Genomic DNA, 72,089 nt, shown 5'->3' with positions numbered 1-72,089 from the left:
TCCATTAATACTGGGAATACTTTTGGGCATCTAAAGGCAGTTAAGGTTTTGTATGAATTATGTATTTTGTATGAACAGTATAGTACCGGTAAGTATAGTGATGCCCTCTGAGCCTGCAGTTGTTTCTATCCAACTATATAACATCATCAGTGCTCTGATACCTAGTTGGATAAAGAAAAGTCTTCAAGCAAACAACCAGGCTTACAGACCACTGAAGACTCCACAGTTCAATCCTGAGCTACAAATATTCTCTTCTATTGGAAATATGGCAAGTTTGCGTGCATGATGAACGGTGAAAATTTTCCAACTATGAACCCAGAAATCCATGTCTTTCTCATCCTGGTAGAATCCAGTCATTTGCATTGGAGGCATTCCCATGGAATTCTGTGTACATCTAATAGGTTCATCCAGCTTCCTCTATACTTGGGCAAATTAATTTAAACAAGTTGACCAAACAGAAAAGAGAAGTGGATAGTGGTGGTAGCAGGAACACTCATGGTGGGATTGGGGGCGGGGGGGGGGAGTCAAAACTTTTTGCACATTTTTGTGCAAGTCAAAATAACAGCTGTGGATATAAAATATATGTGAAAAGAGGAATGGTGCTTTGATATCATGATTGTAGCCATGTTTTGAAGGAATCTTGTAGATATGCCTGAATGGGAATTAGATTTTTGGTTAACTGGATTGCTAATTGGTGAAGTTTGGTATAGGTAAAGGTAAAGGTTAGAGCTAGGGTTAGGGTACAGTATGTGCTAGTCATTCCCAACTCTAGGGGACGGAACTCATCTCTGTTCCAAAGCCAAAGAGCCAGCACTGTCTTCCCACCAAATGTGGTCTCTATTTTTCTGCTTGCATTTTTTACATGCTTTCAAACTGCTAGGTTGGTAGAAGCTGGGACAAGTAACAGGAGTGCACTCCATAATGCGAAGTCTGGTATAGAAGGTTATAAAAAGGAGCCCTTTAAGTCTTTGGTGGAAGCCTACAGACAATTGTCTTGCAAGGCTTCTTCTGTGAGTTATTTGAAGATTAAGCATTCTAGAAGCTGCTTGTCAGCCACAAAGTTTTACTTTTGTATTTTTGGCTTGTCTGAGAGATGAAACAATAAAAGCAGCCAAGGAATTCATCATAGATTCAAAGGCCTGGTTATTAGATGCAGAATCTCTTCTTAAGTCCAAGGCATTTCAGATTGTTCAGAGGAGTTCATTTTTATTTTTGAGTAATGTTGAATAAGAAAAATATCAAGCTTTCATTTCAGTCTATGACTGAATAAGTACATCTGTATAAGATAACATCAATAAGAACTACTAAATTCTTACTAAGCCCTGTCAGTAAAAACAGTGAGAATTATATAAAAATACCTTAGAATCTCTTGGTATTTCATGAAAACAGCAAGATCTATCTATCATCATCTATATTTAACTATCCATCCATTCATCCTTAACATTAATACTGAGATGACAAATTAAGAAATGAACATATGATATAGAATATTGAATAGAATATATTCTCAGCCTTTTAACTAATATCAAGTGCAGTATCAATCAAAATATTAGTTATAAGCTAAAGGAGTCATATGATTAGCATACTCCAGAAAAACAAGAAAGAAGAAAAGGAGATAGCCGACTAATCTTTTTTTATTTGACTGCTTTTGTTTAAGCCCATAGTTTCCTGAGATTTTGTTTTCTAAAACCCCCCTTCCACCAAAAAAGGGAGAGAGGGGAAAGATAAATGGGCTCCTAAATTTGCAAAGCTGCAGTTAGTCTGATACTACAGGATGAATGAGGAAAATGGCTGAGCAGTCTTGGTAAATCCGTCATGTATCCAAAGCTGCAGAAATTATCTGAAAGCCATTAAAGAGCTGACATTGGTCAGCATAATAATTTATCAAAGCTCTAATAGGCCATATATTAAGCATTAAGAATACAGAATGTAAAATATATAACTTAATTTTATTGATGATAGTACTCTGAACCACAAAATAGCACATAAGGCTTACAAAGCTATTTCACAGTCCTTCGTCAACAGAATTACAATCACTACAGGGAGTATCGGAATGGTTTCCTACAGTCTCTGGCACTCTCCAGTCTACCTAGAAATACTCCAATTGTAAAAACAGAAACTTTTATAGTCATTTCAGTGCTTCAGTGGCCAAATGCAGGTAGACCCTGGTTGCTTAATGTACCCCTTTCATTCTTTCAACAATGTGGGAATTTATTTCCTTTCTTCTGGCTGTCTCATTCCATACACCCCCTTTTTTAAAATATAATTTTGATTAAGAATTTTTTACATAAGTAAAAAGCGAATGTAAACAAAAACCATGACAAAAAGAGAGAAAGTAATAAAGAGAAAGAAGAAAAAGAAACTACAAAAAGCAAAGTAGAATAAGAAACAATATGAAAAAGCAAGCAACTTCCAAGCTTCATTTCAAGCTTATAAAAAAACTCATTATCTCTCCTCATTCCATTTTTTTTCCTGATCTCACACCTGATTTTGAATACATTTACTTATTAATTTCTACTATGGGAGGTTTCATCCCCCCACATTTTTTAAAATTAGAACCGTTCATTTGTAAAGTTGTAACATTTAAGATGGTATAATATTTTGCTTCAGGAACCTATGCATTATACACTACACCCTACACAAATGTATATATTATATAGTACACCAATTAAACATCCTCTTTAAGGAAGCATTTGGGCTTATGACAGCATAATGTCTACAGGGAATGGTATAAAAAAAGTCAAGATGGCAGCCATGTACTTTTGACACACATAAAGGTGACCAGGCTAAAGCTTTGACCAGACTACTGTAACCACCATCTTTTTTTTTTAACCATACCATGGCCAGTCATAGTTTTATATAGTTATAATAGTTTCAGTTTCATGCATTGCATTGTTGGTTTCAATAATTTCAATGGTTTCAGGTTTTTTTTTTTTTTTATTAAATGTTTTTTTAGTTTTAGTTTAAAGCTGATACAACATCTTTCTTAATATGTCAATCAATTACAGATAATACAGAAAAAAAAAAACAAAGACAACAATCAGAGAAACAAAACAAAACACAGGTATCTATTATGAAAAAATAGGAAGTATATCAACTGGTTACAACATGTTCTGGTGCTTCTCTTCGATTGACTCCCATTAATTCAAGTATCTTAACTCGAATATTTGCCATATCAACATCATTATACCTCCGGTTTTAATTATTGTAATTATTTAAACATCCTTCATCCTTAGTTATGCTAAGGAATTAGTCCATAACACATGCTGGCAGTTCATTTACTTATTTGTAAAATCCTCTATTATCATCAAATCCTCATATTCTATTTTAACTAGACATCCATAATATTCAATTATATCATATATCCTAACATTTTCCCAATATTGATTAACATTTAATTATATGGATTTTATTTAATTTTTAATAGTGCTAATTATTATAATTAATACTCTTTATGTATACCCTAAAGGTATTTCCTCATATCCAATTGTTAGTTATCATATCCACTCCACATTATATACATTACTATTAATATCAATTATTATTCAGCAATATCTGTTACACAAAAAAACAATTAGATTTAGCTAATTTTCAGTTATATTCATCAATCTATCAACCAATTCCAAATTATATATATTGTTATCTATATCAATCATTATTCAGCTATATCTATTACAAATTGAAGTGATCCAATCTAGATTCTATTTTAGCTAAACATCCATAATATTCAATTATATCATATATCATAACATTTTCCCAGTATTAATTAACATTAGATTGTATGGATTCTATTTAGTTTTTTAATAGTGCTAATTATTATAGTTAATACTCTTTATGTGTAATCTAAAAGTATTTTCTCATATCCCATTGTTAATTATCATGTCAACTCCACATTATATACATTGCTATCAATATCAATTATTATTCAACAATATTTGTTACACAGAAAAGCAATTAGGTTTAACTAGTTTTCAATTGTATTCAACAATCTATCAGCCAGTTCCAAATTATATATATTGCTATCCATATCAGTCATTATTCAGCTATATCTATTACAAATTAAAGTAATTCGATCTAGCTAATTTTAGTTTTTATTGTCCATCTGTCAGCCTGTGTCCCTCCAGCCACAAGGTTTTCTCCGTCCAGTAGCCATTCGTTGAATAAATTTACCAAATGTTTCCATAAGCAAGTCCAAACAAAAGTATTTCGGCACCTTTGGATTCTGAATATCAGTGATGAAGTAATAAAGTTGTTCTTGGTTTATAAAGCTTCCCAATTTAACTTTAATTCTCAAGGGTGGATTCTCCATTCCTTCTGCACACTGTCCCTTTAAATGAGCCGTCTTTATGGCTTCCCCCTTCTTCTCTTCCTCTGAGATAGACCAGACACCATTTCTCACATTTTCCATTTGTGTTTCAGGAACATTTAAGCATTCAACGTTCTCAGTTTTAACTTCATATTTTAGAATAAATTGATCCATTTTTCTTTCCAATCTTTGGTAAGAATGAAAAAGTTCTCTACACGCAGAGAAAAGAGTCTGAAATGAAGTCTTGGAAATATCTTGGGACGCCATGGTGTGTCGTAGTTAAAATAAAGGCTCTCTTTTTTTTCCCCCAGAGGCTTCAAAGCACTTTTTAACTTTTTTTTTTTTTAATTCTCTTACCAGCTGTCAATCTTATCTAGTTGTAAACAGAGCTGGATAGTAAAGTAATAAAAATGTCGAATCGTAGCGGGCTAGTTAGTAGGAAATAAGTTTTACGATCCACTTAGGAAGATTCAGAGGGGGGAGAATATCGCGGAGTTTCTTAAAGCATTTAAGAGGTAGAGTAACCACCAGTCATAAAACCATTAGAAAAGCTAATTCGCCGCTGATCTTCTGTTGTTTGGTTTTCAGTTAGCTTAATTTTTAACAGGAACAATCTCTCTTGGATAATAAAATCAGCTTACCAGATGATATCACTTCTTCCATTCTTAGGGGCGACCTGCAGTTTCAGTTAGCACACAGCTAATCCAAAAAGGAATTGGCACGGGGAGTTAATACCCTCCCCCAGAGATTTGCGATTATCTCTGGGGTCCTGGGTCCCTCCCCACCTCCACTGTCGTCTCCGGGACAGCTGGGGTTCAAAGAACCCGTCCAAAAAATCCTTTGGTATAGAGGAATTTCAGGAGTAGCCTAAAACTCCATCTTCTCACTGCTAAGCCCCGCCTTCTTCGCAATGGTTTCAGTTTTATGCAATGGTTTTATAAATGTATTTTATGATTTGATTGACATTTTAAGGTACATTTTGAATATATTTTTCTCAGAAAAGTAGGCAACATATAAATTCTAGAAATAACTATAAAGATAAGTATTTATGCTAATCCCGCCTACCAAAGTGACTCAAGGGGAGGTAAACATAAATAAAATTGAAACAACTGTGTAAATACTTACAGATCAGGAGTTCTTAAACTCATCCACTGATCAACACTTCATGAAGTTTCAAATTGTTGATTTCCAAATATTTATTACATGGATATAGCTTATTAAATACTAATTTAACTAATAGTGCTATGAATAATCATCATAATAGAAACTTTCTTGCTGGTGACACTTGCCACTAGCTACCTCACCTTCAGAATTAAGAACTAGCATGGAATTCTACAGAGATCTGAAAAGATTGATCTCAATTGACCACAATCATTTTTGGCCCTCTTTTGACCCCCAGCCATTTTATTGACCCCTTGAATTGACCTGTCCAACCTTGGGGATTGATACTAACCACTCTGGGCATCTTCACTATAGGCACATGTCATTCCCTCCTGTCCCCAACTGAAAAAGACACAGAGATTAACACCTAAGAGCATTGACCAGACATTTGGGTCTCACTAGCTTCCTGACTCCCATGTCTAAGCAAACCTGAGTGTTTCTCTTGATGACCAACAAGGTTGGAGCCAATCTAACCTTAGATACATTCCACAAAGAGCCAACTCTTATCTTTCTGAAATCTGGGATTTCTATTGCTTTATTTATTTTGCTTGTCTGCAGCATAAAGCCACACTGTGTCTGTAGCAGTGATGTCATGATAACAGGGGCAGGGGGAAAGGTTTGAAAAGACAAGTTTTGTGTCAAAGCAACACAACCCACACCCTGCCCCTTTTGTATATAGGAATAAGGAGATACTGCCTAATGCAAGAAGGCATCTTATTCTCTTCTGCTCCTTCCTGTTCATGCCATCTCCCTCCCCTGGGTCTTTCAACCTGGACCATCAAGTACCACCTGTGTTCAGTGTCTGGAAAATATAAACATATTTTAGACTCTGAAGAAATATTGGATTTGGCAGTGATTTTTACTGCTCCTGTGGCAACTAGAACCGGCCTCTGAAAGATCAATCATCCAGAACATGGTTCTGTTATATGATGTAATTACAAGGTAACATTTTAGCTTTCTCTGAACAGAAACCTTTCTGCAGGAATAATACATTCTGCGTCTGCCTGCCTGAAAGAGACAAAATGTTGACATAGCCGATATCAAATCTTGGAGTGATCATAAAAATGGTGGAACATTATTTAGAACAAGAGACATGTGTTGCTGTGCGTAAATATACTGTATGTTTCCTTCCTACTTGTTTTATCTTTAACCAATTATTTTTTGTCTAAGTGATTTTATTCCTTGCTTGGTTTTGATTCCCTCCCTTGCTTAAAGGGAAATCACAGTCTTTTAACAAAAATGATTCATTTGAACTATAGGCAGCAGGTCTTAATACTGTTTTTCACAATTAAGAAAAATCTGGAAAGAAATCCTAAAGCTAACTTTTAATCTCATTAGGTGGCCAAAGTATTTGAAATTGCAATTGTATTCGAGGTTTAACCATGCCAATACTGTACCTTAAGGAACACATGGGTCCAGATCAGTGACGTGCAGTCAGGGAAGGCAGGGGAGGCAGATCCTCACCACGGTCATCATGAAAAGAAAAAAAATGTAAAAGGAAAAAGGCTGAGGTAGTTGCTGCCAGAGTCATAGTGGATGACTCTGCTTAGTGCTCAACTATTTAAAAAAGCCTCTTAAAAAGTGCCCTCTACAGGAGGAGGTGGGAGAACTACGTGCCTCATTTAGTCTTGACTTTATGATAACTCAAGTAGAGTTAAGCAAGGGTTAAAAGGTGAAAAATTCCTTATGTAGATGAGGCACGTGGTTCTCTTGCCTCCTCCTGTAGAGGGCGTTTTTAGAGGCTTTTTTAAACAGTTAAGTAGAGTCATCCGTTGGGGACTCTGGCAGCAGCTAACCCAGCCTGACCCCAGCAGCTCTTGCCTTCTTCTTTTTATATTTTTATATTTTCATGATGGCAGGCAAGAGCAGAATTGAAATCCTCTGTGATAGTGAAACAGCTGGAAAAGGTATATGGGTCGGAGGGAGGGGGAGGAATTCAAAATTTATGTAATTTGTAAGTAATTGTAAGTAATTTGTGTGTGTGTGTGTGTATATGTGTGTGTGTGTGTGTGCATGTGTTTGTTTCTTCACTCAGAGGGAAGGGGGTAGGAGAGGCAGGGAGGACAGCCCGCCAGCTTTCTTTCTCTGTGTTGGGGCAGTCCGCCAGCAGAGGCGGGACGCCTCTATGTCGGGCATAGCGGCGGGGCGGGCAGAAGCCGCTTTCTTTCTTTTTGCCTCACCAGCCATAAACCTCACTGCACGTCACTGGTCCAGATAGCTTTTAAATTTTATTTATTTATTTATATCCCATCTTTATTATTTTTATAAATAAGTAAGGGAAATGACCATATTTAATACTCCCTCCTCCTCCTATTTTCCCCACAACAACCCTGTGAGGTGAGCTGGGTTGAGGGAGTATTTGGGCTAAGGTAGGACTACAATTTACAATCTCCTACCTTCTAGTCTGGTACTTTAACCATTAACTAGCTTTATTGTTTAAAAAAAAACAAGTTTTTTAAAAATTAAATTAACAAAGTCACATTTTTAATGATTCTTTGAGCTTAGCTTTCACATTATGCATTGGTATGTAAGTACCATATTTTTCAGAGTGTAAGACACACCAAGATTTTGAAGAGGCAAATAAAAAAAAGTTTTTGCACTCTGCAGACTTCCCCAAAACAGCCATTTTTGGTGAAAAAGGGGCCAGTTTTTTTTTAAAAAAGGGCACAAATAGCCTTTAGGAGGCTTATAGAGTGCTCCTGAGGGCTGGGGCAAAAATGAGTGAAAAATGATACATTTTTTGCTCATTTTTGCCCTCCCCAGCCCCCAGGAGCACTCTGGAAACCTCCTAAAGGCTATGCATGGTCTTTTGGTGAAGGGGGCGGGGTTTCAGGAGGCAAAAAATGCTGTATTCAGTGTATAAGATGCACCCAGATTTTCACCCTCTTTTCTGAGGGGAAAAGGTGCATCTTATACTCTGGAAAATACACTGTGTAGTGTTTTGCATATTACTACTCGGTTACCCTAATTTCTGTGCAAAGGAGGAATGCTTTGCAGTCCACAAGAATGTAGAGAGACTCTAGTTTTATTTTCAGAGTCCCTCAAATCTCCCAGAATCTCATCTCCAAAATTTGGCAACAAATCAATAATTTTCAGCCTTTTGTTTTTTTTCCACAAATGAGGGCTTAAAATAATGCATTAGCTTCTACTACCATTCCGTCATCTCAAAACAGCTAAAACATTCACTCCTGCCTTTTCAGGTGAGATGAGTGTATTATTTCTCTTCCCTCTGATGTAAATTTTTTTGTGTCCTTTAGGCCACATTATACATCAACAATGCACATAGAGAGAGATTGATGCACTTGTTAAGAACTTTTGGCCATAAATGCATGTTCATACAGAAATCTGCTTCTGAATTCTCAATTCAGTTAAGGCCATAGAGCAGCTTATTTTAAAGAACTGTAATTTGTTATTTAACACGATTACCAGACAACAAATGTAACTCTATAATTGCATTTGCTTCATCTCAGGATTTCACTCTCTGTTTTCTGTAGATATATATATTCTGAAATATTCAGATATATAAATTGATCTTACATTATTATTCTGATTCTACAATATACCAATTTCTATGTAAGCTCTTCAATGTGATTCTAAGGGGATGCGGTGGTGCAGTCACTTAATGATACTGGAACTGCCACACTTCGGCGGTTAGAGCCCAGCTCCACAAGATGGGGTGAGCTCCCAACTGTTGCTTGCTGGGTCCTGACCATACAGCAATATTGTGAGTAGATAAATGGGTACCATTTCAATGGGAAAAATCTAGATGTGTCTGTGTGTTTGTAATATAAAAGTAAACAGTTGAGGTTTTACGTTGCTATCTTCTATTGCACCAAAAGGAATCAGAAGTCTTTTTCCTTTTATCCTACACTTTTCTCTTTCCCTTTTTCTCCTTTTCCTTTCCCTCCATTGCTTTCATTTTTCTTTGTACTTTTGTATTTTATTTTGATAAACTAATAAAAATAAAATATAAAGCACATGAATAAGGTAGCTGCAGAGATATGGTTGCATTTCAAACAATAAGATTAAAATTGTTCACTTCATGCAATGTTCTTTTAACTTTTGTTCAATTCATGTTAATATGTTTTTCATTCTATGCATGTGTTGTTTAGTAAATGAAAATGAATAAGCCTACAGAGTTGGCTGGACTTACAGTTGACCTTCAGCAGGAGCATGGTAACAGATTTTAGCAATCCTTCTTGCCCTCTTGTTATGTTTTTTCCAACACTGTCTAGGAAAATCTCCAGTCTGAAGAAGAAATCTTCAGAGATAATAAAATATTACAGAGACGAAGGCAGAATCATTTCTAAAAAAAAAAAAACCTTTTTCTTTTTCTCTAGGATGAGACTCTGGATCTGAATCATGATTTGGCCACTTTTGATATTCTAGGTGAGGACAAAGAAACAGCAGAGAAAGACACTTCGTCCTTTATCTACCTGCTGCTTTATTTTTGCAAATTGTTTTCCAAACCATCTTTTTCCCTGCAGCCTTTCCAGTCAGTTTTTGTTCATTGTGTATATAAAATACTGATGTTATATGTATGAATTCTCACCAGCAATCCCATTACTTTAAGTTCTACCTTGCTGTTTAAACCACTTCCCCAGGTTAGGCAGGCTTCTCTACCCTGCCCATAAACACAGTATTAATATTGCAATGTTCTCTTTCCCTTCTCTTTCCTCTGCTTCTCATTTACAGCATCTCTTTCCACAAATCACTTTTAGCACGCAGAATTTGTAGATAAGCGTAGCCAAATGCCTTCTGACAGAAGAATAAGGGGTTACAAATAAGGCCTGCACCTAGATCAAGTCAAAACAAGTGAAATCAAAAGGGAATGAGAAGGACAACATTACAATTGTCTCCAACCTTATAATGTTTTCTATCAGCATCTACAATAACTCTGGACCAAGTAATAGTATTGGTATAGCCCATCTCTTGTGAATATAAGCAAACATGTCTAGTTATGTTACTTGGATTCATTTCACTGAAATATGATAAAAATTCAGATGAATTAATTTCAGATCAGCAGATTTTGGATACAACAAGCTTTGCCTCATTTAATAGACTGGTGTCCATTATATGAAGAGTTTGTTCAATATAAGTAGAAGACAACCCTTAAATGACATAAGGCTTGAAATGACATGTGTGGATTTAGTGGATATTCATATTTAATACACACCCCATTCCTGTATGATGTTTTACATATCCAGTTGATTCTACCTTTCTCAGTATTAGAACCTTTCCCAGAAAGCTGGATCTTCACAAAATATCTCTGAAGTAGGATAATTTGAGTCTCTGTGTTAATTAATTCAATGATCCATTAATTTATTTTCTTGCCCATCATATTTTCAGGAATCTTCTCCATCTCTAGATTTTAAAAATATCAATACTCAGGAAACAACAACTGAATGAAAAACTACTGGTGACCTTCTACCGTTGCACTATAGAGAGTATTTTAACACTCATCTGTGTATGGTTTGCTAATTGAACAGTGGCAGATAACCCTATCAATTCTAAGGCTGGATGTAATACCTGTTGTCATTTGTTGGGTCCTCTATATTTTGTTTTAGCTCCACTTTGTGTGTGTTTGTGTTTATTTCATTTGTATGCCACCCTTTTCCCCCGAGGGGGACTCAGGGCGGCTCACAACTCAAAACAAGGGAAGGGGGGGATACAAACAATTTGACAACAACACAAAACAGTACATAATTTAAAAGCGCAACAATCATACCATTCGAGATAGGGGCACGGTTCTTTAGCCCCAGGCCTGTCGGAACAGCCAGGTTTTAAGGGCTTTGCAGAAGGCCTGGAGGGTGGTGAGGGTGCGAATCTCCACGGGGAGTTCGTTCCAGAGGGTCGGAGCAGCCACAGAGAAGGCTCTCCTCCGGGTAGTCGCCAGTCGACACTGGCCAGCGGATGGAATTCGGAGGAGGCCTAGTCTGTGGGATCTAATCGGTCTGGTGGAGGTAATTGGCAGCAGGCGGTCTCTCAAGTACCCAGGTCCAATACCATGAAGGGCTTTTCCCACTATTTTTCATTTTAGATTTTTATTCCTAGTGCTTGTCGATTCTTTGCATTCTGAGCTACTGGAATAGTGTTAACAGGATGTTGATGTTTCTTCTTTGAGGTTTATAGAGATTTGACATGTATTCCTAATTAGGGCTCATAAAGTACAGAATTGTGGTTCATCCCCGAAGTTCATGAAATCCTTGCACCACACATTTATTTTCAAAGTATATCCTATCTCTGCTTTCTACTGATCCACTCAACGCTAAGAAAATTAATGTCCACACTCAGAATGGCTCTATTGACACAGGGCAAAATTTGCTTATCTCTTCAGAGCCTTCCTCTTCTCGTTTGTCTTCCTTTCACTTTTCTAAAGATTGACAAAAACAATTAAAGCTATGAATAAGACTATAAAATTCACATAAATGCATGGCTTGAGCGATGTCATCCCTTTCAGCCAGGGATGTAGACAACTGTGTTAAAATATGTATTTCTGGAGGGCAACCCGTAATTGTTGGAGGTTGATACTTTCTCATAAAATATTTATTCCTCATATTATGTAATTAAAAATTCTATCAGATGATATACCGCTTAATATGTAATGTGTTCTATAAAAATATTTACATTAATTCTAAACATCCTTTGCCTTTTATAAGAGGAAATAATTTATTGTTGACATTTACATCTGTGTTTCTTAGTTTAAGGCAAGTTCCTGTGACAACTGAATGATTAATATTGCCCAAGCCCTATAATAAAAATGAAAAGAAAATGGTTTGAATTTTAAAATATTGCTGTAAAAATGGTGGGCTTTGCTTTACATTTTTTGTATTCTAGCAAATATCAACTGGAGTGCAATAATTGCCAGACAAACAATACCAGGTTTTTATTATTGATCAACTTCATTGCTTTGCAAATAATTTATTTATTTATTTATTTGTTTGTTTGTTATTACCAGGTTTTTAGAATAGAATAGAATAGAATAGAATAAGTTGCTTCTTGCCTTGATTAGTTTCCTCCATTGCTTCTTTTTCTACCCTCAGGTGCTTTGGAAAATAGCTTGATTCCCTCTTCTTTATGGCAATCCTGAGATATTGGAACACTGCTATCATGTCTCCCCTAGTCCTTCTTTTCATCAGACTAGACATACCCAGTTCCAGCAACCATTCTATTCAGCAGTATTTTATTATTGGTCAACTTCAGTGCTTTGCAAAGAATGTATGTATGTATGTATGTATGCATGCATGCATGCATGCATGCATGCATGTAGTTAGTTAATTAGTTAGTTATTACCAGGTTTTTTATTATTAGTCAACTTCAGTGCTCTGGAAATTATTTATTTATTTATTTATTATTTTACAATCTTAAAAAGATAACAGGTGGCTCACAATCATAATATGAAAACTGTATCATAAAAAATTAAAAGAAAAAAAAATGAAGATAAGAACAGAAAAACCTGAGCCACAACCAAACTTTCTAGATACAGCACGCACACACAAGGAATCTGCCTCACTACAAAGAATACTGATACTCCTCAACTTACAGCCATTTGTTTAACAACCATTCAAAGTTACAATAGCACTGAAAAAAGTTACTTACGCTCATACGGCCTTCACAGCATCCCCATAGTTATGTGATCCCTATTCGAGTGCTTGGCAACTGGTAGGTATTTACCACAGTTGCAGCAACCTATCATCACATGATCGCCAGTTGCAACATACCTAGCCAACTTCGGAAAAGCAAAGTCAATGGGATAAGCTGTATTCGCTTAACAACTGAATCACTGTGTGATTCACTTAACAAGAGTATTAACAACCTCATTGCTTAGAAACAAAAACTTGTAAAAGTAAAGCGACAGGTGTAAACTGTCAAAAATATTTTATTAAGATATTAGTAGCCTTTGGAGGGGCAGTTAATAATCAGCTTGTTATATTAGGAGTGTTAAAATAAAAAATAAAGTGAACAAATGGCATCATTATTCTTTCTTGTACATTTATATGGTATTTATTGGAGTCATTCTTGACTTCAATAAAAGGTAATTCCAAAATTTTCAGTATGGCCACAGAGACAGCTTTTCCCTGAATATTTGTCTTTATCAAGGACAGGTTACTTAAACGTTCTATATCTGTCCAGTTATCCATCCATCCGTCCGTCCATCCGTCCATCCGTCCATCCATCCATCAACTCTAAAGCATTCCTGGTCTGCTCTTGAGTTGCCATAGGCAGGAGGGGAGAGCTGCAATGACGAGACACACATTCCACGTATACCTTTCTCCAGATTGTATCCCAGGTTACTAGAGCCAGCTGTAGAGGCATGTTTTCTGTAGCCCAAAATAATGCTCCATTGGAGAATGTGATTTATGACATGCCCTTGGAGGAGGGGGGAAACAGGGTCATGGTTGGGCTATAAATCACATGGGGCAGTGCTAACTCCACTCAGGAACGTGCTGACATGTTGCTCCTAATAAATCACTGGATTTCTTTTGAAACTTGGTTTGAGGCTCATTAATTAATTAATTAATTAACCCTGATGCCATCCACATGTGGATTAGAGAAGTAAGAAATGAGTAGAATGCAGACAAACCATGCTCCCAAAATAATACAAAATAAGCCTTCTCAGTTCTCATTCTCTGGCTCTTTTAAAGTCTTTTCGGCCTTTACAAAAAAAGTTCTTGTGCATCCAAGTAATTTAGAGCCACTAGTCAACAAAGAGACTTAAGCAAATCACTAACTAGCATTTCAGTGAGAGCCTGAAGCCATAAATCTATTTCTCATGGTTAATGCTGTATCTGTGATGGGGAGATAGAAGTCAATACTCATCTGTTTCTTGTTTAGCTAATATAATCCAAAATAATAATTCTTGCAGAGAATCTGCTGATCTGGTTTTGTTTTATTTTTTTTTTAAAGGCAATAGATAATGTCATCAAGCATGACAGAACATTTTAGAAATGCACTAAATGATGGAGTAGGTGAGCAACATATTATGTTTAACATATAGAACAAGCCACCAAAGATAGATGTTCTATGGTATTTTAAGCTGCTATCAAAAATGGTTGTTTTCCAAAGACATTTATAATTGGTGGCCAGCTTCTGGCATTAAGTTTGAGTTAGTGCTTTCAGATAACCACAAAACCACATACACACATAGGCAAGTCTCAACTTTCTAGAGTGACTCAGAATGATATGTACTGTGTATCCTCTTTTATATCATGATCATGAATTGCAAGTAAAGCAGTTAAAAGCCATGAAAGGGGACTAATTGAAAAATCCACCATAACATTTCCCACCAAATGCTCTGCTTGATTAAGTTTGGCTTTGGCAGCTTCCTAGGATGTGGTCACCTTAGTTTAAGAAAATCAGTCCTTTTTTGATTGTTCTAGAGCAGGATTTCCCAATCTTGGCAATTTTAAGACACGTGGACTTCAACTCCTAGAATTTCTCACTCAGAATGAGGAAGAATTCTAGGACATAAAGTATACTGATCTTAAAATTGATAAGATTGGGAATCGTGTTCTAAAACTTCCTGGATTTTCCTGATTCCTGTCATCTTAGCCCTTAGACTATAACTTGGAGCATTATTTTAGTTGAATCCTAAAAATGATTAGTCTTGATGATTTTATCCTGAAAAGTATCCTATGCAAATGTGCTAGATGTACTGTACATAGGGAATAAGAGAGATGACCTCAACAGATCTTACTTAGGCAAAAGTAGCTAAATCATTTTTAAAGTCTAATACAAACAGGTAATAATTAGGAAATGACTCAAGCAGATCCCTCCCAATTCACTAGAGTATAAGCAGGAAGAGCACAATCAATCTCAATAAAAATACAGTAAGTTCAAATTTTTTGTGGAGTTGATTTACTGGTCTATTTTAATTTGTGGGAACTGAGAATAGCATTTTATATTTTGATGCTGCATTGATTAGGGAGGTGACCTCTGATTCATGTTCCATCTGAACATCCCAAACCACTCTAAATGTTGCCTTCCAAAACAGTTCAACTACTTCACATAGGTTAACAATGTGGTATCAAGTCTGCCCCATTTGACATGTTACCCACAGAACAAGAGTTGCTTGATCAACATTAACTAAAGATCAAATGTACACCAGAGTAAAGTTCTACCATTCTACTGCTAGCTAAAACAGAAATGATACGAGCAAATAGAATTGAGTGGAAAACTTTCCCTTTCTGAACTACCCTAGCTACCAAACATAACAAACTTCCAACTAGACAATAAAAATAATTTTAAGAAATTCTCCAGGATGAGAATATAACTTCCTTCACGTCATACCATCTTGCCAAATAGTGATTAATACATTGATATTTGTATTTTGTATTGTTATGTAGACATCACACATAAACCCCAATGAGAATAGGCAGAGTGAACAGATAACTTTCTATTCTGGTTTCTTACATCTCCAAGAAAACCACTTTTAACCTTTAAAATGGAATAATTTTCTACCCAGATGATTGAAAAGATATCAGCATTATACAGTACATGTGTGAAGATTATCCTGAAGAATGTATTTAAGCTCATCTGCATATCCTCCTTGAAAAATGAGCAACAATTTATGAACTAATTTGTTTTGAGGAGATCTAGTATGAATGGAAAAGTTACTATTAAAATGATCATTTCATGCAGTATTTCAAGCAGAGTAATGAGAGTTCATAAGGCATCCACATATTTTATTGCATTATCTTGGTAGTGTCATTAATACTAATGGCATTTTAAAGATGCATAAAAGCCTAATTCCCTACTCCCAAGGTAAGCTTCATATTTAATGCATGGCAAATAAGTTCTCCATAATATATCTGGCAAGTTTATGATCTAAGCTGAGTCAAGATATATGAAGGAGATAATCAAATGCAGGAGAAAAATTGGGGACAGTAACAAAGGTACAGTAATAAGGAATGAATGATGACAAAGATCGCAATGCATGGGTGCCTTGAAATTGTATCCTGTGTATGCAGTGATGTAAATCTTTTCCCTTTTAATATTTGTGGAGAAGACAGATTTAAAGAATGTGCTTACTCAGAAGAATGGCTGTGAATCTTAAATAATATATGAGAGAAACATTACATCTGCAAATTTGCATGGAAACAAATGAATTGTCTTGTATTTGGGTACATATCTTATTTCATCCTTTTTTCCATTATGGAACCCTGTATAACATAGTTTTCAACAACAGCCACTGCCTAGCTAAGTCCTGCTTAGCTTCAGCAATATGATTATAGCATGCATTCAGTTAAAACAATATTCTCTTATCACCCCGTGCTCCCTGCTTTCTTGCTCAGATACTTTGAAGTTGGTAGCTCAAGCAAAATGAATTTAGAATATTACAAAAAATAAAACATTGTGCTACCAATTATCAGTGACTCCTTTTCTAATCTAGTGCAACTAAATAATTTATACCTGAAAGGCCAGATTAGGAACAGATCATCATGGGGAAAATCTATTTGTGTGGTTACTCAGACTTGATACCAACTCAATGGCATGTAATCCATCCATTCATCCGGCCATTCATCCAAAGTTAGAATCAACAATACACAGTCTGTCCAGGTGGGTTGCAATTTTTTTTACTACTTATTTGTGGGCGTGACCTATTCTGTGGGTATGGGTTGATGGTCATGTGACTGGGTGGGCGTGGCCAACTTGTAAAATGTGGTGAAACTCACTTAACAATGCTCTTGCTTAGCAACCAAAATTTTGGGCCAACTGTGGTCATAAATTCTCTTTTTCTTTCTTTCTCTTTCTTTCTTTCTGCCTTTCTTTCTTGTGTCTCTCTTCCACTTTATTTCTTTCTCTTTCCTTCTTTCTCTTTCTCATTCTCTTTCTCTCTTTCTCTTTTTCTATTTTTGTCTCTCTCACTTTTCTCTCTCTCCCTCCCTCCCTTCCTTTGTCTTTCTTTCTTTCTTTCTTTCTTTCTTTCTTTCTTTCTTTCTTTCTTTCTTTCTTTTTCTTTCTCTCCCCCCCCCTCACACACATCCCTTCCAATTATATTTGTAGATATATTCTATGAACTAAAACTGATGCCCAACAAATCTTATGATCATGTCCATCCGTATACTACAAACCAACACACAGAGTCCCCAATTTAGCCTCTTCCTGCTCTGGGGGTTAACCAAATATGGTTAGTCATCCTGTTATCTCTTGGCCTTGGTTTTCGCCTTTTTAGCAGGCCAGCAGAGAGGGCTAATTTCAAAGGGTTTTGAAGCCTGATTTCTCTGCCTCTCGGCAGGTGACCTAGTGGATGTCTGAAGGTGTTGGGCATGTCATGGTAAACACATGCAAGCAGGTGCGGCTGTTCCCAGTGTTGTGGCCAGCGAGTGAGGCTCTTCAGTCCGATTTCACCAGACTTGCTGCTGATGGTGAGCAAGTAGGGGCAGCCATTCCCAGCCTCAGTAACAGCTCCAGTTCATGGACCGACCTGTCAAAGTGCTGGCAATGGCGGCTTCCCAGCCACCAGCCAGTTTTATTGTGCCAGAGCTGCATGGGGAGGTTAGAGAAGATCCTAATCTCCCTCTGTCAGTGGCAGCAGAGGTGGCTCATTTTACCCACAATGCTCTTTGGAGTTGAGCCCAGGAAATTAGCCCATAACCCAGGAGAGCGGCTCCCATCTCGGCCTCTCCCAGTCACCCACCAGGAACATAGTAGTGCACAGGAGCCATGCCGGGTGATGGAAAGGAGTTTGCGCTAGGTTGCCTCTTCCCTGCAGGTGGCTGGAATTTCCATTGGGCGATTACACACTCACATGACTTCCTCTGTGTGGATGTGCCTGGCAGCAGCAGTGGCAGCAGTGGTGAGGGAGAGCTTGTCTAGACTCTCTGCCATCCCAGAACTGGGAGTTCTCCTGCATAGATGTGCCTGACAGGAGCAGCCGCAATGGTGGCAGCAGAACACACTCTGCCTTTGGGGGATGTTCCCCCAGCCGAATCAACTGTGGTGGCACCAACAGATGGCGGGATATTATTTCGCTGGTGGGAGAAGGAAGAAAGTGCTCCAGGAGAGCAGGCGATGCACATGTGCAACAGCCACGGGATATCTGCCTGGTGCCTACCCTCCTGGAGCATTTTTTCCTTCTCCCGTTGCCTGTTGGCACCCATGTGTTTGATTCAGCTGGGGAATGTCCCCCCGAAGGCAGGGTGTGCTCTGTCACTGCTGTTGCCACTGCTTTTGTCAGGCACGTCCATGCAGGAGAACTCCCCAGCACGGCACAGTTCTGGGATGGTAGGATATTCTTTCTTTTGCCAGTACAGGGGCATGGCCATGCCACCATCCCTACCAGTCTGGTCCGGTATGCCAGATTTTCACTACTTCTTCTGGTGTACCATACTGTACCATACCGGGAGGAACCCACCTCTGAGTCTTCCTATAATCCCTTGAGTTTCTTAAGTAATATTTTTGCACACATATACATCTTTCTCTTCATTCCTTCACCATAATATATTAATGCAAATGTATTCCCAAGGACAGAGTGACAAGTAATGTCAACTTCATGTTTGACATGTTCACCAGCAGAAAAACTCTGACATTTATCAAAAGATATGTTCTCTGGACATTGTTTTGCATAACAAAAGGGACATTTTTTGTGAGAGAAAAGCATTTTTAGAGGAAACATCAAATGCCTGTACACACTCACATTTTCTTATCTTTTGTAGAATATATTTGCAATAATTGGATAAAATATGATATAGTCCTAATTTATTTATTGTATTTGAAATTACTGCACTATGTTCAGTAGGGTTACTTCTAGATTTTGGATAGAAGAAAGGATAAATAGAAACATAAATCTTAAAATATAAGTAAGGAACTTCTCTAAAACAATAAATGTTATGTTTGCATAGAAAGACTATAGGTGCATGCACTACTTTGAGCAAGTCCCACTGAACACAGTGATCCATATTTCTAAATATACCCTGTTTCCCTGAAAATAAGCCCTCCCCAAAAATATTGCAACACAGCAGCAGCCATGAGGTGACCATGCTTGCCTCCTCCTTCACTATAGAAATAATAAGACCTCCCTGAAAATAAGGCCAAGCACTTATTTTGGAGGTCAAAAGAAAATAAGACCCTGTCTTATTTTCGAGAAAACACGGTACATAAGATTAGATTGCATGGAAATATTTGTATGAGATCTCGTAGTATTTCTTTAACATGCAGATGATGAGTTTGTACTATCCAGATACTACTGAATTAAAAGTCCTAGCAGATCCAAGCATGGCAAATGGGGAATAGTGGCGGCTGAATTTCTGAACTTTTGAACAAGTTGTCCAGTCTGATTTCATTCAACCAGTTGGAATGTTAGATGTACATGTTAGAATTTATTTTGTATTTCAACAAACAACAGAATTAATCTGCCAAAGGATGGCAGTGCTTAGTTTGCACCTATGGTTATAATCTATGTGTCAAGGTTCTGACTAATGGATCCAAGCAAATCAGGAATCTGAGGCCAGACACTTCCTCAAAAAACTTTATTGGGTAAATCATATCAGCACGCTTAGTTGAAAACCAGATCTGAATCTTTCCCGAGTTAAAATGAGTAATCACCCCTTCCCCCCAGTGTCACTGGTTACATTGGCCAATGGGAGATCATCCCCCTGGGAGATGATCTTGGTTCTCACGAGAAAATTCGATGTTCTGTCTAGCAAATCCATTCCAACCTCCCCCCACCCACAGGGTGGCAATGATGAACTAACTAGGAAAATGGCCTCTAGTATTTATAATTCAGCTTTGACACCATGATTCCTTTTATTCTGAGGAATTTCCTATGACAGTTGAAACCGTTAGACAGAAAGGCCCATGGTGTACAATGTACATTTTATTTGATCAGAGGATATAACAATCCTCTGCTACTATTTCTATATAATAAAGAACCACCATGGGACACTTAACTATGAGAACTGTCTGTACAAATTATTCTATAATAAAATGAATGTTTAATCTCTGCCTTCTTCAGCTTCTTTACTGATGCTCAAAAACTTAGCAATTCACTTTATGTAGCTAAGCTTCTAAATCTAATTTATATTGCAAAAAAAAGAGCCCCTACTTCTGAAATATTTTAAACACAGAATTAAGGATTTGTGTGTGCTCAGCAGTTCTGAATATTGGATCATTTATAAACATAGAGGCCGAACATAATTTGAAAGTAGTGGCCAGACTTTATTGCTAAGGTACACAAAAATAAGGCTGCCTTCTAATTGGTTAGATACCATTTTCTTGTTCAATTTGAGCAAACTTTGACATTCTTAGCTGGATAAAGGAGGAACAGGAAACAGAAATGCTGGAAAATAGGATTACAGATTAGTTAAACTGTGCATAGCTTTAGGCCTGTCGTTTTGAAGCTTCAGATTTATTTTTGTACCAGTAGCAAGATAATTGTATCTATTATAGTATGCAAGAATTAAAAACCATGCTATTTTGCATTAGTGTCATGTCATATTTTTTTCATACATCATTTTATACTACCTGAATTGGAAATTCCATGAGGTTCTGGACCAGGAGAATCAAGAGATCTTAAACTTGGTGCTCTATCAATATCTTTGCTGTTTGATAATTGCCTTCTCCTGCTCATCTTATCTGGGTGTCAATGAAATCTCTACTCCTGTCAGCCTCTGCTTTGCTGCTGCTTCAGCTGCCATTGAAACGGGGAGGGGGGCATGGTATTTGGGAGGGGTTTACTAATTGTGCTGGAGGAAGATTCTGGAGTTCTGCTGCCTGTCGGATTGCGCATGCGGAGGAGGTTCCCGCCAAGGCCAACGGCACCGACATTCCATCTCGGTGATGCCTTTCGAAGTTATCTCACACCTGACACTTGGGAGAATTATGATTGGACTGCAACTGGGATGCCAAGGGGTGGGGAATGGGTCATTTTATATATCACTCGCTTTCACGCCTAAATAATCAGTCTTCGCTTTGCCACGCTTCTAATCATTTATAATTAGTAAAAGTACACTTGATTTCTATCAATGGAGTCTCGTGGTCTTCTTTCCTAATTACTTAATGAAGAGGTGCTGACAACTCCTTTCATTTTTACATTTAAGCCCAGTTGCTAAGATGTGGCAGTAGTTTGCTAAGCCAGAAAAAAAGACACAATACTGATTCCAATATTGACTGCCTAAATGTTTTAATTATGACACAGCTTTTGCTTTGATTGTTCTGACAAGCTTATGATATACGTTTGCATTTTATGTAACTTATACAGTACTTTCTTTTTATTTATTTATTTATTTTCCTGGTGCTCTATGACTGAAATAAATAAAATAATGTGTTATTCCTCCCATCAACAGGAATCTTTTTACCGATGGGTTAGAGAATAGACATAAGGATTAATAGTAAAAGAAGTTATCTAAAGTATAGAAAATGTATTAATAATCAATATAACTAATAGATTTAAATAAATTACAATGGGATTGGTATATTATTAGATACTTAAGGCATTGGAAATTAAGCTAGAATAAGGTTGAATTATGAATATGATTGTACATTTTAATGTTGGCAGAAAATATGTATATTCCGACGACATATTGGTTAATTAAAAATGTATTGTTTATATGAAAATAAAACAAAACAATTAATTTTAAAAAATCCTCCCATCAACAGAAAGAAATAGCCTATAGTATATTCTCCAACAAACAGGTACCTTTGCAATTCATCTTTGTATTTACATATAATTGTCACAGCATCGCTAGGGTCATAGGACTGTCATTTGGCTGCTTCACAACCAGCGCACACTTACAACTGTCATAGCGCCCCACAATCACACAATCGCCATTCACAATCAACTTGTGACAATCAGAGTTAAGAGAGAAGGCAGAAATAAAACTGTAAGTTGCTTTGACATGAATTGCTTTGTCCCTGTGTTGTTTCACTTAACCAAAGGTGAAGTGAGGACATAAGCCTGTCACTGTCACATGATTTTCTGCAAAGTAATTGCAGCACTTAGTGGTCAAATTGCTTGTTCCAATTGTGGTTGCTAAGTGAGGACCACTCGTGTCTTTTTTGTGTAAATATATTCTTATTTTTAAAAATTTTAAGGAATGTTTTCCAATGTGGTGCCTTTAGTCTAGATTGCACTACAACCCCCGTCCTGACCAGGGCAACAAGGGAAGAAGACACCAGTTGGAAGGGACTAATTTATTTAGCCTTTTTCATTAAACAATATGCAATGTATAACCACAGCTTTTTTTCAAGAGGCAACTGGACTTTCTGGTTTTTCTTTGAAGACGTTTCACTTCTCACCCAAGAAGCTTCTTCAGATCTGGTTGGATGGTGGGAAATGGAACCATCTTGCCAGAGCGGAAGAAGGTTCTTGGGTGAGAAGTGAAACGTCTTCAAAGAAAAACCAGAAAGTCTTGAAAAAAGGACCTTTGGGTGCTGAGAATCTCCATAGACGTATAGCCATAGTATTAAATAAAATTTCCTGATACTCAACTAGTAATCTTATTTGTGACCATAAAATGCAGCTTTACATTCAACTCCATTTACACAGTTGGCCTAGAGAGGTTTTTCCCCCTTAAGTAATAGTAAAGCAGAAGAAATAATAATAATAATAATAATAATAATAATAATAATAATAATAATAATAAAAATAAAAATAAAAATAAAAATAATAATAATTTTCTCTGGTTGAGAAAAATAAGGTCACAATCATAGACATCGCAATACCAGGGGATAGCAGGGTCGCCGAGAAGGAACATGAAAAAATCGCAAAATACCAGGACTTAAAAATTGAAATTCAACGACTATGGCACAAACCAGCAGTGGTAATTCCAGTGGTAATTGGCACATTGGGTGCTATTCCAAAAGCACTGGAATTACATTTAAAACAGTTAAAAATTGACAAAATCACCATCAGTCAAATACAAAAAGCCGCACTGCTTGGATCTGCACGCATATTACGAAAATACGTTACGACGTCCTAGGCCCCTGGGTGGGGCCCGACTAGTAACCAATGCCAAATCCGGCGAAACAACTGGCCGCTGTGATACAATTGTATAATAATAATAATAATAATAACAACAACAACAACAACAACAACAACAACAACAACTCCGCCGTTGCCGGTCCCAAGCCCGGATGAGAAAGGAGGAAGGTTGGGGTCAGGTTGGCATCTGGTCCCGTAAAAAAACCCCCGCCAACCCATACAATATGGTGAAAAAAACAAATAAGAATTCCATACCGCATCGGTCGTCGCGCGGGTTAACAAGGGCCGCGGTGGATGTTGGGGTCCCTGGACATCCGTCGACAAGTGGGCTACAAGTGGACCAGCCAACAAAACGACAAAAATATAGTGCAGATGAAAACCGTGCCATAATGGCCTGTTACTACAACTCAGAGCCAGAAAAAAGAGGCTATTTAAAGAGAATGTATGAATTATGGAAACAACAATATCCAGATTCAAATGTTAGTGAACAACGACTAGCAGATCAAAGGCGATTTATTATACGGAATAAAGTGTTTAGTGAAGTTGAACATGAGGAAATTCAGGCAAATTGCAAAACCCCAAAAACAATATCACAAGCGGAAATAACTGATATTCAAGACACAACTAAAGACATTATAGTAGAACTCCCAGAAGAAGCTCTCGGGGAGGAAATAACATCACCACCACTAGAACCAGTTATCACTGAACCAACTGATGAACTAACTCAAAAACAAAAAGAATTGAAGGATAAGATCATGGAGCATTTTCTGCTTAATGAGGAAAGGCAACGTTTACCACCACTAAAAACTATGCCTAAGAAAATTTTGGCCCCTATCATGAAAATGGTTAATGCAGTGTTTTCAACAATTGAACCGAGATCCATCTTGGAAACAAACCAGTTAATGTACAGCGCAGCTGTAATAGTCACTAATGAACTAGGCATTAAAATTAAAGTACCTAGCCACACAACAGAAAAAGCATCAAAGCCAAAGTGGAAAATCCGTTTAGAACAAAAAATCAAAAAATTAAGGGCAGATGCTAGTAACTTAAAGAACATGCATGAGCAACGGCTTAAAAACAACAAAATCATAGATCGGCTAATCAGGAGATATAGATTGGATACAAGAAACATCAATGAAGCTGTAGAGATTGTAAAACAGCAGATAACAGCAACAGCTAGAAAAATTGAAAGATATGAGGCACGAATCATCCAATATAAACAAAATCAGCAATTTCGATCAGACCAACGGCGTTTTTATCAAAGTCTTAATGTAAATGGTGACACCAAAAGTGAAAAACCAGAAAAACAGGCCACAGTTGAATTCTGGAAAGAATTGTGGGAAAATGCAAAGGACTACAACAAGGAAGCAAAGTGGATACATGACTTTGAGAAAAGCATTGGCAACAAACAAATGCAAGTATTAGAAATAACAACTGAGATGGTCAAAAATCAAGTTAAAAAGGTAAAGAATTGGACATCACCTGGAAAGGACCAATTACATGGTTTCTGGCTCAAATATCTGACCAGTTTACATGCAATATTGGCCAGGCAACTGAATGAAATTTTACAAAAGGGCCAAATTGATGAATGGTTGACAACTGGAAAAACATACTTGATTAAGAAAGATGCAACTAAAGGAACAACACCTGAAAACTACAGACCAATAACATGCTTGCCAACAACCTTCAAATTACTCACAGGCATTATTGCAGATAACATGATGGATTATTTGGAAACAAACAACATCTTGCCAGTAGAGCAAAAAGGCAACAAAAGAAGGAGCAGGGGCACAAAAGATCAGCTTCTAATTGATAAAATGATATTAGAAAATTGTAAGAACAGAAAAACAAACTTGAATATGGCCTGGATTGATTACAAAAAGGCATTTGACTCACTGCCACATAGTTGGATCATAAAATGCTTAGAAACAACTGGCATTAGCAAAAATATTACATCCTTTACTGAAAAGGCGATGAAACAATGGAGAACTGAGTTGGCAGTGGGGAATGAGATCTACGGAATGGTTAATATCAAGCGAGGAATTTTCCAGGGTGATTCACTTTCACCTCTTCTCTTCATCATCGCGATGATCCCACTATCAGTAATCTTAAAAAAAATGAAATTAGGCTACCAAACAGCCAAAGAAGCTGAAAAAATTTCGCATTTACTATATATGGATGATTTGAAACTCTATGGAAAGTCAGAAATAGAAATCCAATCATTGACAAACACAGTCTGAGTATTCAGCACCGATATTTCAATGCAGTTTGGCATGGAAAAATGCGCCACTGTATCCATAAAAAGGGGTAAAATCACTGCATGTGAGGGAATTGAAATGCCCAATGGCCAATTAATTAAATGCAAAGAAAATGAAGCCTACAAATACTTAGGCATTCTGCAGTTGGATAACATCAAGCATGGAGAAGTAAAAACTATTGTCAGGCGAGAGTACACCAACAGAGTTAGGAAAAATTTTAAATCTAAATTGAATGGTGGAAATACAATCAATGCCATAAATACCTGGGCAATACCAGTTATGAGATACACAGCTGGTATAGTTCACTGGACCCAAGGTGATTTGGACATTCTGGACCAGGAAACTAATGACAATGCACTACAATTTACATCCACGTGGTGATACTGATAGACTATATCTGCCACGAAAATCAGGTGGCAGAGGATTATTACAAGTGAAGCAAATAGTTGAAGAAGAAAAACATGCACTGGCTGATTATTTAAAAGAAAGTCAAGAACATCTATTAATCGAAGTAAAGAACAAAAATCTACTGAAGGCCCAACAGACGAAACAAGAATACAGAAAAGATGTGATAAAATCAAGAATGGAGAGTTGGCAGAACAAAGCACTGCATGGCCAATTTCTGGAAAAAATAAAAGATAAAGTGGACAGTGAACAAACTTGGTTATGGTTAACAACAGGTACATTAAAGAAAGAAACAGAGTCACTAATCCTGGCTGCGCAAGAACAAGCTATCCGCACAAATGCCATTAAGGCCAAAATCGAAAAATCCTCTGATGATGCCAAATGCAGACTTTGCAAAGAAGCCGATGAAACTGTTGATCACATACTCAGCTGCTGTAAAAAAAATCGCGCAGACTGATTATAAATTGCGGCACAATTCAGTAGCACAAATGATCCATTGGAATTTGTGCAAAAATTGTAATATTAAAACAGCAACAAACTGGTGGGAACATCAGCCTGAAAAAGTCACCGAAAATCTGATGGTCAAGATCTTGTGGGTTTTTAGCATACAAACAGACAAAATCCTGGCGCATAATACACCAGACATCACACTGGTTGAGAAAAACAAGGACACAATCATAGACATTGCAATACCAGGTTATAGGTTTATAGGTTTATTTCATTTATATGCCGCTCTATTCCCGGAGGGACTCAGGGTGGCTAACAAACCCAGGGGAGGGGGGTAATACAGACAAGGCAAAAACAACAAACAGGATACAGAGAAAATTTAAAAACAATCAACAGTCACACAATTCGAGCGGGGAAGGGAACTCATCAACCCCAGGCCTGCCGGAACAGCCAGGTTTTAATGGCTTTACGGAAAGCCTGAAGGGAGGTGAGGGTCCGGATCTCCGTGGGGAGTTTGTTCCAAAGGGCTGGAGCAGCCACAGAGAAGGCCCTCCTCCGGGTGGTCGCCAATCGACATTGGCCAGTATATGGAATCCGGAGGAGGCCTAATCTCTGGGATCTGATGGGTCGAAGAACGGTGCCTCCCACCCCCACCTCCTGTAACCGCCGCAGAAGGATACCATGGTCGATGGTATCGAAGGCCGCTGAGAGGTGAAGAAGCCCTATGACGGAGGCCATGCCTCCATCCTTGGCTCTCCAGAGATCATCGGTCAGTGCAACCAAAGCAGTTTCTGTGCTGTAGCCAGGCCTGAATCCAGACTGAAAGGGATCTAGATAATCGGTTTCATCCAAGGACCGCCGGAGCTGAAAGGCCACCACTTTTTCAACAACCTTCCCAACAAAGGAGAGGTTGGAGACTGGGCGATAGTTATTTAAAATGGCTGGATCTAGAGATGGCTTATTCAGGAGGGGTCTCACCACCGCTGTCTTTAATAGAGGGGGAAAGAAGCCGTCCCGAAGGGAGGCGGTAACTATCGCCTGGATCCAGCCCCGTGTCACCTCCTTGCTGTTCGCAACCAGCCAGGAGGGGCACGGGTCCAGTGCACATGTGGAGGCCCTCACCGCTCCCATTGCCTTGTCCACTTCCTCAGGAGTAACAAGTTGAAAATCAATCCAAAGATGTCGCTCAAGGCCCACCCCCGGTACCTCGGTTGGCTCTGCGCAATTGGAGTCCAGGTCTGTCCGAAGCCGAGCATCTTTGTCTGCGAGAAATTGGACGAACTCCTCAGTTCTACCTCGTAAAGGATTGCCCGTATCCCTCCAATTCAGGAGGGAGCGGGTTATCCTGAACAAGGCGGCTGGGCGCGACTCAGCGGATGCAATCAGAGCGGCAATATATGTGTTCTTAGCAGTCCGAATTGCTAGAGGTAAGCTCTGATGTAGGCTTTTAACAGTGCTCGGTCTGACTCGGATTTACTGGACCTCCAGCGGCACTCTAGGCATCTCTTTTGGCATTTCATCTCCCGGAGGTCCTCAGTAAACCAAGGAGCCCTCCTGGATCCACTGCCTCGGATCAGCTGTAAAGGCGCAATCCAGCGGAGAGCCTCCGACGCTGCTGAGTTCCAAGCAGCAACTAAGGTCTCCGCCGGACTCTGGGCGAGAGTATCAGGCACAACACCAAGCACCGTCTGAAAACCCTGAGGATCCATAAGGCGCCTGGGGTGGAACCACCTAATCGGTTCCTCCTCCCTAGAGTGGGGGATTGGCCTCCGAAAGTCAAGCCTCAGTAGGAAGTGGTCCGACCATGACAGGGGCAAGATCTCACTACCCCTCAAACCAAGATCACAACTCCACTGCTCCGAGAGAAATACGAGGTCGAGCGTGTGACCCGCTAAGTGAGTGGGCCCCAAATTACTTGAGTCACGCCCATGGCTGTCATGGAAGCCATGAACTCCTGCGCTTCATCAGAGTGCTCGCCGAGCGAAGGCAGATTGAAGTCCCCCAGCACCATAAGCCTGGGGAACTCAACTGCCAGCTCGGCTACTGACTCGAGAAGTGAGGGGAGAGCTGTTATCACGCTGTTGGGAGACAGGTATGTTAACAACAAGCCCACTTGACCCGCAAGGTCCAACTTCACCAGCAAGGACTCACACCCGACAAGCTCCAGAGCAGGGATCCTACGAGAAACTAAGGACTTCCGGATAACAATGGCCACTCCTCCACCCCTTCGCTGGGGTCGCGGTTGATGAAGCACCTGAAAACCCTCTGGGCACATTTCAGTGAGGGGGACTCCTCCCTCCAGGCCCAGCCAGGTTTCAGTAATACATGCCAGGTCTTCCCTCTTGTCTAAAATTAGGTCCTGGACAAGGCAATGTTCCCTCTAATTTTTTTTCCGTGTGTGCGGAAAAGTATAGTGTTCGGGCAGCACATTTTCATGCCTGAGCACCTGAATTTTTTTTAGCCATAATTGCCATCAGAGCAGATGTTGGGAGGAGGGCAAGGAGGAAAAGGGTCCCCTCCCTCTCCCTCAGACCCCCAGGAAGGAAGGGAGGGGAGGGGGAGGGAATGGAAAGAAAATGGGAAACAAGAAAAGGAAGGGAAAAAGGAAAGGAAATAGAAAAGAAGGAAAGGAAAAAGGAAAGGAAATGGGAAAGAAGGAAAGGGAAAAGGAAAGGAAAGGAGAAAGGAAAGGAAAAGAGAAAGGAAATAGAAAAGAAGGAAAGGAAAAAGGAAAGGAAATGGGAAAGAAGAAAGGAAAGGAAAAGAGAAAGGAAAGGAAAAAGAAAAGGAAATAGAAAAGAAGGAAAGGAAAAAGGAAAGGAAATGGGAAAGAGGAAAGGAAAAGAGAAAGGAAAGGGAAAAAAGGAAATGGAAAAGAAGGAAAGGAAAAGGAAAAGAAGGAAAGGAAAGGAGGAAGGAAAGGTGAAAGAAAAGGAAATGGAAAAGAAGGAAAGGCAAAGAGAAAGGAAAGGAAAAAGAAAGGAAGTTAGAAGAAGGACAGAAAGGAAAAGGAAAGAGTGGAAAGGATTGGTACTGCTCAAAAATCAAGTCTCAAGATCCCGTGGACCCCTTTGGCTCAGGCAGTCCAATCCCATGCTGCTTCCCTCTCTCCCCAAAGCGAAGGGATCACAGAAAAAATGCTGAGCCCAGAACGGGGCTTCAGACGAGGCAATGCCTGAGAAACCCCGGATGTGCAGAGAAATGCAGGCTACAACCAGCAAATCCCATTTTCCCAGGAACTGACGAAGCCCAGAGGACCAATGGGAATTCTCCCTTCTGCAGCATCATCGGTCTCCGGGCAGAGTCTTCCTTGATTTCACCAATCAGAAATCAGAGTTCAGAAGGGAGGGAAGGGGGATATTTTCAGTCACATTTAAAGAGATTAAAAAACACTGCGCTGCACTTTGAAACTTGTGTGCGGTGTTTCTTTGTTACCTGCGCGGCCGCTCACACGCGCAGCTTAGAGGGAACGCTGGGACGAGGGGAACCTTGTGAACCACAGACCTGGCATTTAGCAACAACAGCCTGAGAACAGGGTCCTGACTACTCGCGCCATCTGGCCTTGGAGTGGAACTAATAGGGCCAGAAGGAGGGATCTCTGTGACGTAGGGAACCCTCCTTCCCCAGTAATGGCTCGCCCTAAAGTTCCCGCCATATCTGCCCCTCCCCATTATGACCCTAATGTTCCGGCCCACTCCCACGTCTCTGGTCCCTCCACCCTCCCCTCTGGTCACCTGGTTCACCGGCAGGCCCTTCGACACAAACATCTGAGGACGGGATTAGGCCTAGGCCCCCCTGACCCTTCTGCAAAGCACTCAGTGCAGGAGGTACCCTGCTGTGCTCCCGGCCTACACACACATACACACACATACAATCAGTCAATCCCCACAAACAAGTTAAAAACAAGGGAACAGCAATATCATCAATAAAAGTGGGTACATTCAGTCAACCACAGTCATACCAAGCACTCCCCATACAATTTAAAATTATAAAAACTGCGCAGAAGAGCGAAATTTGCTCGAAATTGGTCCTATATAGCCAAGGAAAGTTAATGTCCAGGTCCTCCCTCGCAAGGGGCCCGAGGTCCAGAAAAATTGGGAGAGGAATATGGTAGAAGCAATTGAAGAGGGAGCCACACTTCCCAAATGCGTCCTTCTCGTCCAATGCCCTCTCTCTCTACTGGGATAAGCTTGCAGAATAGTCGGTAGAGGTATAAACAGGGGGCCCAGAATGGCAACAGAGTCGTAGGCCTCAATTCGCTCCCCAAAGATGATCCGGAGGGCAAGGCGAAAAAATGTCTGGGAGGCAAGTAGGCCGTAGGCGGCGAATATAACAGCGAAAGTCGTGGGGCCAGCCATAGGAGATGACAGGTGAAGCAAACACTCCTTCCCTCGGAAACAAGAGGAACAGACAGGAGCCAGGGATACCCCACAGTACAAGGGGGGGAACCCACTCCCAGCTGGGCCGTAACGCTCCCAGTGGTGGCAGCCAACCGGTAGGCCATCAGGCTAGCAACCCCACCCCCGCCCTCACCCTAACTCTAACCTTAGCCTTAACCTTAACCTAAACTAACCCCAACCTAAGTAATCCTACTCTAACCCTACCCTGTCCCTAGCCTGACCCTGCAACAGCACAGACAGCGGTTGGAGGCGTCAGACAGTCAAAGGGGTCGCCCCCCCCCCAAGACAGTCTCCGATAGCTGTCCCCACAGTAGCCAAAGATGGTCTCAGCCAGTTCTTCCAGGCTCCAATAAGCCCCTCCAGGCTCCGGTGGTCAGATAGTCTCAAGCCCGCCTCTCGCCACAGATGGCCACAGCGAAACTCGCAAAAAAGATAGTTCTTCCTGAGAAGGGGGGGAGCGCTTCCCCCCCGAAACTCACTGCCGCCCGCCCACTTGATTGGTGTTCAATAGTGCTCAATAAAGTACTTCAATGTTCTCTCCCAATCAACTCCCGGGAGCTCCTGGCGTTCTCCGCGTCCTCAGAACTCAGTTAGATCGCGGCGTTTCTCAGCATCTCTCAAGTAGCCCCAACACACGAACCGCGTGGTTTCCAGCAGCGGCGGGGGTCGCTGGCCACAATGTCCACAGCTGATCAGTGGCTCAGCGGCTCTGATGTCAGCTCCGGCGTTTCCTGGCGAGTAGACAAACCGCTCAGCTCCTAGCGACCACCCCACTCCAGGCAGCCGCGGTGCTCTCAACCCCCAGGGCGCGATGGTCTCTGGTAGGCAGCGAACACAAAAGCAGCTCCAGCAAAAAATCTCCCGAACGCCTGGCTGCGGCATCCCCAAGCAGCGTTAGCGTCGGTGTCAGCGGCTTCCCCCGAGCAGCGTCAGCAGTGTCAGCCTCAGCATCTTCCATGCCCAGCAGCTCCGTGGAGGCAAGTCTCCCCAATACGCTGTTGGCACGGGTATTCTGGGGGGGGGGTTTCTTCTTCAGCCAGCGTAAAACCAGGCTCCTGGACCAGAGTTCACCTTCTTCCAGGCTATTTTCGAATAGACCGAGCCGGAGCGAAAAGCTCGGCAGCCATCTTCCTAGCACATGCACAGAATCCCCCTAGGATATTCTCAGGAGTCCGCCCCAACACCACAGTTGAAAAGGGGTCAACACTGTCTCCATCCTGCTTCTTCAAAGTGCAACTTGACCTTCCATAGAATGTCACAGGAAAAATCAGTGCCTGAACAATTCTGATTTTTTATAGATAGAGCAGTGGTGGATTGCAGGCAGTACGTCCCAGTACGGGCGTACCAGTGCCTGCCCGGAGCACCGGGTACTGTTCCAGTACGGTGCTCAGGAGGGCCCATCCACCCACCCACACGCCTTACCTGACTTTAAACTCTTCGGCACATCCGTGCACGGTTCGTACAGCACCTGCACAACGCTCCGCCAAGCAGCTGGAGTGTCACGGATGCTCATGGAGGTGTTGCTGGATGGTAAGACACATGCACATGCTGCACGCGTTCATGTGGAGGATGCCGGGCTCCGGAACCCACCCCTGGGGTAGAGACATATTTCCACATCTCAATAACTTTTCCAAGACCTTTATGGCTACTCTACCAAGTGCTAAGTTCTAATGTATTTCTTAATTGCTGGTTTCTTGACTATTGATAGTGATCCTAAAAGGCAGAAAATATCTCCCACTTCAATATCTTCATTGTCATTTCTAAGATGGATTAGTATACCTGTTGACATTAGTTTGGTTAGTTTAGTTTTGTTTAGATTTAAGCTGTCTTTTTTTTTTCATTGTGTTCCTTCGTTTTCATTATTAGAGTTTGCACAGTTTTTGCATGTTCAGCTATCAGAGTAGTGTCATCAGCATTGTGCAGGTTATTGATGTTTTTCACTTCTATTTTAAAACATGCATGTGTTGCAATCCAGCTTCCCTCAGTATATATCCCACATATAGGTTGGGATGATTAATAAATAAGGGAAGAGATAGTCTTTAATGCAGTCCTTTGTTAACCTGAAACCAACCTGTTTCGCCATGTTCCATCCATGCTGTGGCTTCCTGTGTTTCTATCAGTTCTTGCATGAAGACTGTTTTATTTCGTTTTCATTTTCATTTTATACAATCACTTATATACTGTGCAATTAAGCTTATATTCCACCATAGAAAACCAACATAACACTTCAACCCTCCGTACACCCTTTCTTCTCCCCCTCCAACTTTCATTTCTCCCCTCCAGCATTCCCCTCTTCTACTTCCCCTCCCCCTCAAACGTTCCTTTCTCCCCTTCCCTCCATCTCACCCTCCTTACATTCCCCTCTCACTCCCTCTCTACTCCTCCCTCTTCTTTCCCTCTACTCCTCACTTCGGTGTATTTCTACTATTCATTAATCTATTCGATTTGTATTTTATACTAAAATTGAAAGAAAAGGAAAAAAAAGGAAAAAAAAGGGAAAAAAAAGAAAAAGGAGCAACAGTATACAAGTGCGTTCTTATTGTTTTGCTTCCGGGGGGAGGGGCTTGCCGTCGCCGGTAGCTCAACGGAGCTGCCCTCAGAGTTCTGGTTCGTATATCTATTTAAGATCTATAGATATCTCTTTTTTCAGGCAAGAAAAAAGCAGAGAGGGACTCAGTCGTTAGAATCCTCTTTGTAGTTCACAGCTTTTTTTTTTTTTTTTTGGCTGTGAATGGAGAAGAGGGTTCAACAAAAGCTGTTTCTATCAGTTCTATAGGATAAGCCAGACTAAGAAACAGATGTCACATAAACCTAAAACTATTTTTTATGAACATTGGCTATAATAACAATTTTATTCTACTTTAACTGAGTTTTAATTTTAAGATCCCTATTTATTGTTTTAGTTGTTTACAGTGCATTTTAATTGTATGTGTATAAGTTGCCTAGTGTTGCCTATGGCAAGAGGAACAGCATACACATTTAATAAATAAATAAAAATAATACAATATTGCAAGTCTAATTGTACATCTTTTTCTTTTTTTATTTATGTGAATTGGGGGGAAGGGCATTTATCTGATTTTCATACTCCACTGTTCTCATCTGGGCAAGGTCTATTTCCTCATTATCTTCACTACAGATTTTCCTTCTCTTTGTTAAGCCGGTCCTCCTTACTCAATAATTTTGTATGAGGACAGTGACATGATGACACAATTGAAGGCCTTTCTATTATCAGTGAAGCACATACTTATTTATTTTTGGAAATATTTACTTTTTTCAATTATCCAGGGTTATTTAGCAATAATGTCTCATGTTCCTTGAGCTTTATCTAGCATCTCCCTCCCTGTTGTTTTGAACATTGTGATAGCAGTGAATAAATAATTGGATTTGTAGACATTAGCAAATATTTCTCCTGCTTCGTTTCAGTTTCCATGACCATACCATCCCACTACATTTTCATCCTTAATATTTCCTGTTTTGACCACTCTTTAATCCATAAGCAAGAAATCTTTCCTGCATAACAACTTTAGTTCAATTTCAAATTGAACTTGATCCTAAAATTCATCAATTTTCTCATTTCCTGCATTATTGGATAGTAGATAGGATTGTCCAAAAAGTCTAATTGATATTATTCAGCCATGGAGTGTTTTGTAACTAAGTATGTTTTTGCTATAACCTTCCTATCTACAAAAGCAATACCATTTTTTCTTTGTTTTTCATGTTCTGGGTACATCAAGAAATGAACTTCTGACAAAAAGTATTCCAGCCCATCTGAATTAACCTTACTTTGCCTAAAATACCAATGTGCAGTTTCATATTTCATTGTGTTGAACTTTCTCATATTCATGCTTTGTTCCATGTTGCTACTTAAATGATCACTTTTCAGATTTATAATTTCTTTTCCTGTATGATAACATCATAAGCTACCCCATATAGCCACATCCTAAATATACCATTAATATTCCAAAAGATCCTCAGAATTTCTGAGCCATCTAACCTGAGGGCCCTATTATCTGTCACTAAGTAACCATCAAATTCCCATTTATCAAATGTAAATAGATAATATATTTAATTATATTTAATTAATTAATTAATTAATTAAAATTAATTAAATATATACAGTTTTCATTTTATAAATGCTATTTCCATCTCACTCTCTCAAAGCCTGTAATTCTCTTTGAAAAGGGGGAAATGTTATACAGATATAAAATATGATTATTATGATTAAAAGCATTCAGTGTATGAAGTCTTCTTACATAATTGCAGTCAGATTTGAGAAATTAAATCAAGATTAGTGTCTTTAGAACTGATTAAGGTGGGACGGAATGGCACATCAATTAGATAGAGTTCAAGGAAAATATAGCTTGGTTTTTAGTTTGGAAATACCAGATTCTACATTGCCATTATCTACAATAATCCCAAAATAATACATAATCATTTTGGGTACAATAAATAATCCAAAATTTATATAAACCCAAACCCAAAAACCTTTTAACAACCAGGATTTAAAGTCATGAAGTGCTGTCGAATAAATTTGGAACCATTATTTCCCCAAATGGTTCTCTGTTATCTATAATATACAGGAACATATCTAAACTGGTTCCCATGAAAAAGATACTGCTGCAGTGATGCAGTGGTCAGAGCGCATAACTGCAGGCTACTTCTCCTGACTGCTGGTTGTCTGCAATTTGGCAGTTTAATCTCACCAGGCTCAAGGTTGACTCAGCCTTCCATCCTTCTGAGGTTGGTAAAATGAGGACCCAAATTTTTGGGGGCAATATGCTGACTCTGTAAACCGCTTAGAGAGGCTGTAAAGCACTGTAAAGCAGAATATATAAGTCTAAGTGCTGTTGCTATTGCTACTGTGATAGGATGACTCTTAACCAGGGAGTTCATTCAGGACCTTGGACGGTCCCAAAAGGTGTTTTTTGACCATGCAAGAATTCAGTGAAAGTACCTGCCTACAACTCTTAAAAATAAGCTTTTCCTGGGATTGCCTGGCCATTCTCTGCTGGTACTCCCAAGGATGTTGCTGTTTTATCCAAACACTGATAGGTCTCAACTATGCTATAAATATGAGCTAAAATTTAATAGTTTAGTTTTTTGTTTCAGTTTCTTTTGGCACACTGCTCTATTACACAGAGGCAAAAAATACTTGAAGAGAAATTGTTATATTATATAGAGGTAATTATATGTGTTGGAAATAGACACTGAATGGCTCCCATACTACTAGTAAATCCTCAATCAATTGTTCTAATGAACTGCTGGAGAGTTTTATTTTTTAAAAAAGTCTTCCCAACAGTAATTTTCTAATGCCTAAATATAATGATAATACTATAGTTAAAAAAATAACTAAATTGCAATTTTCCCACACAGAAAAAAAATCGTACAGAGACTTTTAACCAGTTTTTACATTGCAAATAGTTTGTTGTTTGGCTTGAGTCTCTTCTTGGAAATATTATAAAGTTTGGTTGTTTCAGTGTATTGTAAAATCAGTTGTAAGCCAAGTAAGAGTTACTGTTATTGAGGTAAATCTAATCAGAGAAAAGTAAGCCCAATGTTGGATGAATCAGCAGGATTCTGCTACAAGGTCTGGAAAAATATATATGCTGAGGCTGTATTAGGCAGTGTACATTTTCCCTTTAATGTGTCTTTCTATACTGTCTGGATATTATTATTATCTGTCCTTGATGAGGCCTAAATCACAAATATGTATATAATTTGATATACCAATTGAAAATTGGTAATAGTTAAATGTTGTGGCCCAGCAGGAGCCGTTGGAGCTGCCGACAGACTCCGAAAGTGAGGGACCCTATGAGTCAGCTCTGGAAGATGTGGAGGACCCTGGGCAGGGTTCAGACTCCAAGCAGGAACCCAGAAAGGCTGGTTGGCCACCAGGAGGCACCTGAGGCATGGAGCAGCGGTGAAGATCGAAGGGAGTCAGTCCCTGATGTCAGGCACTGGAGCAGTGGTGAAGATTGAAGGGAGTTTGTCCCTGACGCCAGGCAGAGGAGGGTGGAGAAACGAAGGCAGCAATTACGGAGACAGACTCATAGGAGATAATCAGGCCCGGGTGGTTGTGATTTGGCTCCTCCCAAGAGAGTTTATAAGAAGAGACTTTGGGAAGAGACCTTTTGCAGGACACAACCATTTATACTAAGCTGGGGAAGCTCTTGTGTGTATCTCTTATCTGTGGGAGTCTGGGTTGCTGCCAACGCTTGTCTGTGAGTAATTACTGTGAATAAAGCGTGGCTAACTGTAAGCTTGTGTCGGTGTTACTCACTGGACAGAAGGGGGTCAGAACAGTTGAATATGCGAAGTAAGCCATTAAAAACCAGTATGTTTGATATGGAGCTGCAGCTTCAATCTACAGTTTATTCACATGTACAAATTGCTCTATAATGAACAACCCTTTGTTTTTGGCTCCTGTGGACTAGTTTTGCTAGGGACCAATGAAGCTCTGAACAGAATTTGCTCAAAGCAAAGCTAAACTGGGAGTTATAAAAGAGCTCAAAGTCTGTTTCTACATGTGCTTACAATGGATTACTCTTGGAGTAAGTCCACACTGAAGTATCAGCTACTTGTCTTCCATGCTGCTGCCAGCTGCTTTGAAAGCCAACCTCAGAAGTTCCATTCTAGATTACAATGGGTTGGCATTCTGACTGGGCTGGTGCTCAGCCTAGACTTTTGCTATTATAAACAATTAATCACCCCATTTGAATTGAATTGAATTGAATTTCCTTTATTTGTATGCCGCCCTTTTCCCTGGGGGGACTCAGGGCGGCTCACAATTCAAAAAGGGAGGGGGGGAAGACAAACAGTATTCCAATATGGAAACAATACAACATATTAAAAAAGAGCACAACAGTCACACAATTCGGGTGGGGTTGAAATCTTAACCACAGGCCAGCCGGGACAGCCAGATCTTTAAAGCGGTGTGGAAGGATTGAAGGGTGGTGAGGGTCCAAATCTCCACGGGGAGTTCGTTCCAGAGGGTCGGAGCAGCCACCGAGAAGGCTCTCCTCCGCGTAGTTGCCAGTTTGCACTGGCTAGTAGATGGAATTCGGAGGAGGCCTAATCGATGCGATCGTATCGGTCTAGTGGAGGTAATTGGCAGTAGGCGGTCTCTCAAATACCCAGGCCCACTACCATGAAGGGCTTTATAGGTGATAAGTAGCACCTTGAAGCGCACCCGGAGATCGACAGGCAGCCAGTGCAGCTCGCGGAGGATAGGTGTAATGTGGGTGAAGCGAGGTGCATCCACAATCGCTCGCGCGGCTGCATTCTGGACTAGCTGAAGTCGCCGAATGCTCTTCAAGGGCAGCCCCATGTAGAGCACATTGCAGTATTCCAGCCTAGAGGTCACAAGGGCACGAGTGACTGTTGTGAGGGCCTCCCGGTTCAGGTAGGGACACAACTGGCGTACCAGGCGAACCTGGGCAAATGCCCCCCTGGTCACAGCTGACAAATGATGCTCGAAGGTCAGCTGTGGATCCAGGAGGACTCCCAAGTTGCGAACCCTGTCTGAGGGGCGTATAATTTGACCCCCCAGCCTGAGAGATGGAACACTTGGGAGGGAAACACAGCAGCCACTCGGTCTTTTCTGGATTGAGCACAAGCTTGTTGACCCCCATCCAGTCTTTAACAGCCTCCAGACCCTGGCTCATCACATCCATCGCTTCATTGAGTTGGCACGGGGCGGACAGATACAGCTGGGTATCGTCCGCATATTGGTGGTATTTTATCCCGTGCCGTCGAATGATCTCACCCAGCGGTTTCATGTAGATGTTGAAAAGAAGTTGGGACAGGACCGAACCCTGCGGCACCCTATACGTTAGGGGCCTAGGGGTCGATCTCTGCTCCCCAACTAACACCAACTGCGACCTGTCCGAGAGGTAAGAGGAGAACCACTGTAAAACAGCGCCTCCCACCCCCACCTCCCGCAGTTGTCGCAGAAGGATACCATGGTCGATGGTATCGAAAGCCACTGAGAGGTCAAGGAGCACCAGGATGGAGGCATGGCCTCCATCCCTGGCTCTCCAAAGATCATCGATCAACGCAACCAAAGCGGTTTCTGTGCTGCAGCCAGGTCTGAAGCCTGACTGGAAAGGATCGAGATAACTGGCTTCCTCCAAGGACCACTGGAGCTGAAAGGCCACCACCTTCTCAACAACCTTCCCCACAAAGGGGAGGTTGGCGACCGGACGATAGTTATTTAAAACAACTGGATCCAAGGATGGTTTCTTCAGGAGTGGTCTCACCACCGCCGCCTTTAAAGTGGGGGGAAAGACCCCCTCCTGAAGAGAGGCGGTAACAACCGCCTGGATCCAGCCTCGTGTCACCTCTCTGCTGTTGACAACCAGCCAGGAGGGGCACGGGTCCAGCACACATGTGGAAGCTCCTACAGCTCTCATCGCCTTGTCCACATCCTCAGGGGTAACAGCTTGAAACTCAACCCAGCGATGGCTTACCAGATCATCCCTTAGTGCCTCGGCTGGTTCTGCAGAATTGGAGTCCAGGTCCGCCCAGAACCGAGCAACCTTGTCTGCGAGGAACTGGACGTAATCATCAGCCCTACCCTGCAACGGATCGCCCGTCTCCCTCCTATTTAGGAGGGAACGGGTTATCCTAAACAGGGCGACCGGGCGCGACTCAGCAGACGCAACCAGAGAGGCAATGTATGTTCTCTTAGCTGTCCTAATTGCTCGAATGTACTCTCTGGTGCAGGTTGTTAAACGTGCTTGGTTCGGTTCGGATTTACTGGTCCTCCATGAGTGCTCTAGGTGTCTCCTTTGGCGCTTCCTCTCCCGGAGTTCCTCAGTGAACCAAGGAGCCCTCCGGGATCCACTGCCTCGGAGCGGCCGTAGAGGCGCAATCCGGTTAAGAGACTCCGTCGCTGCCAAGTGCCAGGCAGCAACCAGAGTCTCTGCCGGACTGCGGGCGAGAGTATCAGGAATAACCCCAAGTTCCGTCTGGAACCCCAAAGGGTCCATAAGTCATCTGGGGCGGAACCACCTGGTCGGCTCCTCCTCCCTACAGTGGGGGTTTGGTCTCCGAAAGTCAAGCCTCAATAGGTAGTGGTCTGACCATGACAGGGGCAAGATCTCACTACCCCTCAGACCAAGATCACAATTCCACTGCTCCGAGAGGAATACGAGGTCGAGCGTGTGACCCGCTGAGTGGGTCGGTCCTCGGATTACTTGGGTCAAGCCCATGGTTGTCATGGAAGCCATGAACTCCTGCGCTCCGTCAGAGTGACCACCGAGCGAAGGCAGATTGAAATCCCCCAGAACCATAAGTCTGGGGAACTCAACTGCCAGCTCGGCTATCAACTCGAGGAGCGAGGGGAGGGCTGCTCAACGCAGTTGGAAGTCAGGTACGTTAGCAGCAGACCCACTTGACCCTTGAGGTCCAACTTCACCAGCAGGGACTCACACCCGACAAGCTCCGGAACAGGGATCCTACGAGGTGCTAGAGACTCTCGGATAACAACGGCCACACCCCCACCCCTTTCCTGAGCTCTCGGCTGATGGAGCACCTGAAAACCTTCTGGGCACATCTCTACGAGGGGGACTCCTCCCTCCGGGCCCAGCCAGGTCTCAGTAATACATGCCAGGTCTGCCCTCTCGTCCAAAATTAAGTCCCGGACGAGAGGAGCTTTATGAACTACAGACCTGGCGTTTAGCGCCAGCAGCCTGAGGCCAGGGTCCTGATTACTCACACCACCTAGCTTTGGAGTGGGACTCGTAGGGCCGGAAGGAGGGATCTCTGTGACGTAGCGAGCCCTCCTTCCCCGGTAATGGCCAGCCCTAAAGTCCCCGCCATATCTGCCCCTCCCTGTTATGACCGTAATGCTCCGGCCCACTCCCGTAGTCCCATAACCACCCCTATGGTTCCCGTGTTCCCCGACAGGCCCTCCGAATCAAACACACTCATTTGTTCACTCAAGCAGTCCCCACATAATAATTAAAACACATAAAATACAACAATAATGGGGTAATAAAAAGTGGGATCATTCATTCACACATGCAAGTCCCATACACTCACCATACCAGTTAAAATTGCGCAGCGTGCGAAGGTCGTACAGGCTTATATAAAAGATCTTAATAGTCCTGGCCTTCTCCTCTCCAAGTCCAGTAAGAGTTCAATAAGGAGGGTATAGTCCAGAGAGGGGTGCTCCGCCCCTCTCCCTTCCTCCCAGAAATGTGCCCAAGGCCAAAGGTCGCTCTTTTGAAGGGGCTGAGGTGGCATCCCTAAGCCTCCATGGGCGGTAGTGGTCACACTAAATGAGACCAGATCGTAAATCCAAACATCCAGCTGCCGTGAATAAAGAGAGCCAGATGTCAAAAAAGCCCCGTTTGAAACTGACCTGAGCCACTCTAGCAGAGGAGGAGGGAAACGCTGATGTTTTCGAAGCCCAGTCCTCGCCACTGCGGCCGCCATCCTCTATTGCTCCCACGCCAACTCAGCCACAGTCCTACTCCTCCTAATGGCTGGAGCGGGAGGCAAGGAGCAATGTCCGGGGGAGGCCACAATGACACAGGGCTCGGTTCAGGGCATCGTCCTCTTCCGTGCCCGAGCAACCACATCAGTCAGTCAAAGACGGCCAGGTCTTTTCTCACCTTTGCCATTCAATCACTGTCTGGTTACTTTGTGGACCACTCCACAAGTGCCTGTACAAGTGTTCTCTCTTCTCTGGTTCATATGCCTTTGTCAGTTCATGAGAGATCATGACTTAGCAGAGACATGGTAACAAGGTCAGCCAATGAAGAGAAATGGCAACTGAGTCAGTCAATGAGGTCTGTTTGGAAACTGAAACAGTATTTGCTGGAGACAGCTAGGAGCCTGAGCAAGGGAGGCTGTTTTTACCCTCCCCAGGCTCCAGGAAAGCCTCCGGAGCCTAGGGTGGGTGAAAAATGGACCTACCGGGCCCACCAGAAGTCGGGAAATGGGCCATTTCTGACCTCCATAGAGCCTCCAGGGGATGGAGGAGGCCATTTTTGTCTTCCATGGGCGAAAAATGGGCCCGCCAGAAAGCTCCAAAAAAGCCTTGTGCATATGGGAGGGTCACGTATACATGCGCAGGGAGCACGGCACAGGAGGGAGAATTATGGATGAAAGCACGCGCGCAAACGCTTTTGGCACCTAAGGGAAACAAGGTTCAAAATCACTGACCTATTTCTTAACCATTTTATGACTATCACTTTGTTGTTTGTATCTTATGATTTATGTTGATTGTTTTTATTTAGTATCTTACAACTATTACTGAGTATTGTATCATGATTCATTATGATTGCATTATGATTATTATCATGATTTATCACTTGTTGCTTGTATGTACACTGAGAGCTTATGCACCAGAAACAAATTTATTGTGTATCCAATCGCACTTGATCTATATTCTATTCTATTCTATTCTATTCTATTCTATTCTATTCTATTCTATTCTATGCTACACTACACTACACTACTCTATTCTACTCTACTTTACTCTATTCCTGAAGATTGGCATATCTGAACAACTTCTACCTTCCTTTCTTATCTAGAGTCTTCTGAAAAATGAAACAAAAAAAGCAATATATTCACTATGTGGAAGAAGAAAAAGAGAAAGAGAAAAAAGTGGGGAAACCAGTAGTATTATTTTTTGTGCACCATTAGGCACACAAGCCCCAGCATAAGCATGAACTAAAGAAACAGAATTCAAATTCTCTGCTGCTTGCAGTCACCTTTTACTTGCTTCCAAGAATTCTCCAGGAACATATAAATTATCCTAACAAGAGGCAAAATTCAACTTGCAAATGCAAATCGTCCCAATGATTTGGGCTTAAGATTGCTCAGATCAGAAAAGAACAGTTTTAAATCAAAGCTGGAAAAGAGAGGTATGGGGTGGATTAGCAAAAGAAATGAGAAGAAGATGATATCATTTGTTTCTCTGCTCAGAACTTGTGAGAAGCCCATACTGGTGATGAGCCAAGCAAAATATGCAGATCATCTTGGCTCAAGTCCAAAAGGCATATGTAGATCTTTTTTAGATGAAAAAAAATGTAATGCAGATATTACAAAAAGAAATCACTATTGAGTTCAGCTTCTAAACAGTATGAGTGGATGGGAGAAAACCAAAAACCATTCTTAGGTTCAAGCTGTAAGTTTCAGATGATAACTAAAATACCCCAAATAAATATGTCTTGGCTAAAAACCTGCTTAATGGTATTCTGATGCAATGTATGTAATTGTATCGAGGGAGGGAAGTTTTTCAGTGTGATGGTAGGTTGGCTAAGTTGCTTCCTATCTGACTGGCTTTCAAGCAAGCTTGATGAACATGGCATCATAGTCCCTGAGGAAAGCTACAGAGATTGAATAAGTCTAAGCTGGCTTGTTCCACTCTTATCGTAAACTAAACACAAAGCACCATGGCTGCCTTCATATATTGCAGTAATGTAACAAACCATATTATAACACATGCATGGACCTGATGATTGTTTGAAATATTCAAGGACTGTCAAAAGTTTGAATCCTCTACTTGGGATGTTTGTAACGTAAAAGGCAGAATTCTTAGCTTTGCATTTGCTGCTTTAGATTGAGGAAGCAGGGTTCTTTAACAGTAGCTGTTCTGACCCCCTCCTCCATCCAGTAACGAAAGCCTAGACAAGCTTAATTAGAATGTCCTTTAATAGCAAGACCAGAAACTTGGTGGCTGAAAACCAAGCAAACAAACAGATAAGGACCTTGGCAGCAAGTCCGACAAACCTTGGCAGCAATTCAGACAAATCTTGGCAGCAATCTGCCAAGTTAGTTACGTTCGCTTTAGTCAATGTGTTGACTTCTGCAAGAGGGGCGTGTCACAAGCAGTCTTTTTTATAGTCTGGAGAGGAGCCTAATGACCACCAGCTGAGCGCAATTACCTCCTGTAATTGCTCCTGACGCCCAGTAGCTCTTTGATGGCGTACATCCAGGAACAACTCACTGCTGGCTTCTGGATCACTCTCCCTTATCTCCTCCTTACTGGTCCAAGGCTCAGGCACCACCTGGTGGCCAACCAGTCTCTCTGCGCCCTGCTCAGAGTCGGAACCCTGTCCAGGGTCCTCCACATCCTCCAGAGCCGACTCATAGGGCCCCTCGCTGCCGGAGTCTGGTGGCAGCTCCAACGGCTCCTGCTGGGCCACAACAAGTAGCCAACATTGTTTTGCTTAATTTTTTTAATGTATTTACAGCAGGGTTGAAAACTCAGGCCAAACCATGAATTTGTGGCGCCTTAAAATTTTAACAAATGCAAATCCTGGAGCCATTTCTCCCTACTCCACTGTCAGTAGTGAATCAACATTTTTGAGTACCTGAAGCATCACCTATTTCTGCCTTGAGGTCACACTGGCATAGTAGTTAAGACTAACACTAAAAAGCTAAAAAACAGAAGATTGCATTCTAGTTCCACTCTGGGCATAAAGCCAGCTGGATGAGTTTAAGCCAGTCGTTCTCTCAGCCTTGGGTAGAACACAAAAGCAACCCACTTATGAAAAATATTGCATGAAAACTACAGGGACTAGCCCAGGCAGTTGCTAAGAATCAACATTAATTTGAACACACAGACATTTAAAAACAAACTCCTAATATTCTGCAACATCAGGGCTTTCAGTGTTAATCCCTGCAGAGAGATCATGCTCCCTGAGACAAAGCATATGTAAACCTTGGAGGCCAAAAATGATTTGTTTTAAAAACAAGCAGCCTTGAGGCAAAGATTTGATCATTCCTAATTTATAATTACTTTTTAAAAAAAATATTCCAATGAATATTAAATACTCTTTACAGCAAAGATGCAGAGATATTTTTAAAACCAGAGATAAATAGCAGCATCTAAATTAAGAAAAGAAACTTCAAAAACAGCCTTAACTCATCTATTGTTGCCTAATCAGAAAAATCTTTAAGTTAGCAGAAAAATGGAAGAAAACCTGAAATGTTCTGAAGCCAACACTATAATGTGAATTGCATTGCACAGAGAACTTATAACTAAACATTAATCAGAATAATTTGCATTCAAAAAGAAGAAAGTAATCTCAAAAGGGAAAGGCACAAAAAAGAAAGAGCAATTAGGAAAAGAGCCCCAAATGGAAAATAGTAGCTTATTGACTCTTTTTTAAAAAGCCAAATCCAGCCAGAGATGATCCAAACAAGTCCATTGATTATATTTGGAATAAATATATAAATATAAATAAATAAAATATAAATATAAATAAATAAATTAAAAAATACAAAGTTTCAGTAATAAATTGTTCAATCAGTCAAGAAACTCTTCAGGGTGCTGCTGAAGTCAGGTTCCAATATGTCACAAGTTTCATTCCTTAGAAAGATGGATGATGTTACCTCCATGAAATTATGAAACAATGGCAAATTGTTCTTAGCAGCCATACTGTATTCCAGAATTAAATTGTGCTTTTGAGGCAAACATCGAACTTCTGTCTTTTAAATGCAGATCCAGTGCTCATTGACTACAGCAAAAATGAGGACCCAAATGAGTGGATAAGAAATTACACATTACAGAGCAGGGGTGTCAAACTGGTGGCCCATGGTCGGATGCATCATGCACAGACCACACCCACCCCAGATCTGCAAAGGCAAAAAACATTGTAATATGTCACAAAACATCACGTGACACAATCAAGTTTGACACCCGTGTTATAGAGGGAAGGGGTGTTCCTCACAATTCAATCAAACATAATTACCCCAATGAGGGAAGACAAATGCCCAGAAAGAAATCCAGTCCTGATCTTACTGATATTGTCAGAGTTGTGAGCACTCACATATAACTAAAAGGGAATCCTTGCGATCCAAAAAAGGAATCCTACTGCAACAGAAATAAATCAAAGAGAAATTTCCCAACTTGACCCAACCCAACCCAACCCAGATAGCAGAACCATCTTTTGCTTTCTGAATTATCATCATGTGATGTGGGACACTCTGCATTCTTTATGCTAAGTGTGGAAAATCAAATTTTCATAAAACATTAGACACATATTGAAGTGGATTGATGGCTAGATGAAAGAAGTACTACTTGTCTCTTCACATTTTTAAAATAAAAACTCGATAATAGCACAATGCAAAAAAGGGGGGCTATTAAAAGTGACAGTAAGAAAAAGAGCTAGGAATGAATTATCGTCCCATAACATGGTACATCCATAAAAAAAATGTAGTAAATATAGTGATAATCTAGAGAATCATTTCTAAGAGCATCTTCCTACATATATATGTATTCAGAAAAAAGTTTCATTGTATTCAGTAGAGTTATTCTCAGGCAAGTAAATAAAGGTTTATAGTCTAATATGTATTCAGTAAACCAGACTATCATAGACATAAATCTGTATAGTCCAATCTGAGAAAAACAAGAATGTCAAAATTTGGAAGGAAAAAAAATTCCACCTGAATTCCTCCATGTTTGTGAACATCTCCAGCACCTAAAGCCTACCTACACAATAGATCATGCCTGGTTGCACACCCATGTAAAATCTTGGACAAATTAATCTCAATGTTTGAAATATTTATTCATTTTGCACAGGGTTCTTTCCACTGCTTTAGACAATTTTATGATAGGAAGAGAGAAGGGGAAGAGACGGGGGGGGGGGGGAGAGAGAGAGATCCCAGTGGGAATATTAGTTTTGATTGGATTTCATTCTGCACCTTTTGAGTATTGTCTTACAGTATCTCAGACACATAGATCTTACTATGACCCTAATACAGCACGTCTTCTCCAAAATTCCTTTGTATTGAACGAATACACCCAGACTAAAACGGATTTTTACCTCACTGACACATTAAAAATAATACGAGAGTCATCCTAGACATAATAGAATATTATGAGACGCATCCAGAAAAACAAATGGTACTGGTTTTCTTTGATGCACAAAAAGCTTTCGACAACGTAATTTGGAAATTTATAATAACACTATTAGACAGGATGAAATTTGGAGGAAAATTTACAAAAATGATAGAAAAACTTTATAACAGTCAGACAGCCAATGTTCTGATGAACGGAGAACTAATAGAGAAAACTGAAATAAAAAAGGGAGTCAGACAGGGATGCCCCCTCTCTCCTTTGCTGTTTATATTAACCATGGAAATTTTATTAAATGAAATTAGGAAGGATCAGGAATAAAAGGTTTGAGACTCAAAAACGAAGAATATAAAGCCCAAGCCTATGCCGATGATTTAGTATTTGTTTTAAGATCCATTAGAATCCAGTCTGAAATTAATTTAAAAAATTCGAAGAATATGGCGAAGTGGCAGGATTAAAAATCAATAAGGGCAAAACAAAAATGATAACCAAGAATATGACAAAAAAGCAAGAAGAACTGGAATTAGCAAATCGAATGCAAATAACTAAGAAAGTGAAATACTTGGGATCTGGGTGTTGTCAAAATGTTCCACAATTAAGGAGGATAATTATAATAAACTAGTGACACAAATAAAGAAAGATTTAGAAAGCTGGAAAAATATTCAGCTATCACTAATGGGACGTATAGCCACAGTCAAAATGAATATTTTGCCAAGAATCTTATTCTTGTTGCAAGCCGCACATAATAACCCAGGTAAAACTTTCTTTCAAAAATTAAACAAAATAACCACTAGGTTCATTTGGCAAGGACGAAAAGTGAGGATTAAACTAAATTCAATGCAAGATAGCAAGGAGAAGGTAGGTTTAGCATTACCAAATTGGGATTAATACACATTAGCAGTAACAATAACATGAGTGAAAGATTGGATAGAGCTAAAGAATAAAAGAATTTTGTCCTTAGAAGGCCATGATTTGCAAGCAGGTTGGCATACATTCCTATGGGATGATAAAAATAAAACGCACAAATACTTTCAAAAACATTTAATTAGAAGAGCGTTATTGCAAAACTGGCTCAAAATAAAAATAAAAATCCACTATGTGAAAATCCCGAAGTGGCTATCACCAAAAGAAAGCACGATCCATCCAAATTTTATAGACAGGAATAAAATGCTAAGATACAGAGACATAATTGATGGACAGGGAAATTTAAAAACAATTGAAGCATTGGCAGAACAAAACATGAAAGTTGACTGACTAACCTACATGCAAATCAAAATTAAACACAATAATGATACTAAAATATGTGACATTGAAACAGAACCACACGAATTGGATAAAATAATTCACAACAGGTAGAAAGATGATAGGGAGAATATATAAATTTCTCCTGAAGCATAAAATGGAAGAGGAAATCGTGAAAGAACAAATGATAAAATGGGCACAGAACTTTGGCTATAATATTGAATTGGATAAATGGGAAAAATCTTGGGGAACAAACTTAAAAATGACACTATCAGTTGCATACAAAGAAAATCAGTACAAAATATTTTACAGATGACACCTGGCACCAACAAGGTTAGCTAAAATCTCAACAAATACCTCCCCAAAATGCTGGAAATGTGAATTAATACATGAAACATACTACCACTTATGGTGGACATGTGAGGAGGCTAAAATTTTTTGGAAAAGGATCAAAAAGTGGCTAGCAGTAATAACAGGTGTTAAAATAGAATTGAAGGCTGAAGTTTTTTTATTAGGAATGACTGTGAAATATAAAAAAGAAATTCAGTATTTAATATTACATATAATTACGGTGGCAAGGATTTCCTTTGCCCAGAAATGGAAAAACAAATTAATTCCAAGCGAAGATGAAATAATAACAAAATTTATGGTCTGTGCTGAAATGGACAAATTAACAAAAGAAATCCAGGGAAAAGAAGAAACAGAATTAATATGGGATAAAGGGTATAGGTGGATGGAGGAAAGAAACAAGGATCAATGAAGGAAGGCAACAAAGCCCAAAAATAGTAGTTAAGGAGAATTAACATGTGTGTGTGTGTGTGTGTGTGTGTGTGTGTGTGTGTGTTGTGTCTGTCTGTCTGTCTGTCTATCTATCTATCTATCTATCTATCTATCTATCTATCTATCTATCTATCTATCTATCTATCTATCTATCTATCTATTTTGTTTAAATTTACTAGAGGCAATCAGCCAATATAGCAGACAGATGAGTAAGATAAGAGGGTTAAGAATGGTGAAATGCAAATGAATTATAATAGAAGGGGAAACAATATAAGGTGAGCGATATTGATTGGCAATTACTATTAGAAAGAACAGAAAGTTCCTGTTAGTATTGTATTGTGTAAATGTGGTGTACGTCTAAGTTTTGTCTGTGTGTATTTTACATGTTTGTAAATAAAAAATTTTAAAAATTACTTTGAGCTCAAATATTTCAATACAATTATATACATTTCGACTTTCTAAGTTCTGCTAATTATATTAAATACTTGTTGCTGTTGTTCAGTTGCAAGTTTTTAATTTATCCTGGACTCTATTTTAGCGGCATTCTCTCACATCTTTGGGTGAAGACCAAGCCATTTTAAATTTAAATTTTAAATTATTTAAATCTAACAGTTATGTAATAATTTACTCTGTTGGCAAGATGCTAAAGACAAGATAATTTCTGAGAAGAAGCCTTTCTCATTTTATTATCTTTAATACCATGAGTGCCCCAAAAAATTAACAAAATATGAAAGGTATATAAAAGGAAAAACCAAAACCAGCCATTCAACAACAGAAAAGGACAGAGTGGATAAAAAAGACAACAAAAAAATTAAAAATGAAGTAATATTTTCAAATAAGAAAATACTTCAGGTATCTTTGAAGTGGCCAAAGCATCTGGCACATACTGAGCCATCAAAGCATTCTTGAGTTGAAGATTCTGCCTCTATTGTGAATTAAGAAGATGAAATTCAGTTTGAAGCCAAGAAAAACACTTGAAATAATCATTACGTATTAACTACTCTGGCTACCACCCATATTTTCCAATAAATCATTTTACCACTAATTTTTAAAGTAGATTCCCCCCCCCCCACAATTACTTTCATATGAGTCTCAATATCCAAATCCAACTTACATCCCAATAGACTCCAAAAATGTTTCATGGCATGCATTAATAGAAATAAAAACCTGCCACGACTGTAGTGAAGTTAAATAACTTTCCAGTAAATCCCTTCTTTAGTCCAAGCCTCTGGAATCCATTGGAAATCCACTGAAATTGGAAATGAAGTGTAGTAGTAGATGATCTCACAAGGACAGAAGTTCAGTGTTCTTCCCATCATATCTATTCTGATGAACCAACTACTTCCTACAAGAATCAAAAGCAAGGAGTTAATTCTCTAGTTGTTTTCTCTGTTTTCAAGCTGGTTAAATAACAGAGTCAGATTCTGCCATTCTTGTTGAGTTCCTGGAGTCCATTACATTTTGTTTGTGCCCAGCTATATTGCATGACAACCCACTGCAACTCTTAAATGAAAAACAGCAGTAGTGACATCCATCCAGGAATCAATTCTGAGTTCTATATAAATATTATACTTTTATAGGCAAACTGCTGTTACATACAAATGCATATAACTATTTCAATTTGCCATGTCTTAAATAAAAAAACAGACTGGAAAGGAAGCAGTTTGGAAGAGAAAGAGGAGAAGAGCTCAACTCTTTCCTTTTTGTTTATTTTTCTTTCCATTTATCTCTCCAGCAACTGAGTAATAAGGTCATACTCATAAATCAGGAAAGGGTTTTTTCCCCTCTTGTGCTTGAGCCCATCTAAAAAAAAACAGTTTTGATTAAAACTGTCAGACTAGGAGTATATGATCAACTATATATTTACTACATATTCTTCTATCCACTAGAATTAGAAAATGCAATTTCTCCCCAAGGCCATTATGTGTTTATTTTTCAAGTGAGTAGTTCAGATGCTAAAAGAAGGAGGAACTTTTACGCTCATCCTACAAATAAATTCCTTTGATCTGGAACATGACTAAAAATACAGCAAGCCAGAACTTTAAAACAACTGTGAGGTATGGATTTTGAATTGCTGTTCTATTGCAGAGGCAGTTGATCTCATGTTGTCTTTCGTCTGTTGGCTTTTCTTGGCTTGCAATTCACCCAACTTCAGTTGAACATCTTGAGAATAGACTTCATCTCATTCAGTCTTTCCTGAAAAGCAATTCTCAACCAATTGATTCTTCTGGCCTCCTTCAATCAGAGCACTAGGATTTCAACCCTGCATTACAGAAAAGTCTTTCAGCCTTTTCTTTAGTATATTAGCAATGAAAATGTCATCTTTAGCAGATAGCAATAGTACTTAGACTTACATATGGCTTCATAGTGCTTTACAGCCCCCTATAAGCAGTTTACAGAGTCAGCATATTGCCCCCAACAATTTGAGTCCTCATTTTACTGACCACAGAAGTATGGAAGGCTGAGTCAATCTTGAGCCAGTCAGGATCGAACTACTGGCAGTCAGCAGGGAGTTAGCCTGCAGTACTGCATTCTAATCATTGCACCACCACAGCTCTTTCATCTAAATATTCATTTCAAATATTTTAAAGCTAATCTGCTAAACAGCAATTACAGCTAGTTCTTAAAGAACTAGTTTTCTAATCCATCTCCTATAGCAATTTGGAGTCACAGTAAGATAAGGTGACCAGATTTTCAGATTGGAAAAGAGGGACGCCCTTCACCGGGGGGGGGGGGGGTAAAAAAATTTTTTTGGCAAAAGGTCACCCCAGGACACCAGCATAAATACGAATCTGTTGCCAAACAAAATTTTGATCACGTGACCATGAGGATGCTGCAACGGTCGCTAAGTGTGAAAAATGGTCGCAACGGTCGCTAAGTGTGAAAAATGGTCGCAACGGTCGCTAAGTGTGAAAAATGGTCGCAACGGTCGCTAAGTGTGAAAAATGGTCGCAACGGTCGCTAAGTGTGAAAAATGGTCACAACGGTCGCTAAGTGTGAAAAATAGTCATCAGTCACTTTTTTCAATGCCATTGTAACTTTGGTCACTAAATGTTTTCCCCCTCCTCGAGACTCCTCACTTCTTCCTTCATTCCTCTTGCTTATCTACCTTCACCTTATCTGTCTTCTGTTCTTTCCCTCTCTTCCTTCCTTCTTCCCTCCTTCCATCCTTTTCTTTCCTCACTCACTCCCTTCCTCCTTTTTTCTCTTCCTTCCTCCTTCCATTCTTTCAGCTTCATGGGAGAGGCAGCTGCCGGCCGTTTCACCTCGCGCAGAGAACTTCCACTCGGTCCCAGGGCTTCTGCCGGGTGGGGGGGTGGGGGGGCTTGATTAAAAATTTTATACGGAGCAACAAAAATGTTCATACATCACAAAAATAGTATTGTAATATTTTTTTATTTCAACATAACTACAATATAATACATTTATTTACATTTATATTTATTAAATATATTGACAAAAATTATGTACAGTACAAATATAATAATTTATTTACATTTATATTTATTAAATATATTGACAAAAATTATGTACAGAATAATTTTACTCTTTGGCATATTTCTCACTTGAGTGAATTTTTTTTAGTAGATTGCTGTCATTGTTTAAAAGGTCATGAAATTTTTCACACGAATTCGTTAAATTATATTTTACACATAAAATGGCTTTCAAAGTCTCAACACTTAATTGTGATTTTTCTGATGTCCACACTTGATTTACCGTAGAAAAAACACGTTCAATCGCAGCATTAGTTCCTGGTAAGGACAGCGCGTATTCCACAATTTTTAATACATTATTACATGAAATATGGTTTCTTTGAAAATGATTAAACATTTCTATCCATTTATTCTCTGTTGTCATTTTTGCTGATGCCCAAGATTCAACTTTTTCCTTATTCATATATAGTTTTAAATGTGATACCTCAGTAAAAAGATTAGTTTCAGAAATATCACTATTTGGGAAATTTTGATGAATATGCTCGAATGATTTTTGCACATCATGCCAATCAAGTTCTTTTTTTAATTCAACCCAATTAAAATGTTCGATATTGTTAAAATGTACCGTCCACTCTTCTAAATAATCTACGCAGTTTTTATAGAAGTTTTTAAAATGATTCATGGTATCTGCACGATTTATTGCACCTTCTTCTTCTAGCTGCCTTATAGTATTACGGATAGTAATGGGAATAAAAATTGTATCTAACCGCTGTTGACACTGAAATTTTAAATTATTAAGTTCATTTGCTACTTCAATTGCCGAAATTTTGTCACCTTCAATAATTTTTATACTATTTTGAAAAAGAGCTGCTTGATTGTGTACAAACTCTAGCCAAATTTTTGAATATTCTTTTTCAAAAAGCTCTTTTAAAATTCTAGGACATCTATCCTGTGATAGAAAGTAGGACTTCAAAGGATCGAATAGTTTCAAAATTCTTTCGACAGCTGGCAAAAGAGCTAACCAGCGTGTTTTACTATATCCAAGCATTTTGTGATATTCGACTTCTGCATCTTGACAAAATTCTTTAAGATTTTCAACGCGCACAGTGTATATATGAAAATAACAATAAATTTTAACAATAATATTTTCCACATCTATGGGCAACAAGTCAGCAGCTGTTTGAATAGCATTATGTATTATGTGCGCTGCACAACCAACACCAATAATATTTTGACTAAGGTTTTGGTTTAATTTATAAAAAATATTATTGGTACCCCTTCTCACTTTTCCTCCAAAATTTGCATTTGTATTGTCTCCACAATATGCGATTATTTTGTGTTTTAAATTGTTTTGTTCCAAAATTTTAATAATGGAACTGAAAATTATTTCCGAAGTTTCGCCAGGCAAAGAAACAAAATCTAACATTCTAATTTTTATTCCAGTTTCCGAATCAAAAAATCGAATAAGGGTTGGAAATAATTTGATATCCTTATGATTTGATGCATCAGAGTATATGGATACAAAATTAATTTTCTCTAGATTTTTGCTTAATTCTGTAAATGCATATGGGGAAAGCACATTACGCACAATTGCCTCGGATTTAGTTCTAGCACAGGTAAATTTTTTGTTGAATAACTTTTTGACCACTTGTGTTGTACAGTCCATAGATCGGAAGGAATGATTGTGATTAATAGTATGAAAAGACATAAGTCCTTCTGCCAATGCTAATTTCTTGTCTTCGTCTGCATATGTTGGTTTATGAAAATAGTCTTGCATTCTGGAGGAAGATGCAACAGCATCTACATATCTCTTATGTTTCTGCGTCTCCAAATGCTTTGTAATATCATGCCTCCCACCGTGCGCAATAGAAAATTCGCCATTGCATTTCTCACATCTTACTATGTGGTCGCTTTTTGTTTTTTTAAGAAAAGGAAATTCATTTCTTAGATCATCGTTGAATTTGCATCCTCTTTTCTTACTCATGTTAATAATCTAAAAAAAATTAAAATTATATGATTTTATACTATATAAAATTCAATGAGGGTGAAACACACCAAATCTGGCAAAGCTGCCTTGCACCAACCTGCCCTGCCCATAGAATAGCAGCCACTTTGAGACACATAAACCTGGTCTGGACATATTGCATCACAAAGTTTTGCAAAGATCACATTTGCAAAAAGGAACATTTCTTGTAGTAAATACATTTTATAAACAATTTAAAAATAAAAATCCCCCCAAAATAAAAATCCCCCCAAAATAATAAAAAGGTATTCTATAAATAAAATAAATCCTTAAAAACCATTGTTAAGTATTACACCAGCAATAATTTATACTGTCACCATTTCAAACTATTCCACACAGAATAAATTGAAGTAAAATCATTTTAAACCATGAGGTTCCACAACGGTCGCTAAGTGTGAAAATGGTCGCTAAGTGTGAAAAATGGTCATCAGTCACTTTTTTCAATGCCATTGTATCTTCCTGATTATTAAAGTGCAAATTCACTCAGTGTCAATCATGACTCCTGAGTCCATTTCAAAGTATTGTGCATAGAAATTTTAAAAATGGCTTGTTTCAATTTATTTTGGATAGAATCTTTTTTTAAATAGTCTAAGACAATTTAAAAAAAGAATCAACACAGAATACCACTATTTTAAAAAATCATATGCACAATAAATAACATATTATTTTAAAATACATTAAAAAAGAAAAGAAAAAACCCGGCTCACTTACCAGCAGGCAGGCAGAGTCAGCAGATCTTCGTAGCGATGGATGGAAGCACACAGGGAGCCTAGTATATACGCAACTGCAGTAACAATGACAATGATGAAGGATTGGATTGAGTTAAAGAATAAAAGAATTCTGATCTTAGAAGGTCATGACCTGCAGGCAGGCTGGCATAATTTCTTATGGAATGACAAACATAAAATGCACAAATACTTTCAAAATCATTTAATTGGAACTTTAGTGCAACAATGGCTTAAAATAAAAAAAACACTATGTGAAAACCCCAAATTGGCTATCACCAACAGAAAGAACGACACACCCAAATTTTACAGATTGGAACAAAATTCTAAGATACAGAGATCTAATTGATAGACAGGGAAATTTAAAAACAATTGAAGAATTGGCAGATCAGAATATGAAAGGTGATTGGCTAACCTACCTCCAAATTAAAACTAAATACAATAAAGACACTAAAATATATGGTATTGAAACAGAACCACACGAATTGGATAAAATTATTCAAAGTCTGGACAGAAAGATGATAGGGAAAATATACAAATTCCTCTTGAAGTATCAAATGGAAGAGGAAATTGGAAACTGTAAAAGAACCAATGATAAAATGGGCACAGAACTTTGGCTATAACATTTAACTAGACAAATGGGAAAAATTTTGGGGAATAAATTTAAGAATGACACTATCAATCCCATACAAGGAAAACCAGTACAAAATGCTTTATTATAGATGGCATCTGGCACCGTCAAGGTTGGCCAAAATTTCAACAAATACCTCGCTAAATTTCTGGAAATGTGATTCAATACATCATGGCACATATTATCATTTATGGTGGACTTGTGAAGAGGCAAAAAAATTCTGGAAAAGGATCAAAAATTGGTTGGAAGAAATAACAAAGGTTAAGTTAGATTGGAAACCTGAACTCTTTCTATTAGGAATTATACCGATGAAATACAAAAAAGAAATACAATATCTAATATTACGCATACTTACAGTAGCAAGGATCGCTTTCGCCCAGAAGTAGAAAAATAAACTAAACCTAAATGAAGAAGAAATAATAAGAAAAATTATGGACTGTGCCGAAATGGATATATTAACAAAAGAAATACAGGGAAAAGAAGAATCAGAATTTTATTGGATATGGGATAATTGGTATATAGTTGGATGGAACAAAGGAATCACAGACAGTGGTCACATTGTCCTCCAGTCATATTGGCTCAGAAACTCTGGCAGTGAAGCATGCAAGTCTTAAAGCTGTCAAGTTACAAGATCCTTGCACCCCTAACCCTTTAGGGGGAAAAAACACAGGGATCTTCAAACCTGACAGCTTTAAGACTGTGGACTTCAACTCCCAGAATTCCTCCTCCAGTCATATTGGCTCAGAAACTCTGGCAGTGAAGCATGCAAGTCTTAAAGCTGTCAAGTTACAAGATCCTTGCACCCCTAACCCTTTAGGGGAAAAAAACACAGGGATCTTCAAACCTGACAGCTTTAAGACTGTGGACTTCAACTCCCAGAATTCCTCCTCCAGTCATATTGGCTCAGAAACTCTGGCAGTGAAGCATGCAAGTCTTAAAGCTGTCAAGTTACAAGATCCTTGCACCCCCAACCCTTTAGGGGAAAAGAACACAGGGATCTTCAAACCTGACAGCTTAAGACTGTGGACTTCAACTCCCAGAATTCCTCCTCCAGTCATGTGGCAGCGACATCATCTGCTCCATCTTCGGGTTTTTTCACAGGGGCAGGGCTGCCGCTGAAGATGCTGACGAGCCTCCCCCCCACCAGAATAACTCCTGCCGCCTCCCCCTCCTCCTCCAAGAGGACCACCACATTTGCTGCCCAGCGCTGCAGCCGAGGTGAAGGCCGCCAAAGCTCCCGCAGGCGCCCCCGCCCATGGCAGCGGCGGCGGTGCCTGCCTCCCGCTCCGCTCGGAACACCTCACCTAAGCAGGGAGCTTTGGCGGCTTCACCTCAGCCGCAGCGTTGGGCGGCAAATCCAGCAGTGCTGTTGGGGAGGAGGAGGCAGCAGAAGATATTCCGTTCGAGCAGAAAGCCTCCCATCCCTTGCCCTGCTTTCTGCTCGAACGGAATATCTTCTGCTGCCTCCTCCTCCCCAACAGCACTGCTGGATTTGCCGCCCAACGCTGCGGCTGAGGTGAAGCCGCCAAAGCTCCCTGCTTAGGTGAGGTGTTCCGAGCGGAGCGGGAGGCAGGCACCGCCGCCGCTGCCATGGGCGGGGGCGCCGGTGCCTGCCTCCCGCTCCGCTCGGAACACCTCACCTAAGCAGGGAGCTTTGGCGGCTTCACCTCAGCCGCAGCGTTGGGCGGCAAATCCAGCAGTGCTGTTGGGGAGGAGGAGGCAGCAGAAGATATTCCGTTCGAGCAGAAAGCCTCCCATCCCTTGCCCTGCTTTCTGCTCGAACGGAATATCTTCTGCTGCCTCCTCCTCCCCAACAGCACTGCTGGATTTGCCGCCCAACGCTGCGGCTGAGGTGAAGCCGCCAAAGCTCCCTGCTTAGGTGAGGTGTTCCGAGCGGAGCGGGAGGCAGGCACCGCCGCCGCTGCCATGGGCGGGGGCGCCGGTGCCTGCCTCCCGCTCCGCTCGGAACACCTCACCTAAGCAGGGAGCTTTGGCGGCTTCACCTCAGCCGCAGCGTTGGGCGGCAAATCCAGCAGTGCTGTTGGGGAGGAGGAGGCAGCAGAAGATATTCCGTTCGAGCAGAAAGCAGGGCAAGGGATGGGAGGAAAGGAAAGAGCCTGAAGCGCCCGAAGCGATGGGAAAACAGTTTTCCACCCCCTCCTCCGACCTCCTCTCTCCGCCCCGAGCACGCGGCGACCAGCAAGCAAGCAAGCCGGTGTTTTTCCACCCCCTCCTCCGACCTCCTCTCTCCGCCCCGAGCACGTGGCGACCAGCAAGCCAGTGTTTTCCACGGGGTGGAAAACACTGGCTTGCTGGTCGCCACGTGCTCGGGGCGGAGAGAGGAGGTCGGAGGAGGGGGTGGAAAAACACCGGCTTGCTTGCTTGCTGGTCGCCGCGTGCTCGGGGCGGAGAGAGGAGGTCGGAGGAGGGCCTCCTCCGACCTCCTCTCTCCGCCCCGAGCACGCGGCGACCAGCAAGCAAGCAAGCCGGTGTTTTCCACCCCCTCCTCCGACCTCCTCTCTCCGCCCCGAGCACGCGGCGACCAGCAAGCAAGCCGGTGTTTTCCACCCCCTCCTCCGACCTCCGACCTCCTCTCTCCGCCCCGAGCACGCGGCGACCAGCAAGCAAGCAAGCCGGTGTTTTCCACCCCCTCCTCCGACCTCCTCTCTCCGCCCCGAGCACGTGGCGACCAGCAAGCCAGTGTTTTCCACCCCCTCCTCCGACCTCCTCTCTCCGCCCCGAGCACGCGGCGACCAGCAAGCAAGCAAGCCGGTGTTTTCCACCCCCTCCTCCGACCTCCTCTCTCCGCCCCGAGCACGCGGCGACCAGCAAGCAAGCCGGTGTTTTCCACCCCCTCCTCCGACCTCCTCTCTCCGCCCCGAGCACGCGGCGACCAGCAAGCAAGCAAGCCGGTGTTTTCCACCCCCTCCTCCGACCTCCGACCTCCTCTCTCCGCCCCGAGCACGCGGCGATCAGCAAGCAAGCAAGCCGGTGTTTTCCACCCCCTCCTCCGACCTCCTCTCTCCGCCCCGAGCACGTGGCGACCAGCAAGCCAGTGTTTTCCACCCCCTCCTCCGACCTCCTCTCTCCGCCCCAAGCACGCGGCGACCAGCAAGCAAGCAAGCCGGTGTTTTCCACCCCCTCCTCCGACCTCCTCTCTCCGCCCCGAGCACGCGGCGACCAGCAAGCAAGCCGGTGTTTTCCACCCCCTCCTCCGACCTCCTCTCTCCGCCCCGAGCACGCGGCGACCAGCAAGCAAGCAAGCCGGTGTTTTCCACCCCCTCCTCCGACCTCCGACCTCCTCTCTCCGCCCCGAGCACGCGGCGATCAGCAAGCAAGCAAGCCGGTGTTTTCCACCCCCTCCTCCGACCTCCTCTCTCCGCCCCGAGCACGTGGCGACCAGCAAGCCAGTGTTTTCCACCCCCTCCTCCGACCTCCTCTCTCCGCCCCGAGCACGCGGCGACCAGCAAGCAAGCAAGCCGGTGTTTTCCACCCCCTCCTCCGACCTCCTCTCTCCGCCCTGAGCACGCGGCGACCAGCAAGCAAGCCGGTGTTTTCCACCCCCTCCTCCTCCGACCTCCGACCTCCTCTCTCCGCCCCGAGCACGCGGCGACCAGCAAGCAAGCAAGCCGGTGTTTTCCACCCCCTCCTCCGACCTCCTCTCTCCGCCCCGAGCACGCGGCGACCAGCAAGCAAGCCGGTGTTTTCCACCCCCTCCTCCGACCTCCTCTCTCCGCCCCGAGCACGCGGCGACCAGCAAGCAAGCCGGTGTTTTCCACCCCCTCCTCCGACCTCCGACCTCCTCTCTCCGCCCCGAGCACGCGGCGACCAGCAAGCAAGCAAGCCGGTGTTTTCCACCCCCTCCTCCGACCTCCTCTCTCCGCCCCGAGCACGTGGCGACCAGCAAGCCAGTGTTTTCCACCCCCTCCTCCGACCTCCTCTCTCCGCCCCGAGCACGCGGCGACCAGCAAGCAAGCAAGCCGGTGTTTTCCACCCCCTCCTCCGACCTCCTCTCTCCGCCCCGAGCACGCGGCGACCAGCAAGCAAGCCGGTGTTTTCCACCCCCTCCTCCTCCGACCTCCGACCTCCTCTCTCCGCCCCGAGCACGCGGCGACCAGCAAGCAAGCAAGCCGGTGTTTTCCACCCCCTCCTCCGACCTCCTCTCTCCGCCCCAAGCACGCGGCGACCAGCAAGCAAGCAAGCCGGTGTTTTCCACCCCCTCCTCCGACCTCCTCTCTCCGCCCCGAGCACGCGGCGACCAGCAAGCAAGCCGGTGTTTTCCACCCCCTCCTCCGACCTCCGACCTCCTCTCTCCGCCCCGAGCACGCGGCGACCAGCAAGCAAGCAAGCCGGTGTTTTCCACCCCCTCCTCCGACCTCCTCTCTCCGCCCCGAGCACGTGGCGACCAGCAAGCCAGTGTTTTCCACCCCCTCCTCCGACCTCCTCTCTCCGCCCCAAGCACGCGGCGACCAGCAAGCAAGCAAGCCGGTGTTTTCCACCCCCTCCTCCGACCTCCTCTCTCTGCCCCAAGCACGCGGCGACCAGCAAGCAAGCCGGTGTTTTCCACCCCCTCCTCCTCTCTCCTTAAATAAAATTAAATTATAATAAAATTACAATAAAATTATCAGAATAAAATAAAATAATACGTTATTTATTTACTCACCAGTGAGTAAGCGCAGCAGCTGCAACCCCCAACAAGAAAGATGAAATGGAAACTCGCGCATGCGCCCTCAGCTAAGGAGTCCAGCCAATCAGTGAGCTGGTTGGGATGGAAAATTTTCAGCACGTGGCGTGCTGAAAATTTTCCATCCCAGCCAGCTCACTGATTGGCTGGAGTCCAGCCAATCAAATATTGAGCGGCAGGCTGGGCTGGCTTAAATTTGTAGGTAGCATAACGAAACATGAGCCAGCCCAGCAGCTGATGGGCGGGAGCTGCGCGCGCCAAAAAAAGCGTGCCTTTTTAAAAAGCGGGCGGGACGCGGGAATATGCAACAAAAGGCGGGGGTGTCCCGCCAAAAGCGGGACGTCTGGTCACCTTACAGTAAGAGTATGCCCTCAGTTGCACTTATTACTTATTACATTTTGTATTCTAGATTAGACATATCCAACCCATGGCGCACAGGCCACATGCATCCCCGGACAACTAGTAATGTGGCCCAACAAAGCCATAAACCTTCAATGTTATTATGTGATTTATATACATTTACTATATTATATATTTTATATGTGGCCCAAGATCATCCTCTTTATTCCTCTTCATCTTTGCCCAGGCAAGCCTAAAGTTTGGACACCAATGCTCTAGATCTTCATTATTTTTATTAAAATTATTATTTTAATAAAATTATTATTATTATTATTATTATTATTATTATTATTATTATTATTATTATTATTATACAATTGTATCACAGCGGCCAGTTGTTTCGCCGGATTTGGCATTGATTACTAGTCAGGCCCCACCCAGGGGCCTAGGACATCGTAACATATTTTTGTAATATGCGTGCAGATCCAAGCAGTGCGGCTTTTTGCATTTGACTGATGGTGATTTTGTCAATTTTTAACTGTTTTAAATGTAATTCCAGTGCTTTTGGAATAGCACCCAGTGTGCCAATTACCACTGGAATTACCACTGCTGGTTTGTGCCATAATCGTTGAATTTCGATTTTTAAGTCCTGGTATTTCGTGATTTTTTCACATTCCTTATTATTATTATTATACAATTGTATCACAGCGGCCAGTTGTTTCGCCGGATTTGGCATTGGTTACTAGTCGGGCCCCACCCAGGGGCCTAGGACGTCGTAACGTATTTTCGTAATATGCGTGCAGATCCAAGCATTGCGGCTTTTTGCATTTGACTGATGGTGATTTTGTCAATTTTTAACTGTTTTAAATGTAATTCCAGTGCTTTTGGAATAGCACCCAGTGTGCCAATTACCACTGGAATTACCACTGCTGGTTTGTGCCATAGTCGTTGAATTTCGATTTTTAAGTCCTGGTATTTTGCAATTTTTTCATGTTCCTTCTCGGCGACCCTGCTATCACCTGGTATTGCGATGTCTATGATTGTGACCTTATTTTTCTCAACCAGTGTGATGTCTGGTGTATTATGCGCCAGTATTTTGTCGGTTTGTATACGGAAATCCCACAAGATCTTGACCATCTGATTTTCGGTGACTTTTTCAGGCTGATGTTCCCACCAGTTTGTTGCTGTTTTAATATTATAATTTTTGCACAAATTCCAATGGATCATTTGTGCTACTGAATTGTGCCGCAATTTATAATCAGTCTGTGCGATTTTTTTACAGCAGCTGAGTATGTGATCAACAGTTTCATCAGCTTCTTTGCAAAGTCTGCATTTGGCATCATCAGAGGATTTTTCGATTTTGGCCTTAATGGCATTTGTGCGGATAGCTTGTTCTTGCGCAGCCAGGATTAGTGACTCTGTTTCTTTCTTTAATGTACCTGTTGTTAACCATAACCAAGTTTGTTCACTGTCCACTTTATCTTTTATTTTTTCAAGAAATTGTCCATGCAGTGCTTTGTTCTGCCAACTCTCCATTCTTGATTTTATCACATCTTTTCTGTATTCTTGTTTCGTCTGTTGGGCCTTCAGTAGATTTTTGTTCTTTACTTCGATTAATAGATGTTCTTGACTTTCTTTTAAATAATCAGCCAGTGCATGTTTTTCTTCTTCAACTGTTTGCTTCACTTGTAATAATGTAATAATCCTCTGCCACCTGCTTTTCGGGGCAGATATAGTCTATCAGTATCACCACGTGGATGTAAATTGTAGTGCATTGTCATTAGTTTCCTGGTTTTTCGGTCCAAAAGGTCCAAATCAGCTTGTGTCCAGTTAACTATACCAGCTGTGTATCTTATAACTGGTAGTGCCCAGGTATTTATGGCCTTGATTGTGTTTCCACCATTCAACTTAGATTTCAAAATTTTCCTAACTCTGTTGGTGAACTCTCGCCTGACAATAGTTTTTACTTCTCCATGCTTGATGTTATCCAACTGCAGAATGCCTAAGTATTTGGAGGCTTCATTTTCTTTGCATTTAATTAATTGGCTATTGGGCATTTCAATTCCCTCACATGCAGTGATTTTGCCCCTTTTTATGGATATAGTGGCGCATTTTTCCATGCCAAACTGCATTGAAATATCGGTGCTGAATACTCGGACTGTGTTTGTCAGTGATTGGATTTCTATTTCTGACTTTCCATAGAGTTTCAAATCATCCATATATAGTAAATGCGAAATTTTTTCAGCTTCTTTGGCTGTTTGGTAGCCTAATTTCATTTTTTTTAAGATTACTGATAGTGGGATCATTGCGATGATGAAGAGAAGAGGTGAAAGTGAATCACCCTGGAAAATTCCTCGCTTGATATTAACCATTCCGTAGATCTCATTCCCTACCGCCAACTCAGTTCTCTGTTGTTTCATCGCCTTTTCAGTAAAGGATGTAATATTTTTGCTAATGCCAGTTGTTTCTAAGCATTTTATGATCCAACTATGGGGCAGTGAGTCAAATGCCTTTTTGTAATCAATCCAGACCATATTCAAGTTCGTTTTTCTGTTCTTACAATTTTCTAATATCATTTTATCAATTAGAAGCTGATCTTTTGTGCCCCTGCTCCTTCTTTTGTTGCCTTTTTGCTCTACTGGCAAGATGTTGTTTGTTTCCAAATAATCCATCATGTTATCTGCAATAATGCCTGTGAGTAATTTGAAGGTTGTTGGCAAGCATGTTATTGGTCTGTAGTTTTCAGGTGTTGTTCCTTTAGTTGCATCTTTCTGAATCAAATATGTTTTTCCAGTTGTCAACCATTCATCAATTTGGCCCTTTTGTAAAATTTCATTCAGTTGCCTGGCCAATATTGCATGTAAACTGGTCAGATATTTGAGCCAGAAACCATGTAATTGGTCCTTTCCAGGTGATGTCCAATTCTTTACCTTTTTAACTCGATTTTTGACCATCTCAGTTGTTATTTCTAATACTTGCATTTGTTTGTTGCCAATGCTTTTCTCAAAGTCATGTATTCACTTTGCTTTCTTGTTGTAATCCTTTGCATTTTCCCACAATTCTTTCCAGAATTCAACTGTGGCCTGCTTTTCTGGTTTTTCACTTTTGGTGTCACCATTCACATTAAGACTTTGATAAAAACGCCGTTGGTCTGATCGAAATTGCTGATTTTGTTTATATTGGATGATTCGTGCCTCATATCTTTCAATTTTTCTAGCTGTTGCTGTTATCTGCTGTTTTACAATCTCTACAGCTTCATTGATGTTTCTTGTATCCAATCTATATCTTCTGATTAGCCGATCTATGATTTTGTTGTTTTTAAGCCGTTGCTCATGCATGTTCTTTAAGTTACTAGCATCTGCCCTTAATTTTTTGATTTTTTGTTCTAGACGGATTTTCCACTTTGGCTTTGATGCTTTTTCTGTTGTGTGACTAGGTACCATTTTCATGATAGGGGCCAAAATTTTCTTCGGCACAGTTTTTAGTGATGGTAAACGTTGCCTTTCCTCATTAAGCAGAAAATGCTCCATGATCTTATCCTTCAATTCTTTTTGAGTTAGTTCATCAGTTGGTTCAGTGATAACTGGTTCTAGTGGTGGTGATGTTATTTCCTTCCCAAGAGCTTCTTCTGGGAGTTCTACTATAATGTCTTTAGTTGTGTCTTGAATATCAGTTATTTCCGCTTGTGATATTGTTTTTGGGGTTTTGCAATTTGCCTGAATTTCCTCATGTTCAACTTCACTAAACACTTTATTCCGTATAATAAATCGCCTTTGATCTGCTAGTCGTTGTTCACTAACATTTGAATCTGGATATTGTTGTTTCCATAATTCATACATTCTCTTTAAATAGCCTCTTTTTTCTGGCTCTGAGTTGTAGTAACAGGCCATTATGGCACGGTTTTCATCTGCACTATATTTTTGTCGTTTTGTTGGCTGGTCCACTTGTAGCCCACTTGTCGACGGATGTCCAGGGACCCCAACATCCGCCGCGGCCCTTGTTAACCCGCGCGACGACCGATGCGGTATGGAATTCTTATTTGTTTTTTTCACCATATTGTATGGGTTGGCGGGGGTTTTTTTACGGGACCAGATGCCAACCTGATCCCAACCTTCCTCCTTTCTCATCCGGGCTTGGGACCGGCAATGGCGGAGTTGTTGTTGTTGTTGTTGTTGTTGTTGTTGTTGTTATTATTATTATTATTATTATTATTATTATTATTATTATACAATTGTATCACAGCGGCCAGTTGTTTCGCTGGATTTGGCATTGGTTACTAGTCGGGCCTCACCCAGGGGCCTAGGATGTCGTAACATATTTTGGTAATATGCGTGCAAATCCAAGCAGTGCGGCTTTTTGCATTTGACTGATGGTGATTTTGTCAATTTTTAACTGTTTTAAATGTAATTCCAGTGCTTTTGGAATTGCACCCAGTGTGCCAATTACCACTGGAATTACCACTGCTGGTTTGTGCCATAGTCGTTGAATTTCGATTTTTAAGTCCTGGTATTTTGCGATTTTTTCATGTTCCTTCTCAGCAACCCTGCTATCACCTTGTTTAACTTGTTTGTGGGGATTGACTGATTGTATGTGTGTGTATGTGTGTGTAGGCTGGGACCTCAGCCGGGTACTTCCTGCACTGAGTGCTTTGCAGAAGTGTCAGGGGGGCCTAGGCCTAATCCCGTCCTCAAGATGTTTGTGTCGAAGGGCCTGCCGGTGAACCCGGTGGCCAGAGGGGAGGGTGGAGGGACCATTGACGTGGGAGTGGGCCGGAACATTAGGGTCATAACGGGGAGGGGCAGATATGGCGGGAACTTTAGGGCGAGCCATTACCGGGGAAGGAGGGTTCCCTACGTCACAGAGATCCCTCCTTCCGGCCCTATTAGTTCCACTCCAAGGCCAGATGGTGCGAGTAGTCAGGACCATCTGGTCTCAGGCTGTTGTTGCTAAATGCCAGGTCTGTGGTACACAAGGCTCACCTCGTCCAGAACCTAATTTTAGACGAGAGGGCAGACCTGGCATGTATTACTGAAACCTGGCTGGGTCCGGAGGGAGGAGTCCCCCTCACTGAAATGAGCCCAGGGGGTTTTCAGGTGCTTCATCAAACGCGACCCCAGCGAAGGGGTGGAGGAGTGGCCATTGTTATCCAGGAGTCCTTAGTTCCTCGTAGGATCCCTGCTCCAGAGCTTGTCGGGTGTGAGTCCTTGCAAGTGAAGTTGGACCTTGCGGGTCAAGTGGGCTTGTTGTTAACGTACCTGCCTCCCAACAGCGTGACAACAGCTCTCCCCTCGCTTCTCAAGTCAGTAGCCAAGCTGGCAGTTGAGTTCCCCAGGCTTATGGTGCTGGGGGACTTCAATCTGCCTTCGCTCGGCGACCACTCTGATGGAGCGCAGGAGTTCATGGCTTCCATGACAGCCATAGGCTTGACTCAAGTAATCCGGGGCCCGACTCACTTAGCGGGTCACACGCTCGACCTCGTATTTCTCTCGGAGCAGTGGAGTTGTGATCTTGGTTTGAGGGGTAGTGAGATCTTGCCCCTGCCATGGTTGGACCACTTCCTACTGAGGCTCGACTTTCGGAGGGCAATCCCCCACTGTAGGGAGGAGGAACCAATTAGGTGGTTCCACCCCAGGCGCCTTATGGATCCTCAGGGTTTTCAGACGGCACTTGGTGTTGTACCTGATACTCTCGCCCACAGTCCGGCGGAGACCTTAGTTGCTGCTTGGAACTCAGCAGCGTCGGAGGCTCTCCACCGGATTGCACCTTTACGGCCGATCCGAGGCAGTGGATCCAGGAGGGCTCCTTGGTTTACTGAGGACCTCCGGGAGATGAAACGCCAAAAGAGACTCCTAGAGCACCGCTGGAGGTCCAGTAAATCCGAGTCAGACCGAGCACTGTTAAAAGCCTACATCAGAGCTTACCTCTGGCAATTCGGACTGCTAAGAACACATATATTGCCGCTCTGATTGCGTCCGCTGAGTCGCGCCCAGCCGCCTTGTTCAGGATAACCCGCTCCCTCCTGAATTGGAGGGATACGGGCAATCCTTTACGAGGTAGAACTGAGGAGTTCGTCCAATTTCTCGCAGACAAAGTTGCTCGGCTTCGGACAGACCTGGACTCCAATTGCGCAGAGCCAGCCGAGGTACCGGGGGTGGGCCTTGAGCGACATCTTTGGATTGATTTTCAACTTGTTACTCCTGAGGAAGTGGACAAGGCCATGGGAGTGGTGAGCGCCTCCACATGTGCACTGGACCCGTGCCCCTCCTGGCTGGTCGCGAACAGCAAGGAGGTGACACGGGGCTGGATCCAGGCGATAGTTACCGCCTCCCTTCGGGATGGCTTCTTTCCCCCTCTATTAAAGACAGCGGTGGTGAGACCCCTCCTGAATAAGCCATCTCTAGATCCAGCCATTTTAAATAACTATCGTCCAGTCTCCAACCTCTCCTTTGTTGGGAAGGTTGTTGAGAAAGTGATGGCCTTTCAGCTCCGGCGGTCCTTGGATGAAACCGATTATCTAGATCCCTTTCAGTCTGGATTCAGGCCTGGCTACAGCACAGAAACTGCTTTGGTCGCACTGACCGATGATCTCTGGAGAACCAAGGATGGAGGCATGGCCTCCATCATAGGGCTTCTTCACCTCTCAGCGGCCTTCGATACCATCGACCATGGTATCCTTCTGCGGCAGTTACGGGAGGTGGGGGTGGGAGGCACCGTTCTTCGGTGGTTCTCCTCCTACCTCTCGGACAGGTCGCAGTCGGTGTTGGTTGGGGGGCAGATGTCAACCCCTAGGCCCCTGAAATACGGGGTGCCGCAGGGTTCGGTCCTGCCCCCCCCTCCTGTTTAACATTTACATGAAGCTGTTGGGTGAGATCATTCGACGGCACGGGATAAAATATGCCGATGATACACAGTTGTATCTGTCCGCCTCGTGCCAACTCAGTGAAGCGGTTGACGTGATGTGTCAGTGCCTGGAGGCTGTTAGGGTCTGGAGGGGGGTAAACAAGCTTGCACTCAATCCTGACAAGACCGAGTGGCTTGTGTGTTTCCCTCCCAATAATTGGCTAGGTATTCCATCTCTCAGGCTGGGGGGTGAAATTCTACACCCCTCAGACAGGGTTCGCAATTTGGGAGTCCTCCTGGATCCACAGCTGACTTTAGAACATCATGTGTCGGCTGTGACCAGGGGGGCATTTGCCCAGGTTCGCCTGGTGCACCAATTGCATCCCTACCTGAACTGGGAGGCTCTCACAACAGTCACTCATGCCCTTGTGACCTCAAGACAGGACTACTGCAATGCGCACTACATGGGGCAGCTCTTGAAGAGCATTCGGAGACTTCAGTTTGTCCAGAATGCAACCGCGCGAGCGATTGTGGGTGCACCTCGGTACACCCACGTTACACCTATCCTCTGCGAGCTGCACTGGCTGCCTATTGGTCTCCGGATATGCTTCAAGGTGCTAGTCGTCACTTATAAAGCCCTTCATGGTATTGGACCTGGGTACTTGAGAGACCACCTGCTGCCAATTACCTCCCAAAGACCCATCAAATCCCACAGATTAGGCCTCCTCCGGATTCCATCTACCGGCCAATGTCGATGGGCGACCACCCGGAGGAGGGCCTTCTCTGTGGCTGCTCCGGCCCTCTGGAATGAACTCCCCGTGGAGATTCGGACCCTCCCTTCAGGCTTTCCGTAAAGCCGTTAAAACCTGGCTGTTCCGGCAGGCCTGGGGTTGACGAGTTCCCTTGCCCGCTCAAATTGTGTGACTGTTGATTGCTTTTACTTTTTTTTTTCTCTGTATCTTGTTTGTTGTGTTGCCTTGTTTGTACTAACCCGCTCCCTTGGGTTTGTTACCCGCCCTGAGTCCCTCCGGGGAATAGGGCAGCATATAAATGCAATAAACCTTAGAACCTTAGAACCTTAGGTCAGTGGCACCCAACCTTTTGGGCACCAGGGACCAGTTCCATGGAGATAAGTTTTTCCACAGACTGAAGCGAGTGTGGTTTTTGCATGCTGCCTTCATCCCACAGATGGGGCATCACTTGTTTGTGCAGCCAGTTTCTGGTATGCCACAGCCCAGTGCCAGTCCATTGACCAGGTGTTGGGGGATCCCTGTTCTAGATAGCCAAGAAAATAAATTGTGGATCATTGAACAACCTAGAATAACCATTTGAGGCACAAATGATGGGACTCAAAACAATACGCCAAGTACAAATTCATGATACTCAAGTAATTGTGGGAATGCACTTTTTGTGACTAGCTGGACACTTACCTCAGTGACCTGAGAGGGCAATGCAAACCATTGATGCAAGGACCTTGATTTATAAATTTATCATTGAATATGAAACCGGATAAAAGTTTTACAGAGTATGTAAGTCAATCAATCAAATAGACAGTTAATGCTTATCTGATACTCAAATTTCTAGAGTTCTTTGAGGCCCAGGTCAAACTCAGAGAATCTTATTCTCTAACCTTGAAATGAAGGTTTTTTAAAATGCATTGAATTTCATTATAATCCTTTAAAAATCAAATGAAATAATCCATACAACAATCTCATGATGTAGATGGCACACTATAGATGGAGGTGTTGAGAATGAGACAAAGTATTGTTTGGGTAAAGTAATGTAAAGAGGCAAAGAATGAATTCAAAGTTACAGATTCAACATTTAAAGAAAACCCTATTACAACAAGTAAGGTGAAGATTCTTCTGTCTTTGACTGTCACACTTGATGACAATGCAGTCACAGGCCTTGGCAGTTTTTCCTTGTCTGAAAGATGAGGAGGACACCATCATATTTTCTGAAACCAGATGGGGCAGTTTTAGTAATTGATTCCAATCATGTTTGATTGGAACCAAAGGAATGGCAAAGAATAAATGTTTGAATACCTTCAAAACATTGAGAATTGGACAAATAGTTTATCAGAAAGGAGCTATAACTGGGAAATGTGACTCATCCATTACACAGAGAACCTGACATCATTTTAAAAGCATGCCTTTCTATCTAAATATTTCATATTTAGATGACAAGGAAGCTGAAATGAGACTGAAAGTACCAGTGTCAAGAAATGTAATTTGCATGGTTTCTGTTTAGTCTAAAATATTAATAATTTAGCTTCTTCAAAATCTCCATGACACATATGTCTGCCTGCTGCCTAACATGATAGATTGCCCTTTTAGCATAAACAGGGTTAACTTTTTCTGCTTGGGGAAAAAAGATAGTCCACAATCCCATAATTGATCTTCGTTGGCCAAAGGTGCAGTTTTGCAGTTCTTTTCTTTGAAACTGTTGATCAGAAGCTACCTTAGAAGTGCTTTATTCTTTAATTATGGGGGAGTTGTTAAATTATCTAAAGATCAATTATATAAAATTATATATATATATGTGTGTGTGTGTCTGTGTGTGTGTGTGTGTGTGTGTGTGTGTGTGTGTAACTCAAAAAATTAGAATATCATGCAAAAGTTCATTTATTTCAGTAATGCAACTTAAAAGGTGAAACTAATATGAGATAAGACTCATTATATGCAAAGCAAGATAGTTCAAGCCATGATTTGTCATAATTGTGATGATTATGGCTTCCAGCTCATGAAAACCACCATCTCAGAAAATTAGAATATTATCCACCATCCACCATCTCAGAAAATTAAAATATTACATGCAATCAATAAAACAAAGAACAATATCGGACCTCTGAAAAGTATAAGCATGCATATGTACTCAGTACTTGGTTTGGGCCCCTTTCGCAGTAATTACTGCCTCAATGTGGCGTGGCATGGAAGCTATCAGCCTGTGGCACTGCGTAAGTGTTATGGAAGACCAGGATGCTTCAATAGCGGCCTTCAGCTCTTCTGCATTGTTCAGTCTCATGTCTCTCATCTTTCTCTTGCCAATGCCCCATAGATTCTCTATGAGGTTCAGATCATTTGCTGGCCAATCAAGCACAGTAATCCCACGGTCATTGAACCAGGTTTTGGTGCTTTGGCAGTGTGGGCAGCTGGAAAATGAAGTCAGCTTCCCCATAAAGCTCGTCTGCGGAAGGAAGCATGAAGTGCTCCAAAATCTCTTGGTAGACGGCTGCATTGACCCTGGTCTTAATGAAGCACAGTGGTCCAAAATCCTGTTGCTCCTTGGTCCAAAGTCCTCTTTTCTGATGAGAGCTACTTTTGCCAAAAGCACCAAAATCTGGTTCAATGACCGTGGGATTACTGTGCTTGATTGACCTCTCCATTCTTCCTCCATACTCTGGGTCCTTGGTTTCCAAATGAGATGCAAAAGTTGCATTATGACAAATCACGGCTTGAACTATCTTGCTTTGCATGTAATGAGTCTTATCTCATATATTAGTTTCACCTTTTAAGTTGCATTACTGAAATATTTTTTTTGAGTTTCATCTGTATATAAATAAATTTACATATCTTTCTCCAGCTGTTTATCCATCAGTTCCCCTCCCCAACCCTCTGAAAAACATTAGTCTTTAAAATATTAGTCTTTAAAATATCCTGAAGTAGTGTATATATCGCATTTCTTTTGGACTATAAGACGCTCTGTACTATAAGATGCACCTAGCTTTTGGGGAGGAAAACAAGATTTTTTTTTGCCTCTGCTGCTGCCTATTCCTGCCACCTGGAACCAGCAAAAAATAGGGCACATGGAGGCTGAAAATGGGGCACACAGAGGTGGCAATAGATGGGCTGCGACAGTGGCGATGTGTAGTGGCGATCCCTGCAGGCTGGAACAGCTGATAGGTGGTATTCTGGGAGGCAGATTCAACCATCAATCAGCTGCTGATGCTAAATCAGGCTATGATGAAGCTGACCAGGCTGTTTGCTGTTTGCTGCAAGGAAGAGGCAGAAGGGTGGGAGTTGGTGGGTGGGCGGGGCTTTGGCAACATTCACTCTATAAGACCCACAGACATTTCCACCTTCTTTTGGGTGGGGGAAGTCTTATACACCGAAAAATATGGTATATGCTACATTTTTTGGCTTTTGCATACATCTACCATAAAATGTCCACATTTCCACCTTATGTTACCTGGTGGAGGTACCTTTATACAATTTAGACAATTTCCCTAGTGTCATATGCCAACAGTGTATCATTTTATAAAAATTCTTTTTAAGACTATAACATAATGTAAATTCTAAGTCTTTCAATCACATATTTCCCATTGTTCCATTTAAGAATCTTTATGGTTTTCAGAAAAACAGGACAGAATATGACTTCAAAGGAGCAAAAACTATTCTATAATTACTTCTGAACACAGTCATTCAATTTTCCCTCAAGCTAATAAAGAAACAGAATTTTTGATATCATCTATTTATGTACTGGAATTTCTATCCAATTCTATTCTCAATGTTTGGGAAGAATAGATATGCACAAAATTTAATGCACAATGAAAGTGCCTTGTGGATTAATGATGCCAAAAAATAAATTACAAAACACAGTGCAGGCAATAAATAACAAATGTAATGGAAAGAGTCCAGTGGTTGACAAATTACAAAAAATTCTGGGGAGTTATAA

Source organism: Thamnophis sirtalis, unplaced genomic scaffold, assembly GCF_051295495.1.
Source record: "Thamnophis sirtalis isolate CommonGarterSnake01/CBP01778 unplaced genomic scaffold, rThaSir2_p1.2 scaffold_6, whole genome shotgun sequence".
Lineage (NCBI taxonomy): Eukaryota > Metazoa > Chordata > Lepidosauria > Squamata > Natricidae > Thamnophis > Thamnophis sirtalis.
The sequence above is the reverse complement of the archived record's forward strand: the minus strand, read 5'-3'. Positions refer to the sequence as shown.